Consider the following 72,089-nt stretch of genomic DNA (forward strand, 5'->3'; position numbering starts at 1 on the left):
AGCTACATTTGGAACAGTGGCCAGCAACCAGTCTTCAGCTTTTAATAATCTTCAGCCTTGGGCTTGGGGTTTTAATCTAGCTAAACCCTTGTTGTCTTGGGGGGGCCTGCCTGGTCAGTTTGCTGGAATGCCCTCGGCGCCTTGCAGGGACTGATTGCTCAAAAGTGTTTCCTCATCAGAAGACAAGGGCTGTGGTGCAGGGCACTTAGGCTGGAGTTTAGGCGCAGGGCTTTTGCCCTTTGATTTCCCTTGCCCCTTAGGCGTGGCTTAGCAATGTACAATTAAGCACTTTAAAATGGCCACCGGGGAGCGCTCCTAAAATGGCTGCTGATCTGCCCCGGCAACAGTGGGCAGGAAGCAACAATGTACAATTAAGAACTTTACAAATGGCACCTGGGAGCACTCCTAAAATGGCTGCCTCTGTGCCCCAGCAACAGCGGCAGAAAACGTGGGAGCACTCCTAAAATGGCTGCCTCTCTGCCCTAGCAACAGCGGGCAGAAAAGCAAAAGCCCCAACAAAATAAGATATGCAGCCCCCCCCCCCCAAACCTACAATAGGTTGGTAGCCAAGAGAAAAGGAAGGCTAAAAAATTTCCTCACTGCCAAGAAGCCTGAGGAGGGAAAAAAGGGGGGTTCACTGCGCAAGCAACAGAGCACGCCCCACAAACAAGCAGGGGAAGTGGGAAGGGAAAGGCACCAATGCCGACCGCGCTAGCAAGGTAGCCGGCTGCAAACCACCAGGCACTCAGCCGCTCCTCGCCACTCCCCCAACACTGCAGCCGCCATCAAAGTCCGCTGCCACCAGGAACCTCGTGAAGTTTCCACCAGCATTGGTGTTACCAGCCGCCACTGCAGCAGCCACACTCCCGAGGTGACGAAATTGCCACTCCTGGACACCACCAGCCAATCCGCGAGGCCTTGGATGCCGCCGAGCTGCACTGAAGGTGAGAAACCTCCGTAACCATAGCAATAAGTCCCACCGCCTTGACGAGCACCAAAGGCCCTGGCTGGGAGGAAGAGGCAGCGCTGGCTCCTCTCCACCAGAGCACAAGGCGACGACTGAAGGAGCAGAGCTAGCTGTTAGGGCATATAGCTCTGCCCCCGACTCCCATCATGCCCTGTCTGCTCTTCCTCCTCACAAGGAGGCAAAACGGCCCCCGTCAGCATGGTGTTCAGCCTGCCTCCAGTGGGAGCCACATTCTCATGATTCTATGTACCAGCTCACTGCCCATTTATATTAAGAATTGCTGCTTGCCATTCCCATTTTGTCTGATGAAGTCTGCTTAAGAGCATACGAAAGCTTACATTCTGAATAAAACTCAGTTGGTCTTAAAGGTGCTTTGTTCTATTGCTTCAGACCAACATGACTGCCTACTGGGATCTAACTACTGCTATAGTCAACTGTTGAGACAGGAAAAATGGCCTCAAGGTCATTTTTGTCTACTGACTGGCAGTGGCTCCACGGGTTTCAGGCAGACCTACTACACAATACTTCTGTTTGTTTAAGTGGAGATGCTGGGGATTGAAACTGTGGCCTTCTGAATGCTGAGCAGGTGCTCTGAGACATATCATAGTCCACTCACATAAGATGTAATATATCTTTGGGTGTGTGATTCTAGAACGGTTCAAAGAAGTGTGCTCCTATGCCTTTTTATCAACAGGGCTCCTATGCTTTTTATCAAAGAGTGAATAGGCTACAGATACTGCAATGGACAGACAACAGGGCAAGCAACCATGATCTCAAAATGCTCTATACACTTTATTCATACAATATTGAAGGGGTGGGTCTGCTGTTATGTAGCAAATGTAAGAAATACAACCCAGTTAATTTCTGAAAAGTATATGTACATAGTTAAAGTGCATCTAAGTGGAAGTATCATGCACAACTTTCAGCCCACAACAACTTTGATCAGTGATATATGTATTCTATACCTTTAAGAAAGAGATACTCAACACACAGCTGCATGGAGTTACCAATAATGTTTTTCTTTAAGTACAGTTAGCTTTCAAGATTTTGTAGAGAACATTTTGTCAGCAATATTCAGAAGGCTTTTGCATCTATTAAAAAAGAGTTTCAGGACTGGCTTGCTCCTAAGAGAGAGCATTTTGCCAGCAAAAGAGCATTTTGCCACCTAATGGTTAGGTTCAGGACTGGTTTACTCCATGTAAATTTAAATGCTTAAGTGGCACTGAGAAATAAATTCTTAATCAAATTTTAAAAATTATCCGGATGCTCGTTGGGATGGACATTTCTTTGTAATGTCGTAAGGTTGAATTCTTATAATGTGACAAAAGATTTGTAAGATCCTTGATAAAAGTATTCCTGATAAAAGTTATACTAACATATCACAGGCTCAGCAAAAGAACCTGAGGGAAGAGCCAAAAGCCCGCCTTAACTTAAACAACTAAAATGGCACTCAAGGCTTTTGAAGTTCAAAAATAACAAAATATTTTATACAACATAGAGGGGGGAGACATCAGGTGAAATCAGGGATAAAATTTTTGAGGTAACTCAAATAAATAATTCTGAGGTAAAATCAGTAGATGCACAGACTACAGTTCATGTTTCAGGCTAATGAGAGTTTCTTAAACTATTCACAGTGACTCAAAATCTTTATAAAGCAGAGTAAAGTAGCACCTTTAAGACCAACAAAGTTTTATTCAGAATGTAAGCTTTCGTGTAAGCACACTTCATCAGACAGTAGGATGGAATGGCAAGCAGTCCTAAATATAGAGAAAGCGGGCAGTGAATCAGCATGCAAAATCATGGAAATGTCCCTTAGCAGATTGAAAGAATCACAAGCCAGGGCCTGGCGACTGCCAGTCTGGGTTCACTGGGCGAAAAAATAAACACAGTAATAAATGCCAGAATAGCAGATTAACGTCCATTAAGTATCCTGCAATAAATGAGAGTCTGCTCTAGGTTAAAAGGAACTAGGTTAAAAGGACCTGGCAGTCGCTACGCCCTGGCTTGTGATTCTTTTAATCTGCTAAGGGACATTTCCATGATTTTGCATGCTGATTTACTGCCCACTTTCTCTATATTTAGGACTGCTTGCCATTCCTTACTATTGTCTGATGGAGTGTGCTTAGAGCACACGAAAGCTTACATTCTGAATAAAACTTTGTTGGTCTTAAAGGTGCTACTTGACTCTGCTTTGTTCTACTGCTTCAGACCAACATGGCTGCCCACCTGGATCTATCAAAATCTTTATGAGAGACTTTTGTTCCACTGTTTCCAAAACTCTCCAGTATGCTTCCTTTGAATACTCATAGACTCTTTTACTTTCAGAAGGCTGGGACCCTCTATCCGGTACTCAAACCCCTTCTCTAAACATATCAGTACTCTTCTTCAGTTTTAACTGACTCTTTAAGATTTCACAAGGCAGTCTCTAGCCACACCAGACCAGGACCTTTCCACTCTTCAGAGCTATTTCCCTGTTTTGACTGAGTAGGGAAATTCTTCTCTCACTAGAAAATCTATCCCCTTTCCTTGGCCCAAAGGGGAGTCTTTGACTAACTATCCACTTTTTCTTGCCAACAGTACCCCATCCGTGTTAAACTACTCTCATTCAGAGATGAATTCGAACTCTGTTAGTACTCAACTCTTCTCAGCTAGAACTGAAATTAGACCAAATTCTCCTCAGCGTCCAGTTCAGAAGTCTTTCTGTGATAAACTAATGCTAATCAATCAGATTTCCTGGAGCAGCCTGTCACTCAAGGCTTACTGGCTCTGTGAGGAATTAGCCTTTCAGAGCCCATTACCTGCTTAAAGAGGTAAAGGTAGTCCCCTGTGCAAGCACCAGTCGTTTTCAACTCTGTGGTGATGTTGCTTTCACAATGTTTTCATTTCAGACTTTTTATGGGGTGGTTTGCCATTGCCTTCTCCAGTCAACTACACTTTGCTTACACGGCACTTATAAGATTTTAAAGTGCAGTCCACCACAGGTATCCATTGTGGTGCTGAGCTGGTGATTTCCTTAGGGTCATTGGCTCTCATGAGGAATCACCCACACTTTGTGCTTTGTTTCCTTTCATTGCAAGGAAGTTTTGGCCTGCCAAGAAGAAAACAAAAACAGCTACACCAGGCTTTATGGGATGGGGGGGTGATGCAGCAGAAGGAACTTGCACAGACCCAAGATTTTGGTAAAAAAACATAGGAGTTTTTCCTGTCTCATTCCCAGCACTGCCCCCCCTCCTTCAATCTTTTCAGAAATACTGAGGTCTCAGAATTGGGAGGGCTGAGCGAGCTTGCTTGCTTCCGCTCCCCCCACCCTCTCTCCTTGATCCCTGCTTCTTGTCCCTTTTTATTCCCGTTCCCACCTGTTTGTGTCTTCTTCCTTCCTTCTGTTCCCCTGACTGAGTGGAAGATTCTCTTGTCTGTCTCCCTTTTCCAAACTTTTCATTGGTTTCTCTACTTTCCCTTTAAACCCTTTTTATTACTCCACCTCTAACTCCTCTTTTTTTGGCTCCTCAGACACACCTGACCGTACTCTGTGTTTTCCTGCATTTTCCTTAATGTTTCTGCTGTAGTCCAAGGTAAGTAATTGATTCTACCAACTTTTTCTTCTCCCCACTCCCTCCTCCCTCTTTCCCTCATCCTAGCCTGGCCTTATGAAGGTTCTTGCTTTGGGACCTTGGGAGTCCTGCCTGTAATTCTTTTAGTAACCAGGGCAGGCTCTGTGGGTCCCTGAAAGTCAGGGTGCCATTCTCTGGTAGCCTGCCTGCTTCCCCAGACTTTGGTCATGTGGCTGGATTTCCCCTTTGCAGGTGGAGGTGTTGTGGGTGGAGGAGTGTTGTCTTGGAAGGTCCCTTTCTTGTTGCCTCAGCTGACTTGCCACTGTTGGGGGCTGGCTTGCCACTGGCAGCTTTAGGGATTTTGCCTATTGCCTGGTTGCTTCAGGCAAGTCCATCATCAGTTAGTTTTTCATTGGCTGGGCTGGGGGGCTGGGCCCATTGCCAGATTGCTTCAGGCGAGTCCAGGGCTGGACAAAACATGGCCACAACTTTTTATTGGATTTAGTTGAAGAAGAATTTGTGCAGCATGGGGACAGATTCAGCATCTGACAACCTACCTGCCACCTGATAACCACACTCCACCAGCCCGCAGCAGCCAAATTGCTTGGTCTCAACTTTCATGCCAATAGCTCACAAAGTAGAATTTTTGCTCACAAGACTTCAAAGTTTAGAGGGAACATTGGTCATAGCACCAAAGCTGTGGAACTCTCTCTCTCCAGAGTTATTTGCCTATTCCCTTATGTTGCTGTCGTCCACCAGCAGAAGACTTTTTGTTTCTTTTGGCATTCTGTTAATAATCTGTTTGCTGACCAATGTTTTTGCTGGCTCTGTTTTGTATGTATTTTAATTGTTTTTTTTATTTTTTTCAAAATTTTATTGATAAAACAATAACATACATCCAAATATAAGGAACATAAGCTTCCAATACCATATGTAGTGTACATTTTCATAATGTTGTGTTTAAATCATTTAACTATATCATCATACAGCTTTACCATAAATGAACCTAAAATACTCTAGAGGAAGCCTAAATACTCTAGAGGAAAAAAATCATGCTGTACAGAGGATTAGTTTGTAAAATTTCCTGTTGAGTTAAATAACTTATGATAGGGAACCATTAGAACAAAGCAGGAGCCAAGTAGTACCTTTAAGACCAACAAACTTTTATTCAGAATATATGCTTTCGTGTGATGCACACTTCTTCAAAGGAAGACTGAGCTACATATGGCTGGTGGGGTTTAGAATGAGCCTGCCTTGGCGGGGAGGGCGGGGTATAAATAAAATTTTATTATTATTATTAAAGTGGTACAAAGTTAAAATCCAATAACAGATTAGTAAAATAGTAAAATGATCGGAAGCATTTATACTCCCATTAAAATAAACGGTTGTACCCTGCTGGAAAATTGCATATTATGGCAAATAATTAGAATGTTTCTTCAGCTCTGAAATTTCACAGCCTAATGTATTACTGTTAGAACTATGATTACTGCTTATAATGTGTGATGGTTTCTTCGTGCTAAACTGGAAATAAGGAAAAGGTCTTCTACTTTATGATGGAGGACCAGGTTTAGTGAACCAATTGTGGTTCAGGCTCCATTGCTGATTAGGGGGATCTTTGACCTATTGTTTAAGTACAGGAAACTGAATCCTGCCTTCTGCACCAAAACTGCAACAGCAGTAAACAATACTGTTTCAGACTTGGCCTCCCTAAGCTGCATGCATGTTCAGGTTGTGAAGCACTAGTCACCTCCATGTCTTGGTCTTTAGTGCCCAGAAGCCAACCTAGTAGGCAAGGCACTGACCTTGTAGCACAATGGGATCAATTGGACACTCTGTGAGACAGGAGGTGGGACTCAATGAGCCATTGGTCTGATCCAGCAAGGCTGTTCTTATGTTCTTGTGTTCTTAATGGTAACATGTGTGACTCCAGAGCCAAAGCTCCAGAGCTATGTGTTTGAATTACACCATGGTCAAAAATCTTAAGGTTCGTCCCCTCTCTTTCAAAAAATGCCTGCACTGCCTTGCTTCTCACAGGAGGAAGCACTCTTTGACTTCAAAATACAATGCTTAAGAACATAAGAACATAAGAGAAGCCATGTTGCATCAGGCCAATGGCCCATCCAGTCCAACACTCTGTGTCACACAGTGGCCAAAAAAATTATATACACACACACATAATGCTTCAAGTCTGGAAGAACTTAAGAAGAAGAAGATATTGGATTTGCATCCCACCCTTCACTCTGAATCTCAGAGTCTCATAGCGGTCACAATCTCCTTTACCTTCCTCCCCCACAACAAACACCTTGTGAGGTAGGTGGGGCTGAGAGAGCTCTCACAGAAGCCACCATTTCAAGGACAACTGCTGCGAGAGCTATGGCTGACCCAAGGCTATTCCAGCAGCTGCAAGTGGAGGAGTGGGGAATCAAACCCAGTTCTCCCAGATAAGAGTCCACGCACTTAACCACTAACTGGCTTAAACCTGAAGTCTTCTGATCCCAAAACACCTGTGGTATCCTTTCCATCAAAGACCCTAGAGCTGCTAAAGGGCACCCCTGGCTCTGTAAAAATGGGATTGGGATTTGTGTATGCAAAGAAAAAGGCCTGGGAGATTAACAGTGCAATTCTAAGGAGAGTTACTCTAAACCTGTACATTTCAATGGGCTTAGAACGGAGTAACTCTCCTTAGGATTGCACTGTAAGTTTAAGAATTCACACTCTAAGCAAGGTCCCCCTCCAGGGCTGACTCTTCAGTGTCCATTACATTCTATAGCTTGGTGACTTACAGTTTAAGCCTGGCTTGGGGCAAGAAAACTGTGGTGCAGAATATTTTCACTTTGCTTCTCACTGGCTGATTTCGCACTGACCTTTTACTGGCGCGACCACCCTCCTCACGCCGGCGGATCTGCAGGGATTTCGCACCAGAAGCGCCGGCGCAGCCAAAAGAGCCGGCAACTTCCGTCGTGAAACCAGCTCAAACGGAAACCGCCAAGAAGCAGGAAAACGTTTGAGCGGGTTTCGCGACGGAAGTAGCCGGCTCTTTTGGCTGCGCCGGCGCTTCTGGTGCGAAATCCCTGCAGATCCGCCGGCGTGAGGAGGGTGGTCGCGCCAGTAAAAGGTCAGTGCGAAAACGCCCACTGAGTTGTGATACAGGCCAGAACCTGCTTCAGTTTTGGACTAGAAAATGCAAAGCCAGTAGTAGCAGAAAGCCAGTAGCAGCAGCAGGTATAATCCTTTCAATGCTTGCAGCAGTTTCTGAATATCACTTCTCCCTTTGGCACAGGGGTTCTCCCTCTTGCACTTCTCTGTCTCCCACAGGGGTTCTTATGGGACCATGGCCTGGCATAGGATGGTGAAAGCAGGGATATCTCTGAAGATCTATGCTTTTATCCTCCTTGTGGCTGTAAGAGTGCTGTGGGAAGAGAGCCAGTGAGTCACAGTACTCTTCTGAAGCAAATGATGCAAAAATGACTCTGATGGGACTGAAGCCTTGCCTTGGTCACGTATAAGAGCCACAGCTGTTGAATCCTGCCATACTTTTCACTGTCACTCAACACAATTTCAGGGTTCCAGATAACTTCCTTCTAGTCTTGTTCCTAGAAGGCTTGCAGCTTCTCTGTTAGATCAGTTAGTGACCTTGTAGCACAACAGTAGTGCATCTGACTCCAGATCAGAAGGTTGTGTGTTCAAATCAAACCAGGGTCAAACATTCTGAGTGGGTTTGTTTTTAAGCAATGAATTGTACTGTCTTGCTTATCACAGCAGGCAGTGCTGCTTCAGCTCAGAGAAAAATGCAATGCCTCATGCCAGGCAGGACTGAAATCTGCAGTCTTCTTATCTGAAATCAGATATGATATCTTTTGGACTACTGGCTATGGAAGGTACCTGGGCTTGCCCCTAAATCTACAAAGAAAAGAGGTAGGATGCACACATGCATAGACAAAGGCCCGCAAGTGGGGACTGGGGCCAAGAATTAATGGTCCAACCAAAGTCCTATTCTTTCAGTGACTTTGTTTCTTGACAAGCTGTGGATCTCTGCTTTGTGTCTAACTTGGTGGTTGACCAGTTGCTTACACAAGCTACTAACATGTTTTAATTATATGTGTTGTGAGGGGTTTGATTTCCTTTCCACCTTTAGCAATCCTGGAAAGGTGCTCTTCTGGCTGCTTTCTGTACATTCTTTAGCCAATTTGCAAAATATCCACCAAATTCCACATACTGGGGACATCTTGAGTGCTCAAAGACTGAAGAAATGCAGACTCCTGATTTTTTTCCCTTTTTTTAAAAAAAACCTAGCTCAGCAAGAATTCTCTGTGTGTTGAGTATCTCTTTCTTAAAGGTATAGAATTCTCTTAGTGAGATTGGTGGTTTCACCTTTCCTCCGCTTCTATTTAAGACCTGGTCTACACATGTAACAGAATGATGTTTCAGAGCATCAAAGTGGAGGAATGTAATGTGCCATTTCAGGTTGCACCTAGTAGCTTATATTATTAATGTTCTGCAGTGTGAAAAACATCTACAGAGAGCAAAGTAGCTGTTCAAGGAACAGACTGGGCTAGACCTTCTTCCCTGATATACTGGTTTTCTTTCTCTTTTTTTTACCTGCAGTTTTTTTAAAGAAACGTGGGGGACCTTTGAGACTTGGCTGTGCTGTTTCACTAAAGTTGGAGTTCCCCCACACATCTTAACCATTAGGGATGCCATTTGCTTGACCCTAGCAGGTAAACTCTCACTCTCAGTTCCAGTCCCCAACCCTTGAGAAACTGAGGTGAAAAATGGCCTTCATAGAGACTCTAGGAATTTCCCCATGTCTCTATGATCTTTACCACAGAAATTAGGGAAAATTCTTAGAATATGACCCAGAACTGATGTAACATCTTCCCCAAATTCTGCCCAAACCAGGCACCATCCTCAAAATCTTCTGACATTTGCCGAGGCAGTGCCAGCAATCCTATTAACCAACTATGTTTGTTCCCAGACAGACTGATTTCTCTGTGGCAACATGGTTTGCTTCCTATCCTGAATTTTTAAAAAATTTGCAGTTAAAGAGCATGAGTTGTATCGACATGCAACCTGTTGCAACATGCTGTTAAAGGGACATGTTACATGTATAAGGTTAGCCGTGTTCAGTTTTAAAGCCATCATTTTATCTGTTGGGTATGTCTTCTCTCCAAACTATGTCCACTTTGAACTGTTGCATCTCCAGAATTCTCTAAATAACGTCTGTGTTGCAAAACACGCTTTCCCCAAACAATATGAAGCCTGCTACACCTGTGGCTGACCCCGTTTTTCCCCCTTAGGAAACATCCGGCATTCCTTGGGTGGGTGGATCCCTAGCCTCCCATCAGGGGACTATTGCATCACTGCCCCATAAGGAAACATACGGCATTCATTTTTGTGTGCACGGGCATGTTTGGGAGGGGCAGCTGTCACTTTGGAATGTGGCTTGATGATGATAGGGGCCCCCTATCTACTACTATCTGCTCCCCATTCTACTAGAATTTATCGAGAAATTTGGGGTTCTTTAAAAAGATGCACTTTCCCTTTAAAATACTAATAACATAGCAAGGAGCCCTGTTTTGATTACTGAAAACAATTGAATGTAGAAGAGTTAATTCTCCTGTCCCTTTTCCTGTATAGCCTAAGTGCAAACTGAGGTTGCATGAGCCTCCAATATGCATTTTATAGACACAGTCTGTGATCTTTATCTGTTTAATATCTGTTTAATAGAGTTACAGTTAGAGGAATTTGTACTTTTACAAGATTTGTTACATGGAAAAATCACTGTATATCATTAATATTGATTCTTTTCAAGCTAATTTTCTCTAGGCTGCTGAAAAAATGTGGGTTTTGCAATGTATGTCTTCTGCTTCACTAATGTGGATTTTGATTTACTAAGATATCATATTTGTATTTTATTATTAAGCTTTTCCTGAGGAAGAACATACACAACCTCAAATTGTGCACTAGTTGAATTCACACATACAGATGCATGCATACGTGTGTATAAAACTAACTTTGGTTTCTAAAGACTGAAACTAATATCCCCCCCCCCATTCCACTGTCCTCTTCATAAATCTGTGACTTCACATAAACATGACAGAATGTATTTTCTTCATAGTACCTTTGCTACAATTATAACCGTGATCAATAATCTAGGATTTATAATTTGGGCTGTATAAGCAGGAATCATTCAAGTTCTAGGTTTTATTTTTAATCAAATTTGTTGCCAAACAAAGCTTCTTTAGAGTTTATGTGTCCATCATGCTTTAAAGACATGCATTTCTTGGAAGATTAATCTTCTGTCATCGTTGATTGCTACATAACTTCCACATTTAGCAGCCCTTGCAAGTGGTCCACTCCTAATCTCAGAGGCCAGTTCCATGAACAGAGACTTCTTCTTTCAAGCACACCTAGATTAAGGAAGAAGCCACTGTGATCTTGCACATACATCCTCTTCATACATTTTACACTGCCCACATGTGAAGAATTGACAATGGCTAAAAGTGCCATTTTTAAACGTGTTTCTAATCCATAGACTACATTGGGTTTAGAATTCCGTAACTCTGTAATTGTCCAAGTTACGGGATGGTTCAAAATGTATGGGTTCCAATGAATCTTAAGTGAGTAACATACATGTATGTTCTGATGTGACTGTCACGAGCCCTGTTTACCAGTGTTTACCAGATGTAACATACATATTTACCTTGTATCCTGAGCATTTTCGAAGATTTTTTTTGGAGGGGGGGGGGCGTTTAGGTACATTTAAGGATAGGCACTTCTTCATTTGACATGTCATACCAATTTTAAAAGGGCATAAAGAATGTAAGGTTACCCCTTCCTCTGTAGTAAAAATATTTAAAATATTCTATTGAAAAAGATTTTTTCTTTGAAAAAGTGCTTTCCAACTAATCTCTGTGCATGAACATCTATTTTACTTTCTTTTTTTCAATTCACAAGAGCAAACAGACTCCATGCCATCATATTGTACCAAGTATTTTCTTCTCCTTCAAATTACTGAAATAGAACTGGTATTACCTAAAGGGTAAGTGAAAAATAGGTTTCATTGACCCACAGAAGCAGTTGTTTACTCAAGACTAGAAGTGTCCTTTCTTAATTTGCAGATCTTTCTTCCATTTTTATCCTTCCTACTAACTCTTTTGATAGACACAACTGTAGAATTCCAGTGAATACAAAGAAAACATCTTTCCACTCTCTTTAATTATTAGATTAAATGTAATACCATAGAGTTCGTAATTATCACTGACTGCGGGAAAAAAGATTTCCTCTTTGCATAAAAAAGAAGCAAAACAGAAAGAAACATTTATAAAGCCATCTTGCTTCACAGTATGAAGCTATTACATACAATATTACTATACATATGTACATTACAAGTATATTATATATAAATATAATATATGTAATCATGTAACCACAATAAATATTAGGAAGGGGGTTCTTGTTTTATTTTTATTTTTTAGGCACACAGCTTAGAAAAATGCAGAATCTGCACAATCTTTAAGAGTCTTGGATTGACTCACATAATTTTCACACTGAAAACCAAATATAGTATGTAAAATACAGCCACATCGTATACAGTTCCCCAGAGTCTGAGGAATTTTTGTGTTTCCAGTGTAATCATACTTGGTTTTCTAATACTATTGCTCTATACAGCTATTACATGTAAGAAAATAATCTGCAGAATTTTTGTTTTGTTTGTGTTTTACTCAGCTAGTAGCCTAAGAGACTATGAGTGCTTAAAAAAAGTACAGGGTATCTACAAAACGTATATACAAATAAGTGCAGTCAATACAGGCTTGGCAAACTCTTTGGAGTTAATTCATCCAATTTTTTTTTGAAGGGGGGGGAGTTGCAAGGGGAAAAAGAAAGAGCTTTCAGTTACAGCAGTAGAGAAATATGAATTCACTTAAAAAATTGCTACAAACTGAGGTAACACCTGTACTTTAAAGATAGAAAACTTTCAAATTAAATGCAAAAATAATTTTTTTAAAAATTGGCAATCGTGACAAAGCTAGGCCATCATTGATTGGTATTTATGTGCATTCCCTTCAGTACAAATGGAAACCAGACAATCAAGCCAAAGGGAATTTTCAAGCTATTTGTACCACATGTTATGATGTTTTGATGTACATAGGCATGAGGCACCTGAGATTGCGCTCTAGTAAGTGAAGCTGTCCACTTCTCTTCAGAGAACAAATGTTCAGTGGTTCAGAATGAGAGACATCAGCTTTGATCTGCAGCTACAAATCAGACTCTGGCATGTCTGACATGTTTGTCATTAGATAACCAATACCATAGCGACCATTAGGAGCAGTATCCACAGTTGGAGAACCGGTCTGCTTTCGGTATATGTTTTTACCAAAACTTGGAGATGGCACCTCACTTGGACTCTTGCCATGAATCAGACTAGTATCATCTCCCTCAAGATTCACAGGCTCCTTTATGATTCGCCCTCTTTTGTAGGAAACAGTTGCTAAGCTACCAGAGCTATCATCGATAAGGTTGAAGCGGCGAATCAAGAAGACAATTGGAACAGGGAGCATAGCAAAAATAATCAGGGATATACACACAATCAGCCCCCATTTTGGATAGTTCTGGAATTCCTCAGTAGCCTGTGTAGAGATATATCAGAATAAATATTACTAGGGGTTTTTTTTAAATCTAAGCCAATGTGAGATACAGCATTTCTTTACTACAAAAACAATTATGCAGTTACAATACTACAGAACAATGTTACATAAACATCTTAAAATATACTATAATACACCCCCCTAAAATCTGTTTACCTTTTAATTGGTGTAATAACGTATATCAGGGGTGGCCAACAGTAGCTCTCCAGATTTTTTTTTGCCTACAACTCTCATCAGCCCCAGCCATTGGCCATGCTGGCTGGGGCTGATGGGAGTTGTAGGCAAAAAACATCTGGAGAGCTACCGCTGGCCACCCCTAATGTATATAAACAATAATCCCGCCTTGGGCGTCTACTGCCAAGTTCTTTTATAAGGAGGTAGGAACAATGTTTCTCACAAGCAAACACACCATCAAGAGGACTGATATCTTAGTGGCAGAAAGGTACAATAGTATGAGCAGGATACAAGATCCACTGACCAAACATGTTTCAGAAGGCAGCAATGTTGGCCTGCAGTAGAGCTCTTATAAGAAGAAGATTATATTGGATTTATACCCTGCCCTTCACTCTGAATCTCTGACTCTCAGAGCAGCTTACAATCTCCTTTACCTTCCTCCCCCACAACAGACACCCGGTGGGGCTGGGAGAGCTCTCCCAGAAGTTGCCCTTTCAAGGGCAGCTCTGCAAGAGCTATGGCTGACCCCATCTAGCAGCTGCAAGTGGAGGAGTGGAGAATTAAGCCTGGTTCTCCCAGATAAGAGTCCATGCATTTAACCACTACATTAAACTGGCTCTAAACTTAGACTTGAGCCCAGTAGACATGAAACTTAGACTTGAGCCCAGTAGCACCTTAAAGACCAAGAAGAGTTTCAGGGCAGAAGTTTTCAAGAGTTAAAACTCCCTTCCTCAGATCTGAGTCTGACAGTGTAGTCATCATATCTGATGAAGGGAGTTTTGATAATTGAAAGCTTCTACCCTGAAACTCTTCTTGGTCTCTAAAGTGCTACTGGACTAAAATCTAACTCCTGATCAAACAGGACCACTAAATGAGCATGAAAAGGCTAAGCCAGGCTCCTAAGAATTTTACTCAGGTCTATTCAGTGGGACATACTCCGAGGCAAGCCTTCTCAGGGAACATTTACCTGAGCAGAGAATAAGCTCTTTCAGTGTGCATTGGCTATACTTTTTTTTCCTCAAAGAAAGATCTGATTCTCTGCTCAGGAAAATATGTTTCTCAGGCAAAAGTGTAATTTTGTGCAAAACTAAAACATGTAATTTTTATACATAATGTGCAAAACTAAAACATGTAATTTTTATACATAAATGAAAGCAGCAAATTAACTTCTTATTATCTATAGTTTTGATTATGATTAGTGCTGATGCAGGCTATCTTTTAATTAGTAACTCACCTTATGCTCAATCCATGCATTGTAACCAGGAGGGCTTAATAGCATTTGGACAATGCTAGCTACTAACAGAGATAGCAAGACAATAGGGGAAATGTATTTCCACATGTAATAATAGTATGGGTTTGGAGAAAAACCAAGCATATCTTTCAGGTCTTCCATAAACCTGGAGAAGAAAGAAAACTTGTTAGCTCAGACATTGTTGTATTAATGCATTTTTCATGATCTTAGACCTAGTGTGGCCTACAGGCTCCAGGGAAGGCTATGTTAGAATAGCAACCATGCCTACATTTCCCAGGATGCCTTCTGTCTCTCTGATTGGGTGGGAAGAAATTTTGGAGGGCAAACTTGTCAAGTGAAGAAAAGAGGGGTGGGACCTGGGAGGAAACAATAAAAGAATTAGCTAGAGAGGGAAGTGTGTTCTCTTTGGAAAGGCTGAGCTGGCAAGAGGCTGCGGAAAAAGGGTTCCCTCATCCAGATAGGGTTGCCAAGTCCAATTCAAGAAATATCTGGGGACTTTGGGGGTGGAGCCAGGAGCAAGGTTGTGACAAGCACAACTGAACTCCAAGAGAGTTCTGGCCATCACATTTCAAGGGACTGAACACCTTTTAAATAGGAAATAATGGAGGATAGGGGGACCTTCTTTGGGGGCTCATAGAATTGGACCCCCTGGTCCAATCGTTTTGAAACTTGGGAGGTATTTTGGGGAGAGGCACTAGATGCTATACTGAAAATTTACTGCATCTATCTCAAAAAACAGACCCCCAGAGCCCCCAATACCCACGGATCAATTCCCCATCATTCCCTATGGGAATCGTTCATGGAGGTGCGTGATGGCTCTGGGGGCGGGGCTTCCCCCACCGGCCAGCTGGCTGGGGGAGGGTGGAAGCCTGTAAAACCGGGGGATCCCCCTCTGGGACCTGGGGATTGGGAAGCCTACATCCAGATGAGGGATGAGTGAGTTGAAAGCAGAAGAAGGAAATGTGTAGCTAGTCATGTCAGGGCTTTTTTTTCTTTGCACCACCTTTATTGTTTTTCACTTTCACTGTTGCACTAATAATTAAAACCACTTGTTCTTGAGCACTTACAATAAAATTATTATTGTTATACTGCCTGGGCCCTCACATCTCTTTGGTCATAGAAAGAAGGTGTTTGTTAAGAAGGCAGATGGGTTGGATGGGTATTCTGGGCCCTCCCAGACTGACCTGTACCAGAGTGGTGGCAGCCAGCAGAGGCTCTTCCTGGTCCCCTGCTTGTAATAAAGAATGCTTAAAGTAGTTGTATAGGGTTTTCCTTTGTAAATGAATCTGTTGTGCCAATAGCACTATATTAAGAGTGACTGTCAACAGAGCTGAGTATTTTAATATCTCAGGATGTGTGCACACTTACTTGTCGATCCCATAAACATAAGACACAGCAATATTCTCCAAAATGACCACAATGAGCAGTGGCAATGTAGCTGAGTAGTCATCAAACATCGTTACAAAGTAGTTACCAGACCGCTGCACAAATATTAGGCCAATACAAAATGCTAGAAGACAACACACAACTGCAACAAAGCACAGAAATAAGTGGGGTATCAAACATTTGTCAATATTCTTTATGTACGTTATTTATTTTTTTATTAGTTGTGTCTACATTTTTTTCCTTGCAGGAAGATGCCTTTCACATATTATCAGTATGTTCCTGTGTACCAACTACAGTTTCAGGCTGCTGCCTTCTGACTGTTCTTAATTAGTATGGCCCACCTAGCATCAGTCAGAGCCCAGGTCTCTTCTATCATGGCCCCTCATTAGCTTGTAATGTTTTCATTATTTCTTGTAAGCTGGCTGGAGCTAGAAGGAAAGATTGCATATATTTATGAATGTTTATAAATTAAAGATGTCTTCCTGAAGAAGACTAGGGGACAGCTTGGATACAACTGCTCCTTCTTCCTCTCTGAGTGAAGTGAGATTGGGTATTAGGATTCCCAAGTCCCCACCAGTGACAGGGGATCCCCTGGCGTTGGCTCCTGTTACCCATCATCACTCCTGCAACTAGCAGGAGAAAAACAATGTAAAAAAACAACAGCTGTTGGCAATGCTGTTATGTCACTTTCATGGAAAATGTATCAGCTGCATCAGTCCACTCTAGGAATTGCTGGAAATTCTATGGTTTTATCATAAAGTTTCCAGTGAGTCCTAGAAAGCTGTGACTGTGTCCCCCATGTTCTCATCCCCTGGATTTCTGCTGGTTGTTAGGCCATCCCTGGCAGCCCCGGAACAGACCCTGAACAAACCACTGCCAGAAATATTAGTTGGAAATATATAGGTCACACTATATATATATTTTTATATATAGCCTGTTATATATATAGCCTAGATATATAGCCTGTTATATATATAGCCTAGGAAGCAAAATAATGGGTGAAGACACTTTAAATTTTAGAAAAGTAGGATGATTGGTGGATTGGCTATGATCATGCTTTTGCAAGTATATTTGGTTTTGTTGCTGAGGAAATTTTTGAAATTTTAAAATTTTACAAATGTTTCTCTGATTTTTTTCTATTATTGACTGCTTCCTCCTTTGTGCCTTTTGGAAACTGATATGTCTTAGTTTGACGTCATTCTTGTGAGTTTACAGGATGGCTCTTGGATGAAGCTTGTTTGCAAAACGTGGTATATCAAGTTGACAAACATGTAAAGGAAGGAACTTTGTACCTTTGGAGCCTTTATTTTGGGAGACTGGATCAACCACATCTTGTGAAATTGACTGTGATTGAATTCCAGGGGAAGCCTTTTGAATTCGTCCCAACCGCCTGCAGCCTCACTGTAAGGATGGAGGACACATTTGCCACCCTTGGGGGAAGAGAGGAAGATTGACAGCGCAATGGGCTTGTGCTTGGGGGCGGGGCTGGCTGCAGCAGCAGCTCACCTTCCCCGCTCGTGCCAGTCTCCATCTGGTGATTGGTCTAGGCAGGAGAGTTTTTAGCTTGCTCTTGCTTAGATCTTATCAGTTTCAGTTGTTTTTAAGGCGTTCCTTATGCAAAGATTAGGTGGCTGGGCAGGAGCATTTTTGTTTGCTGGCTCTGGTCTTGTCAGTTCCCCTTTTCTTCAGGCTTTCGGATGTTTTAAGAAAGATCGGGGGCTGATCGAGTTACTGATAAGGCAGGATTCCATTTCAGGGTCCCCAGGTTGCATTTCAGTCAGGGAACCTTAGTTCTGTTAAGGGTATGGAGCAAGTAGTTCGGGGTAAGATTGCCAAGGAGTTGGCTGAGGGCAGGATTTTGGGCCCGTTTTCTACCCCTCCAGTGCCTAACCTTTGGGTTTTCCTCTTGAGAGTGGTGCCAAAGAAGGCGGCTGGTGAATTTCGTTTGATTCATCATCTCTCTTATTCCAGGGGTGCAACAGTAAATGATGGCATTCCTGAACATTTATGCTCTGTTAGGTACACCAGCTTTGATCAGGCTGTTAGTGTTGTACGACACTGTAGTAAGGGGGCAGAGATGGCTAAATGCGATATTAACTCTGCCTTTCACCTTCTCCCTGTCCATCTGGCTGACTTTGAGCTTTTGGATTTTTCCTTTGAGGGGCAATTCTACATGGATAGAGCTTTGTCTATGGGTTGCTCTGTCTCATGTGTGGCTTTTGAGCGCTTCAGCACGTTCCTTGAATGGGCTGTTCATGAGAAAGTGGGTTTACAGGAAGTGGTTCATTATTTGGATGACTACTCTTTGTGGGTGCTGAAGGGACTTGGCATTGTGCAAAGTTAATGTCTGGCTTTCTTGAGGTGGCGGTGGAGCTGGGTATTCCACTGGCACAGGAAAAAACGGAGGATCCAGCCACAAGACTTACTTTTTTGGGGAGCTGGACACTCTGGCACAATTGTCCAGAATACCTGTTGAGAAAGTCGCAGATTTGAGGGAGAGGGTTGATTCTTTCCTTCTTAAGCGGAAGATTACTTTAGTTGAGCTTCAACTTTGCTTGCAAAGTTGTGGCTCCTGGACGCACCTTCTTGTGCAGGCTTAGCGATGCTATGGCTGGTCTACGACTTCCACAGCATAGAACGCGGGTTACAACCAGCATGAGGGCAGACTTATTGGTATGGCAGAAGTTTTTGGAGTCCTTCAATGGGATTTCATTTTGGAGGGAAGACATGAAGCTTGAAGCAGAGCTTCAGGTCATGTCTGACGCTGCCAGTTCCTTAGGTTTTGGGGTCTATTTCCACGGACATTGGTGTGGCCAGATTCATAGGGCCAGGTGGGATTGAACGGAGATCTTACGTTTCTTGAGTTCTTTACCATCCTGGTAGCTTTTGGCTATGGGGGAATTATATGGCCAATCACACTATTCATTTTTGGTGTGATAACATGGCTGTAGTACATGTCATTAATTCCCTAACATCCAAGTCACAAAGGGTTATGAAATTAGTGTGGGCCTTCACTCTGCATTGCCTGTGGCTTAACATACTATTTTTAGCCAAGCATGTTCCCAGGGTGAATAACGGGGCGGCTGATGCTCTCTCTCATAAACAGACGGAGAGATTTTGTCAAGCTGGCCCCAGAAGCCGATTGACAGCCAGCGCAAATGCCCCAGGAGCTATGGGTGATTGGAGAGCCGAGGTCTGCAGAGCGATAGGCCTAGCCATTGCGCCCAGCACCAGGAAGTCTTATGAATGTGCCGTGCGGCAGTTTGAGGACTTTAGGTCAGAAGTAGGGTATCGCATTGTTTGGCCCCTCCCGGTGGAACAGTTGCTCCACTACTGTGTTGCTTTAAAAGGTAAGGGATTGGCCATGCGATCCATTAGGGGACGCCTGTCTGCTCTGGCCTTTGTTAGTAAGGCTTTGGGGTATAAGGAGGAAAGATGCTGGAGGGCTGGGCTAGAGAGGCCGGGCCTAATCCTGACATTAGGAAGCCTATTTCCCCTTTGATTCTTAGGGGCTTGAAGGGGGTTTGGGGCACAGTGTGTGCATCCTATTTTGAGTCCATACTGTTTCATGCCGCTTCCTTGGTTGCCTTCTTTGGGGCCCTAAGAGCCAGTGAGCTAGTGGTATGCTCCAGAAATGATGTTTCTGGTAGTGCTTTGTTACTACAAGACCTGAGGTTAGTTGAGAGTAAGGCGGTCATCACCGTTCGACGCTCCAAGACTGACCAGCGTCACAAGGGAACTGTTTTGGAGCTGGGCACATGTTCTGAGCTGGAGTTGTGTCCAGTTTCTGCTCTGGCTGCCTATTTGGCAGTACGTGGTCCTAGGGAGGGATTTTTGTTTTGTCACGTCAATGGCAGTCCGTTGACAAAACATCAATTTTGGGCTGTGACTACTTGGGCTTTAGTTAAGCTCGGGTTGTCTGGGGTGCGGTTTGGTACCCACTCCTTTAGAATTGGGGTGGCCTCTACAGCTGCTGCCCTGGGTTATCCTTCCTTGGCCATTCAGCATCTGGGCCATTGGCACTCAGCAGTTTATAAAGCCTATGTTCGTCCCTTCTGCTCAGTCCCTAACTTCATGGGGGGGGTTAGCTTGGAGTTCGTGGTTATTGTTGCTAGTTTAACTGTTTTTCTTTTTAGATACTGTTGTTCCTGGCCAGAGGAGCCATGTTCTCATCTGTGGACACAGTTATGTGTTTAGGGCTACTTATCAGGCTCAGAGAACTTCAGTTGGCTCTCAGCTAGGACTCAGCCAGTGAGTTACTATTGAATGGCGGGGGTGCAGGGACCTTCACTAACCTGGCCTGTTGCCGTTGATATTTCAAGGGAATGCTTGCCCTCCTCCCCAGGTCTTAGTTATACACCTGGAATCTTGGGCTGATGAAGGGCACAGCTTTGGCCCTGCAGACAGAGGAGGATTTTAGGGCTATCAAGGAGAGATGACCTGGGACTGTTATAATTTGGTCGGCCATGATCCCCCGCACTTTTTGGTGGGTCCCAAACCAAAGCGTCCCAAACCAAAGGTTTCTGTGGTTTATTAGCCATCGACAGGGCCTGTCGCAAGGCTAATAAAATAATTCAGAGAACCTTCGAAGACGGTTTGGACTACTACTTGCCTCATCCGGACATTCATATTAGTTGTCCCCAACTCTATAGGGGTGATGGCATTCATCTTTTGGATGAGGGTAATGGTCTCTTCTTGGGAGACCTTCGAGAAGAGCTGCAGGTGGCCTTGGGCCTCCCAGTGGGTGCTAAGGCCTAAGCAGAGGCTTGGCCTTAGTGGTGGCAGGTTTCTGTGGTTAATGAGCTTATGCGGCTAGGGGAGGAACAGAAAGTATCCCTCTTTTGTGGGGTTAGGGGTCTGTCAGGATCAACCTTTGGGTTTGCTGGCCTGGGGTGGGAAAATGTACATCGTCCTTTGGGGCTTACCTGGAAGGTTCCTTTCATTGAGTTGCCCAGCTCATGGTTGGACCTTCCCGGTTTGTTGCCTATTTGCTGAACTGGCCTAGTGTGAGCTGTGGTATACAGCTCTAGCCAGGGACTGGGTTGCTCGCCCGTTAAATGGTAGGGGAGGTGTCTGTTGAGACCCCTGGCCCTGACCATGCCGCAGGTTCTGTTTAGCCCTTGCCGTTTATTAATAAATTAAATAAAGTGGCCCTTAGTTTTATCCAATTATTGCGTCTGACTCTTTATTTCAACCTGGGGGGGCAATTCGTCCCAACCGCCTGCAGCCTCGCTGTAAGGATAGAGGGACACATTTGCCACCCTTAGGGGAAGAGAGGAAGATTGATAGCCCAATAAGAACATAAGAGAAGCCATGTTGGATCAGGCCAATGGCCCATCCAGTCCAACACTCTGTGTCACACAGTGGCAAAAAAACCTATATATATACACACTGTGGCTAATAGCCACTGATGGACCTCTGATCCATATTTTTATCTAACCCCCTCTTGAAGCTAGCTATGCTTGTAGCCACCACCACCTCCTGTGGCAGTGAATTCCACATGTTAATCATCCATTGGGTGAAGAAGTACTTCCTTTTATCCATTTTAAGCCGACTGCTCAGCAAGTTCATCGAATGCCCATGAGTTCTTATATTGTGAGAAAGGGAGAAAGGTACTTCTTTCTCTACTTTGTCCATCCCATGCATAATCTTGTAAACCTCTATCATGTCACCGCGTAGTTGACATTTCTCCAAGGTAAAGAGCCCCAAGCGCTTTAACATTTCTTCATAGGGAAAGTGTTCCAACCCTTTAATCATTCTAGTTGCCCTTTTCTACACTTTTTCCAATGCTATAATATCCTTTTTGAGGTGCGGTGACCAGAACTCCAAATGAGACCGCACCATAGATTTATACAGGGGCATTATGATACTGGCTGATTTGTTTTCAGTTCCCTTCCTAATAATTCCTAGCATGGCATTGGCCTTTTTTATTGCAATTGCACACTGTCTTCACATTTTCAGTGAGTTACCTACAACGACCCCAAAATCTCTCTCTTGGTCAGTCTCTGCCAGTTCACACCCCATCAACTTGTATTTATAGTTAGGATTTTTGGCCCCAATGTGCATTACTTTGCACTTGGCCACATTGAACCTCATCTGCCACATTGACGCCTACTCTCTCAGCCTCAACAGATCCCTTTGGAGTGCCTCACAATCCTCTCTGGTTCTCACCACCCTGAACAATTTAGTGTCATCTGCAAACTTGCGCACTTCACTGCTCACTCCCAACTCCAAATCATTTTTGAACAAGTTAAAGAGCATGGGACCCAGTACTGAGCCCTGTGGCACCTCACTGCTTACCGTCCTCCACTGCGAAGACTGCCCATTTATACTCACTCTCTGCTTCCTATTAATTAGCCAGTTTTTGATCCACAAGAGGACCTGTCCTTTTACTCCATGACTCTCAAGCTTACTAAGGAGCCTTTGATTAGGAACTTTATCAAAAGCTTTCTGGAAATCAAGGTAAACAACATCTATTGGGTCCCCTTTTTCCACATGTTTGTTCACCCCCTCAAAGAAATGTAACAGGTTAGTGAGGCAAGATCTTCCCTTACAGAACCCATGCTGAGTCTTCCTCAATAACTCGTGCTCATCAATGTGCCTACTCATTCTGTCCTTGATAATGCTTTCTACCAACTTTCCCGGTATTGAAGTCAGACTGACTGGCCTGTAATTTCCCGGATCTTCTTTGGAACCCTTTTTAAAGATGGGGGTGACTTTTGCTACCTTCCAGTCCTCAGGAATGGAGGCAGATTTCAATAAAAGATTACATACTTTTGTCAGGAGATCCACAAGTTCAACTTTGAGTTCTTTCAGAACTCTTGGATGTATGCCATCCGGACCTGGTGACTTATTAGTTTTTAATTCGTCAATCAGTTGTAGGACCTCCTCTCTTATCACCTAAATCTGACTCAGGTGTTTCAACACCCCTTCCAAAATTAGTGGTTCTGGAGCAGGCAAACATTTCTCGTCTTCCACAGTGAAGATGGAGGCAAAAAATGCATTCAGCTTCTCAGCCATTTCCCTATCCTCCTTCAGTAATCCTTTTACCCCTTGGTCATCCAAGGGCCCCACTGCCTCCCTGGCTGGTTTCCTGCTTCTAATATATTTGAAGAAATTTTTATGCAATATGCTCCTCATAGTCCCTTTTTGCCTGCCTGATCACAGCCTTGCATTTGATTTGCCACAGCCTGTGTTCCCTTTTATTAATCTCACTCGGACTAGCTTTCCACTGCTTAAAGGAGTCCTTCTTACCTTTTACAGCTTCCATTACTTTGTTTGTTAACCATGCAGGCCTTTTCTTATACCTGTTTGTGCCTTTCCTAACTTGTGGTATATATTTTATCTGAGCTTCTAGGATTGTAGTTTTAAATAGCCTCCAAGCTTCCCCAAGGGTTTTGACTGTATTTACCTTTCCTTTTAGTTTCCTCTTCACATGCCTCCTCATTTCAGAGAATTTACCCCTTTTAAAGTTAAACATGGTTGTGCTGGTCTTTTGGGGCAACTCCCTATTTATACAAATGGTGAAATCAATAACGTTATGGTCACTGCTCCCAAGTGCTGCAATCACTTTTACATCTCTCACCAAGTCTTGGGCATTACTTAGGACCAAATCCAGGATCGCCCCACCCCTGGTAGGTTCTGTTACCATCTGCTCTACAGCACAGTCATTGAGAGTTTCTAGAAACTCAATTTTTTTCTCTCGACCTGAACACATATTGACCCAATCAATCTGTGGGTAGTTAAAATCACCTATTATGACACAGTTTTTACGTTTAGCCGCTATCTTTAATCCTTCCATCATATTATAATCATCCTCTATCTTTTGATTTGGTTGGCGATAACAAACTCCCATAGTTAAATTTCCTTTTGGGCCTTCTATTTCAACCCAAAGCATTTCTAGAAGGGAATCTAATTCTTTGACCTCAGTCTTACTGGATTGTATACCCTCTCTGACATACAGAGCCATCCCTCCTCCAACCCTTACCTCCCTATCCTTCCGATATAACTTATATCCAGGAATCACCATGTCCCACTGGTTCTCCTCATTCCACCATGTTTCTGAAATTCCCACAATGTCTATGTTTTCCCCCAACACTAAACATTCCAACTCACCAATTTTACTTCGAACACATCTAGCATTTGTATACAAACATCTATAATTTCCCAGGCAAGTTAGACCCGCAACCTTCCTCCTGCCTCTTCAAGACTTTGACAGACATTCCATACTGTTTGTCACCATCTCAGTGGACAACTCTGATCCATTACCCGGTAGAAAAGTAACAGCTAACCCTACATCTCTTTGAGATGAGTCCTCCCGAACCAGAGACATTTCATCTCCTGTCGGCTTTCCCCCAAGATTTAGTTTAAAAACTGCTCTGCCACCTTTTTGATTTTAAGCGCCAGCAGCCTGGTTCCATCTGGGGACAAGTGGAGACCATATCTTTTGTACAGCTCCCTCTTGTTCCAGAAAGCATCCCAGTGCCTAACAAACTTAAACCCTTCCTCCTTACACCATCGTCTCATCCACACATTGAGACTTCTAATTTGTGCCTATCTCTCCTGCCCTGCACGTGGAACAGGTAGCACTTCTGAGAAGGCTACCTTGGAGGTCCTGGCCTTAAGTCTCCCGTCTAGCAGCCTAAATTTTTCCTCCAGGACCTCGTAACTGAATTTCCCCACATCGTTGGTGCCAACATGCACCACAAGCACTGGCTCTTCCTCAGCACTATCAGCCTATTTACTACGCACGTAATGTCTGCTACCTTCGCAGGCAGGCAAGTCACCATACGGTCAGTATGCAGTTTTGCCACCCAGCTGTCTACTTGCCTAAGGATCGAATCACCAACTACCAAGACCCCCCCTCTCTCCTTGCCCAGAGATGGTTCCTTGGCGCGAAAGGATTCCTGCTCACCAGCTGAAGAAGCGGTCCCTTCTGAGGGCGCATTCCCCTTATCCTCAGCATGGTGCCATGTTCCCTCTTGACCCTCGCGCTCCCTGGCAGCAATGGGGCTGTCATGTTCAGAGTGGGGCTCATCTAATACGTCCCCGAGTGTCTTCACCAAGTGCCTAACTGACTGTCTCTGCTTCTCCAGGTCAATCACCTCGGCCTCAAGGGTATGAACTCATTCCCTGAGGACCAGGAGCTCCTTGCATCAAGAAGACACCCAAGACTTGTCCTGTGGGCAGATAGTCATACATGTGACACTCAGTGCAAAACACTGGAAAGACCCCACCCCACCACTGGCATTCTGCCTTCATGACAGCTTTTAAAAAAAAATATACTGTCCCCTTTAAATCCTGTTTGTTTATGTGGCTCCCCTTCTGGAGGGTCAACTTACCTTATTGGGAGCACAAGGAAATTAGGGATCTTCGTTCCTGGTCCTTACACAGCCCCCAGGCTAAGAGCCACAGGCCAAGAGCCCTTTAGCTCTTGCCCTTTGGCTCTTGCCAAAGGCTTGTGTCTCTGGCAAGGCACAGCTTAATAATGCAAAAAGAGTGGGGAACACAGCCACGCCTAATCAATCAGCAACAATCACCTTCAGTCACCTTCGCCTTCAGCCCACTCAAACCAAACAGACGGCAGTTTCCCAGCAACCACAAACTCAGAATTTTCAGTAGTCACACGAACTCAGAAATTCTCAGCAACTTCCCAAGCTGCTTAGCCAAACCTTATATCACTTATTCTCTGCTCTCTCTCAGAACTCTCTGAAATGGGCTTGTGCTTAGGGGGCGGGGCAGCAGTCCGCCTTCCCCATTCGTGCCAGTCTCCGTCTGGCGATCTGCCCTCCCTCCCACCCTGATTGGTATTTAGGCATTTGCTGGTTGCCTCTTATTAGGGGGGTGGGTAGGAATTTTTTGATCCCCAGCTGATGGGCGGAACTGCTGGGGTGTTTTTTTGCCTACCCTACATAGCATGTCAGTGGATTGGGAATTTGGCTGTAGGGAGGTGTTGTTAAATACGTTGGTCACTTTGGTTGTGGCAGGTTTCTGTGGTTAATGAGCTTATGTGGCTAGGGGAGGACCAGAAAGCATCCCTCTTTTGTGGGGTTAGGGGCCTGTCAGGATCCACCTTTGGGTTTGCTGGTCCAGGGTGGGAGAATGCAGACCGTCCTTTGGGGCTTACCTGGAAGGTTCCTTTCATTGAGCTGCCCGGCTCGTGGTTAGACCTTCCCGGTTTGTTGCCTATTTGCTGAGCTGTACTGGTGTGAGCTATGGTGTATAGCTCTAGCCAGGGACTGGGTTGCTCGCCCATTAAATGGCAGGGGAGGTGTCTGTTGAGACCCCTGGCCCCAACCATGCCGCAGGTTCTGTTTAGCCATTGCCGTTTATTAATATATTAAATAAAGTGGCCCTTAGTTTAATCCAATTATTGCGTCTGACTCTTTATTTCAACCTGGGGGGCAATGGACCTTTTGCATTCTCCATGGAATCTTTTTGAAAATTATTGTGGAATCTATCTCCTCATCCATTCCTGTGTATTTGGGGTATCTTTATAAATTATTTGGACACTTTATTCTATTATTGTTGATTCATTTTGTGTTTGCACAGTGGTTTTGCTTTGATCTATTTCAAGTCTAAGGCAAATCATTTTAGGATTGCAGGTTTCATCAGAAGACCTGTGAGTTAAAGTCCCAGCAGAAATTTCAGTTCTGCACTTCTGAACAAAAGTTATATCTTTTTGTTCCATTATCACACACACACTTTGCTGCCCTAATAATCTCAAAGAAGAGGAGTTGAATCCAAAGGTGGTGATCTGCCAGTATCATGGCACTTCACTAGCAGAACTGCATTTCTGTTAGCCAATCACACGCCCATTGAAGACTACCGCTTTATCCTCCCCACCATACTCTTTTGTCAGAGTCCGCTAATTCAGGAACAAAATTTTGATGAGGCTCAGAGGGCTGTAGCAAGACCAAGGAGAGAAGAAAGCCCATTAGTCTTAACTCCATTTTCAATAATTTAGATCCAAAGCAAAAGTTTCAGGCAGTTATGATTTATCAGGGGGGATGGCTGTAACAGGGGGGATGGTCCTTTGCATATTAGGCCACACACCCCTGATGTAACCGGTCCCCCTGGAGCTTTTTGTTCCATTAACACACACACACACTATTCTAAGAGCCCTGTAAGCTCTTGGAGGATTGGCTACATCAGGAGTGTGTGGCCTGACATGCAAAGAAGTTCCTGCTACAAAAAAAAGCCCTGATAGAACCTAAGACCTAGGAATACCAACTGTAGGAAAATAATTAGAAGAATACACTAGAGAAGAACAACCAAGCTATATTCAAGCTGTTTTCTAGTATTCAGTTTCAGCACAAAATGTATATTATTCAAAGGGTGCAATTGGATGGGGAGTTAGAAGCAGTGTTCTTTCAGCTTTCAAAAAGCCACTCCAGTTAGAGATGCACCACAGTGATCAAACGGCATCTGCCCAATGGCATAGTCATGGGGCTCACGTGTGCAGAGCGGAGTGATCACACCACTTATGTGTACATGGTGTGCCAGGAACATGCCATGGAAGCACTGCATCAACCTTGCCACTGGGAAGTTCCTGGTGTCTCTTTCATGTGTGTGGGAGGTGTCAGAACATGAGGTAATGGAGAGTGAGGCATGGGGACCAGATGTGCATGTGTGAGACAATTAAATTTAGATGTGGGGTGGCTACATTGGGCCAAAAAGCCTGTCTGATCATACCTTTTGTCAAACACTTCTCACTAAGAATAAAGAGAAGTAGTTACCTGTACCAACGTACCAGTCAAAATTTCTTTTCTTACTTTGAAGGTATCTACTATAGGTGTAGTGATCCCTTCAATGGTTCCAAACATGCTGCCAAGCCCCAAATTGACCAGCATGAGAAAGAACATCACTGACCAGAATGGAGAAGCAGGAAAGTGTGTCATAGCTTCTGTAAAGGCAATGAAAGCTAATCCAGTTCCTTGAATAGCCTGAGAAAGAGAAATACAAATAATCAAGTAGGGAATGAGGGGAAACAAAAACAACTAGTATAAACATTGTTTCTCATCAAAGAACCATAGGCTCAAACCTTTGCATTTGTCGCTGTAGAACAGGGATACTTATTTGGTGGCTTGAGGGACACATGTGGCTGTTTGACATGCCATATAGGGCTCTTCTTAGTTCAGTTCACTAGTCCCAGGAAAGTGGGCAAGGACCTTGTCCAGTGGGGCTTATGGCTGGCAAAAGGTTCCCACCTTGGAAATGCTGCTGCCAGAGGAACAGGTAAGCTGGAAGCCTCTGTGCAGGCCTCATGCCAGCGATGAAAGTAACTGTGGCTCTTTTGGTTGATAGTAATTGTTAATGTGGCTCTTGGTGAGCAGTTGAGTAGCAATGCCACAGAATATTTCTACTGATTTCTGTAAAGCTACTTCAGACTCATTCTGATTCATACATGTATATCTCAGATTAAGTAGCTTTTGTTTTCTGTAGTCAATACTTCAATCAATGTGCATCTCACCCTTATAGTAATTATAGATAGTTAGGTGCAAATAATGCAACATCAGAAACCACAGCTGAGGCTGCATTCTTATTGCATGCTTAATGGCACCACATATGTATGTGTCAATATGTGATTAAAATTAACACACTAAGAGAATAAAAAGAGTTTTAAGAGTGGCGAGTCTATGCAGGAATCCATCCATAGTGAGCTGAAGATTACATACATATCAAATAATTATTATTACATTAGAGAGTCATCAGATGCCTCCATATGCTGTAGAATTAGGTAAAGGCAAGTAGTGAAATCAAAATTTCCCCCCACAGCCATCTCCCTCAAGGGTAGCCACAGAACAGTGGAAACGCCACTAAGGTTGAGAAGAGAAAAAGAGCTTCAGGGGGAATCCACAGAGGTCACTAATGCCCAGCAAGCAGTACAGTTATACAACAGCTACTTCTTCACCCAAAGGGTGATTAACATGTGAAATTCACTGCCACAGGAGGTTGTCGCAGCTACAAGCATAGACAGCTTCAAGAGGGGAATGGATAAGCATATGGAGCAGAGGTCCATCAGTGGCTATTAGCCACAGCTTATTGTTGGAACTCTCTGTCTGGGGCAGTGATGCTCTATATTCTTGTGCTTGCGGGGGGACACAGTGGAAGGGCTTCTAGCCCCACTGGTGAACCTCTTGATGGCACTTGGTTTTTTTTGGGGGGGGGCACTGTGTGACATGGAGTGTTGGACTGGATGGGCCATTGGCCTGATCCAGCATGGCTTCTCTTGTGTTCTTAACAGGTGAAAGGTCCAGCTAGCCCAAGATCTGCATGCAGAGACAGTACACTTGATTAGAGGTAAGCTAATATCTGGCTTCTATGGTTGCAAAGGGGAAAGAACAGTTCTCTAACATCAGACAGGCAGTATTGAGCCCCTCATGCACTGGGAGTTAGCAGGGGTGGGGGGGAGGGTGCTGCCCTTTATGACAACTGTGGCATGTTGCGGTACACGTTAGGTTACCAATTTTAGTATATGTGGTTCAGAAGCACATTATATTTCCACATGAGTTAGAGGGATGGGGAAAAGACCAACCAAATGTACTCTTTCAACTCACAAAGAAAGAAAGGAAGATCAAGTGTTATGACTGAGAACGATGTGATTGCACCTGATAGTAAGTATTCTGTTCTTTTCCTGTCTCTCACCTCCTCTACAACTTCTGCCTCTCCTGAAACAGTGCTGAGACATAACCAGTGAACTTTGATGCACAACCTTATTGGAGTAACATGCCACTTGTCCACCCTATACCATAACCTCACAGCCCTCATCATCAGGATTCTAAGAGCAGAGATTGCATTAGGAATAATACCCAGGTAACTTGGAGCACTAGATGTTTGTGTTAGTATTCACACAGAAAAACCAACAACCTGGGATCACAGTTCATATAACAGTCAATGCAAACACAAACACTGTGATATATTGGTGCACAATGTTTAGTAAAACTTTTTAAAGAGTTAGTTATAATAATAAAAAAAATGGTGTTCCATTATATCCTCCAGGAAGTAATAAGTTCTGGTATGACTTTAAAATGTTTTAAATCATTTGTAGGGAATGGTGTTGCAGTAAATATGAGAAAGATAGTCCAGTTTATCTCTTAAAATTATCATGTCTAGAGCTCATTTAAGTAAGAACATAAGAGAAGCCATGTTGGATCAGGCCAATGGCCCATCCAGTCCAACACCCTGTGTCACACAGTGGCCAAATACACACACACACACTGTGGCAAACAGCCACTGATGGACTTCTGCTCCATATTTTTATCTAACCCCCTCTTGAAGCTGCCTATGCTTGTAGCCGCCACCATTGCCTGTGGCAGTGAATTCCATGTTAATCACCCTCTGGGTGAAGAAGTACTTCCTTTTATCCGTTTTAACCCGACTGCTCAGCAATTTCATCAAATGCCCACAAGTTCTTGTATTGTGAGAAAGGGAGAAAAGTTCTTTCTCTGCTTTCTCTATCCCATGCATAATCTTGTAAACCTCTATCATGTCACCCCACAGTTGATGTTTCTCCAAGCTAAAGAGCCCCAAGCGTTTTAACCCTTCTTCATAGGGAAAGTGTTCCAACCCTTTAATCATTCTAGTTGTCCTTTTCTGCACTTTTTCCAATGCTATAATATCCTTTTTGAGGTGCAGTGACCAGAATTGTACACAGTATTCCAAATGACACCACACCATCGATTTATACAGAGGCATTATGATACTGGCTGATTTGTTTTCAATTCCCTTCCTAATAATTGCCAGCATGGCGTTGGCCTTTTTTATTGCAATTGCACACTGTCTTGACATTTTCAGTGAGTTATCTACCACGACCCCAAGATCTCACTCTTGGTCAGTCTCTGCCAGTTCATACCCCATCAACTTGTATTTGTAGCTGGGATTTTTGGCTCCAATGTGCATTACTTTGCACTTGGCCACATAAAACCTCATCTGCCACGTTGACGCCCACTCACTCAGCCTCAACAGATCCCTTTGGAGTGCCTCACAATCCACTCTGGTTCTCACCACTCTGAACAATTTAGTGTAATCTGCAAACCTGGCCACTTCACTGCTTACTCCCAACTCCAAATCATTTATGAACAAGTTAAAGAGCATGGGACCCAGTACTGAGCCAGTTTTTGATCCACAAGAGAACCTGTCCTTTTACTCCATGACTCTCGAGCTTACTAAGGAGGCTTTGATGAGGAACTTTATCAAACGCTTTCTGGAAGTCAAGGTAAACAACATCTATTGGGTCCCCTTTTTCCACATGTTTGTTCACCCCCTCAAAGAAATGTAACAGGTTAGTGAGGCAAGATCTTCCCTTACAGAACCCATGCTGAGTCTTCCTCAATATCTTGTGTTCATCAATGTGCCTACTCATTCTGTCCTTGATAATAGTTTCTACCAAGAAGTATTACATGTGGTTTCAGCCCATAAGATCAGTGTTATATTGTGGTTTATACCTATAAGAAAGAAATATCCAACACAAAGGTGCATAGAGTTACCTACAGGGCTTTTTTTTTTTTTAGCAGGAATGCACAGGAACACAGTTCTCGCTGGCTTGGCATCAGGGGGTGTGGTCTCATATGCAAATGAGTTCCTGTTGGGCTTTTTCTATGAAAAAAGAGCCCTGGTTATCTAGAATAGTTTTCTTTAAGTAGAGTCAGTTTTCAAGTTTTTTGTAGAGAGCATTTGCCAGAGTAATTCAGAAGGCTTTCGCATCTGGTTAGAGAAGAGGTTCAAAACTGGCTTGTTCCTAAACTAAACACTTAAATGGCATTGAGAGCATTTTGCCATTAATCAGGAATGGCTTGCTCCTAATAAAAATAATGCAGAGAGCATTTAGCCAATAAAATCCAGAAGGTTTGTGCATCTGATAAGAGAAGAGATTTGAGACTGGCTTGCTCCTAAATTAATACATAAATTGAGAGCATTTTGCCATCAGAAGGAACAGCTTGCTCCTAATAAAAAAATTGTAGAGAGCATTTTGCCAGCAAAATCCAGTAAACTTTTGCTTCCAGTTAGAGAAGACGTTCAGGACTGGCTTCCCCTAATATAAATATAAACACTTAAGAACTACTGAGAGGTAAGTTCTTAATAACAAATAATATTTTTTTAAAAAACCATTCATTTAAAAATTTAAGAATTACCTGCTTCCATTCAACTTTGTGTTGTATTTTGTTGTAATTACCATGGTTTATTCCAGGATGAGAGATTTTAAAGAAAACAAAGACATTGCAGAAAGCATTAACACTCAATTGTAACAAGAGGCTGATAACCTTGAAGGAAATATGAATACCCCTAAAGAAGTTTATTGATGAAATGAGCCTATATCTCAGGGGTGGCCAACGGTAGCTCTCCAGATGTTTTTTGCCTACAACTCCCATCAGCCCCAGCAAGCATGGCCAATGGCTGGGGCTGATGGGAGTTGTAGGCAAAAAACATCTGGAGAGCTGCCGTTGGCCACCCCTGCTATATCTGAGTGCTCATTGGATGGACCTTCCTTGTAATATTGTAAAGCTCTACTTCTTTATAATGTGCACGATTTATATGACTCTTTAAAAAGTTTTACTGAACATTGTTAGCCAGTATATCACAGTGTTTGTTTTTTGCACTGTGTTAGTATTCACAGCTATTCTGGCTTGTTACTTGTTTCCTGTTTGTTAAGCTCATTTAATGCTATTTACCCATGTTTTCATTGGATGTGGAAACGGGTGTGCACATGGACTCTTGCAGGAGCACTGGTGAGGTCTGGGACTCCATTTTTGAACATTCTAGGTATGTGGTTGGGTGTTTGAGGGGGTAGAACAATTCTGCAGGACATATAAGTAAAAGAAGGGATATGGAGGGAAAAGTGACTGTGCCTAAACCAGGAACTGTTGAGGCTAGCCAGGTTTCAGTGATTACCTGCAGGCCCATTCCTTGTTTCATAAACTAGGCACAATTAAAACAAATATGGCTCCATATTGCCACTGAACTGTCATTTGTTTGTACTTCTTTCTTCAAAGGCTGAAGAAATTATTCTAACCTTGTCAAGCTCCTCTTCAATTAGGCAGGGTTTCAGACCAAGAGCAGAAAACTCGCCTTCTTTGACTTTCTTGATCATATCATAAGCCAAATTATAATCTTCTGCTGTGATGTTAACAAAACTAATATGAGGAGGTATCACAGCCCGGCTAACATTGCCTACCTCCAGAAGTCTGACAATCTTTTCAGAATTCCTGGAAAACAGAACAAAATACAGATACACACAATCAATCCCAAGGTCCACTGTGTATATTCCTAACATGAAACAGACTATAAAAATGGATAAAGAATTGAATATTCATACTGGATAATGCATTTCTCATTTATGATATTTGCTTTGAAGCCCAGAACAGCAAACACCACCAAAGTTGCCAGCACAGAAGTGAAAAAATTGATGAAGGACACCAGAACAGCATCGAAATGGCAGTTGTTGTCTCTCTTGTTATAACTTGAAAAGGCAATGACTCCACCAAATCCAAGCCCTAAGGCAAAGAACACCTGAGCAGCTGCTTCTCTCCAGACCTTGGGCTCCAGCATTATTTCAAGCTGTTTGAAATGAGACACAAGAGATTTCAGCTACAAAATGCAGCATTTTCTCCCATACAGAGAAGCAATAATAATTCAAAAAGATAACCCACATCATCCTCAATCCTAAACCCAAATGTCAAACTAGAATCCAGTCCAAAATTGAATATAACATATACACTACTGGATAATCTAGGAAGGATTAAAAAAAAGTCAGAATTATGGGTTCATCAAGATATAAGAAATCAATTATTTTTGCTCTTTCTCAAGAGTGACCAATATTTTCAATGTTTTTTGTCTGCATGACTTTCAAGAGCATGTGCGTTTATGAAGTGGCAGCAATTATTTGATAGACCAGCAGCTAATGCATGTGATTAAGCAGGATGCACAGGAATACCAAAAGCAAATGGTATACATTATACATCTGCAGAGCAATCGGAATCAAGTTTCACCCTTCTAAACAAACAGACTACAATGGATTTTGAACCATCTAACTCTGCTTGTACTGCACTTTTAATGAGAAACAGGAGAATCACTTCAAATTAGAATTGCAGTATAATTCCTTTGAGGGGAAAATGCTTTGTCATTTAGAACATTTCTTCCCCAAAACAGAAAAAACTGGTATAAAAATATTTGTTGTTTTTGTAATGCCACATTGTTCTTTTGATCTTTCTTTTCTTCTCTAATTGTGTATAGTCTCCATTAGAAGAAACTGAGACAACTCATTTTGATCAGGAAATGTGGAATTTTAGTGTATATTGATCCAACTGATAGAATTTTCAATATATTTTAGGTGTCAGTAGTACTTGAGGTCCCAAGTAGTACTTGAGAGCCAGTTTGGTGTAGTGGTTAAGTGCGTGGACTCTTATCTAGGAGAACTGGGTTTGATTCCCCACTCCTCCACTTGCAGCTGCTGGAATAGCCTTGGGTTAGCCATAGCTTTGGCAAAGGTTGTCCTTTGTCTCAGCCCCACCCACCTCACAGGGTGTCTGTTATGGGGGGAGAAGATATAGGAGATTGTAAGCCGCTCTGAGTCTCTGATTCACAGAGAAGAGTGGGGTATAAATTGCAATTCTTCTTCTTCTTCTGATCATTGTGTGATTTACATTATCACTTTTTCCCTCTTAAAGAAAAAAAATTGCTTTTACTATTCTCAATAGTCTCCTAGATATTTACAGAGCTAAAAATATTCTATATATACCTATAAAATATAAAATACAAATAAAAATATTCAGATGGAAATATAGAAACCTTGACCATGGTGCCCCAAATACAAATCCTCAGATATGCAGTCATAGCATTGTATTCTCACTAGGTGGCACTAACTGTACACCTCTTAATTCTTTCTGAACTTTTACAAGGTATTGGATCAAATGTACTTCTATATGCCCATTGCTTTGAAGCAATTTTTCATGTCCAAATAAAGTTCTCCCACATTCGCTGGTCCTAACCACATGTCAGTAATTACCACTAATTTCAGTTTAACCTATTTATCTGTGTGTCCTCTGTATCAAGCCTCAAATCCCATTTATAAAAATGCAATTCTTTCATACTTGGTAATACTGAAATACATTGGCTGTTTCTCTTTAAATACACATGGGATCATCTGTAAACTAAAATCACTAGACAGGTGACAGGTGATCACAGACAATGTAGCACTCTTTGTATACAGCTGTATACATTTGCTACAATATATGAACTTCACCTCTAAAATACTTTGGTCCACGGTCTAGTCATGCTCATGCAAGTCTCACTGATTACAACAGGAGAGAGTTGAACAAGGCTATCACTGTTCCCACCCCTTCATTCTATCAACTGGATTATTTTAGATTAGTACAGGGGTGTCAAATATGTGGCCTGTGGGCCAGATCCAGCCTGCCCAGGACTCAAACCACTCCCTGAGCAACTTCCTTCTCCTGCTTCCTTTTCCAGGGCTGCTGCTACTGCAGCCACATGGTAGCTTGCTTTCCCCCCAGCTCCCTAGTGACTCTTTGCTTCCTGTTTTCTGCCTATTACCTCCCTTCTCCCTTCCTCCCTCTTACTCTCTCACACACAAAAACACACAGAGAGCTCCATGGCTGCTTCCTGCTCCATATGGGAGAGAGACAAAGACATGCCTTATATATGAAATCTCTAGAACTCAAAACTAAATGACACACAGAAGTTAAAATATAAGGCTTCTTTGCATTGAGATAACTTGAAGAGAAGTGAAATTACCAATTGTTCTCTAATGGTCAATCAGGAATAGATCTCAAAGTATTGTTAGTACCTCTGGGATTATGAAATAAATGCATGACGTGGCATGGGAAACAGATTTGTGGAGTTATGGCTGGTGAATTTATGCCAAAAGATACAACAGTGGAACCATTTTACCCAAGGGATTTTGATATCAGCTGTTTTCCAATGCACTGCTCTTCGTCAGCATGGGTACACAAAGGTGTTAAAGTTGCCCAAGAATAGAGAATTTTGTAACTATTCTGAAAGATGCCTATGATTTCCCACATACCAAGCAATTAGGATTAACTCAGTCCAATTCAGCTGCTGTGTTTGACTTCCCGTGTGACTTTTCCTAAATCTCTTAATCATCTGCCTAGCTTAGCTTTTCATCATTAAAAATGAGTAATATTTTCATTCTTCTACTACATACTTGGCTTCAGGGAAGGGAGTGTCTTTTAATAAGGATTTATAACTATCTTGTACATGTGATCTTGAGTGAGGACTGGTGATTTATCCACAGTTAAAATTAGGACATAGTAGCTAAAGACAGCCCACTGGAAGATGCAAGCAGCTTTGCTAATAGTCCAGTACAGGGTCAGATTTCATTACTTTCTACCAATATCTTCCCATCTCTTTCTCATGGACTTTTATTCTTCCCAATGTGTTTGCACAAACTCATTTTCCCTATTATAGAAGGATGACATTATATATGCATGCATGTTTGTGTATGTGTGCATGGGTGGAACTGTTTGCATATCTTGTGGTTGCATATGTGTTTGCATATCAGTTGCATATCTTGAACAGTTGAATGAAAGTGACTTAAAAGTAAAAATATCTAGAAGGCATAGAGTATAGGAGAATGATAGACACTTGACCTACAGACAGACAGATAAATATAATCAAAATCAACATGAAATAATCCTTTGATGTAGAACCACATTTTTAAAAATGGCATACCATGACATCCTTGTCCAAGTGCCTTTCAAAAGGTCTACTGATGTAGCTAGCATCATGAGGGGAGGACCTTAGCGGGTGACCAAACTGAAAAAAATGAAAGTAGTAGCCAGGGCAGCATGAGGCTGCTTGGGAAAGTGAAACTGCTTTAGTTATGGGATTGCTGTCGAGAAAGGGAAGAAGCAGTGGAAAGGAATACTGGAAGACAGCAGAGTATTGAGAAACTTTGTTTCATGTTGTTTTGACTTGGATTGCCAGCCCCCAGGAGGGAGTGGGAGATCCCTTGATTTCATGGGCTCCTGCCCACTGGTGGCTCCAACAGCCATGACCCAGCACAACTTCCTGAACATGATGATGTTATGCAGAAGTGATGTCATCATGCCGGGGACATCATGTGGTGACACCCAAAATACTAGTGTGTCACCATGTGACATCCTAGGCATGATGACATTGCTTCCGTGAGAGATCATTATGGCAGGGACATCATGTTTGGTGATGTTTCCCCCCTCCCCCCACTCCTGGAAAGCTCCTTTCCACCCATGCCAGCAAGAGCCTAGGACCTGACAGCCCTATGTTTGACTAATCATGAAACATTTGTTTTGTGGCTGCATTATTTGTCACTTTTGCTATGTACCATCTAAGAAACATAATCAGCTCTACCACAGGAAGAAGTATCACTTAACATAAATTATTTTATTTGGCATATGCAGCTGTCTATGGAAACTTTTTCAGGAGCATTTAATGCAAATCAAGTATCCTATAGTAAACTATTCTATTGCCCTTATGGTGATCTTGGCTGAAGAGTATTATATATGTACATTAATTGATGAAGCATGGATGCAGGTTCCTTCATACATGCACATCACACATAGGAGCTGCTCCCTCTTGCTGAGATCCCATGTCAGTGGGCAGTACCCATTGAATGGGAAAGACCCTGGACCCTGTGGGAGAAGGCGTTATCATAACACTATAAATAGGATGAAACTTTATTTGAGCTGAAACACATTTTCACAGCAGGTACACTTTAAGTCATAAAGTAACTTCAACTAATTAAATATAATATGGTTCAGAAGTGATACCAGAAATCATTCAACATAAAACGCTGTCTAATACAGGCAAAAAATCATTGGAGGAAACCAAGTACATACCTTGGGAGTAAACATGTGGCGAATGCCATCCAGTGAACCATTTAAGAGCAGCCCTCTGATTAGAAAGCATATAAGTACCACATAAGGGAAAAGGGAACTAAAATACATGATCTGAAAAACATGAAAGCAATGTTACTTCGTTTTTTATCATCTGATAGTTTGTATCTCATGCTTATAAAACCCAGATACCAAATCAACAAATTGTGCCATCTTAAATAATGACAGCTACAGAATCATGATCTGTGGATTCATCATATATATAATGAGAATTTGTTTTAATCGTCTAGCAAATTCTTTAAGAACATTTTCTGTAACTAGGAGGTTCTATTGCTGGCCAAGAAAACAAGTTTCTGTGTCCTAGTGCATTAAGGGAACTGCAGAACAAAACATGGTTTGCAAGTTAAGGAGTTAGAAATATTCCAGAAGAGTAAACAAAGCAAGTTTAGGAAAGATCAGGAAAAAAGCTGGAGAAACTCTAGGAGGTGCACAAAATACAACACAATGCTGTTGGGGGGAAAGGGAAAAAAACCCTACATGCAGCATCTGGCACAGAGTATTTGTCTCACCAATAAATGTGTTAGTCCTTAAGATGGTATAATGAGACATCTGTTACTTTGAAATGGGCGTATAGTCTGTAGGAAATGTTGGTGTTTTACTGTGATTTGTAGCAATGGATGAAGAAATGTAACTAGAGCTAATTAAAGGAAGGGAGAGAAAGAATATATTGCTCTAGAGAAGAAAGCAGAACAGAACATATTCCCAAGAATAGTTCACTAGAATCTCTGTATCTAAGTACTGAATCAGTCCTTCAGACCTTGGCTATATTTTAATTAGTTCTAGCTTTATTCAGTCATTTCCAAGATGAAAATAGATGTAAGAAATTGCACAACCTAAACACCTGGGAAGATGAAAGATACAAACAAGTTTGTTTGAAGCCACCAATTGTTAGAAAGCCACGGAGAGTTAATCACATTCAAGTCCCACTGAAACGATTATTGCAAAAGAGAAGCAACTAGTGCATTGCACTTAGCTGGAGAAGGATGTGAAGAAAAAATCCCCTCCTTTGTTTATCATAGGTTTTATTTGACCACATACCAGTATGACTCAATCTCCTTGCCCCAAAGGCAGGAGGTCATGGTAGAAGATCTCATGTGAGTACTTAAATTCAGTGCATAGTTCTGAGAATACATCATCACCACTTGATTGACAAGTCAGGACCATTTACAAAAGAACAAGAAACGTATACAGCATATATTTCCTCTGCAATCTTCTAGTTTGTAACCTGGGACATGTTACAAGTTACTACAATGGTCAATCAAATACAACTTGTGCATGTCTCTTAAAGAATTCTCTTTTCCAATTTCAGTGCAAACCAAAACCTAAGGCATAAGGTTGCCAATCCCCAATTGGTGGCAGGGGATTCCCTGGTTTGGAGCACCCCCCCCCCCAGCTTTAGGGTTATCTGAAAGTGTGGGGGGTGTTGTTGAATGTCTACTGGGCATTCCATTATACCCTATGGAGACTGTTCCCCATAGGGCATAATGGAGAATTGATCTGGGGCTCTGTTGTTGAATGTCTACTGGGCATTCCATTATACCCTATGGAGACTGTTCCCCATAGGGCATAATGGAGAATTGATCTGGGGCTCTGGGGGACCTGTTTTTTGAGGTAGAGGCATATTATCTGGTGCCTCTCCTCAGAAATGCCCCCAAGTTTCAAAAAGATTGGATTGAGAGGTCCATTTCTATAAGCCACAAAAGAAGGTGCCCCCATCCTGCATTATTTACAATGAAGGGACGGCATTTAAAAGGAGCATGGTCCCTTTAAATGTGATGGCCAGAACTCCCTTTGGAGTTCAATCTTGCTTGTCACATCCTTGCTCCTGATTTCACCCCAAAGTCCCCAGATACTTCCTGAGTCAGACCTGGCAACCCAACATGCTCTATGTGAATTACCAACTGGGAAGTGAGTCAAAGAAAGGTGGAAGTTAAGAGAACTGGAAGCTCAACTGGAATTCTGTTTCTGTTATTTACTAGGAAATGTGCATTTGGATACTAATCAAAACTCAAAACTGAAAAAAATATTAAACATTTATAATATTTAGAAACACTTGAAACTGTTAATTTGTCTAACATGCCTTGCACTGTTTAGAGTTCGCAGAGGTCATAACAAAGACAAGAGATACAGTAACAACCAAGGATATTTTTCAATCTGCTGTGTGTTTTTTTTTTAATTTATTTAGATTTTCCTATAGAACAGGCTCAGGGCAGGTTACATATAAAAACAATCAACAGTAAAAAAACAATTTAAAATATATAAAATCTAAAATTACAGAGTAACAATAGGTACTAAAATGGCAAATTCTGCCTCACATACATACCCTATTGTCCAGGTTCAGCAGGTTTTATAGCACTGGGATAGAATGAAGGGGAGAGGCCAGTAACAAGTGATGTCCACTACCTCAGCTGAAAGCCTGGCGAAAGAGCTTTGTTTTACAGGCCCTGCGGAATTGAAGCACATCCTGCAGGGCCCGGATCTCCAGGGGGAGCTCATTCCACCAGGCAGGGGCCAGGGCTGAAAAGGCCCTGGCCCTTGTTGAGACCAGATGGATGTCTCTGGGGCTGCGTATCACCAGAAGTTGTTGGGCTGCTGATCGTAAAAACCAACGGGACTCATACAGGGAGAGGCGGTCCCATAGGTATGCTGGCCCCTGGCCATGTAAGGCTTTAAACTTAAGTACCAACACCTTGAACCGAATCTGATACTCAATGAGTAGCCAGTGCAGTTCACACAGTACAGGATGGGTCCATGCTCTTATAGGCAACAATGTCAGCATCTGTGCAGCAGCACTCTGCACCAGCTGGTGCTTCCAGAGAGCAGCCCTACATAGAGAGAGTTACAATAATCTAGCCTGGAAGTGACCATTGCATGGGTCACTGTGGCCAGGTTGTGGGGGGTGAGATATGGGACCAACTGTCTGACCTGCCTCAGGTGGGAAAAGGCCGATCTGGCAGTGATGGTAACCTGAGCTTCCATAGTCAGAGGCATCCAGGAATACCCCCAAGCTCTTCATCCTTGATGTGGGCTTCAATGGAGCCCCATCAAAGGATGGGAGCCTGATCTCTGATCCCAGCCCCCTGTAACCTAGGCACAAGACCTATCCCTGTGTCAGCGAGACGGTGAGCCAACACTTCTTGGTCAATTGTATTGAACGCTGGTGACAGATCAAGAAGGATCAGCAGCGCCAAACCGCCTTGATCCAGGTACCTCCGGACATCATCTACCAAGGTGACCAACACCGTCTCCATCCCATGGGCAGGACGGAAGCCAAACTGGAAGGAATCCAGGACAACAGTATCCTCCAAGAAAGCCTGAAGCTGCATTGCCACTGCGCTCACCACTGCCTTGCCCAGGAATGGAAAGTTTGAGACTGGGCGGCAGTTTGCTAGGACTGTAGGGTCCAAAGATGGTTTCTTCAGGAGAGGATGGACTACTGCCTCCTTCAAGGTCCCCAGGAATGCCACTGTTGAGAGGATCAAGTTGATGATCTCCCTCAGGGAAGTTCATATGCCATCACCACAGGCTTTAATCAGCCATGATGGACAAGGATCAAGGGGGCACATGGTGGGTTTCACAGCAGCCAGGGTTTTATCAACTTCATCCTGGGAGAGCAGGCTGAAAAGGTCCAAAACTGGGCCTGAAGATGGACAAGGGGCTTTCAGTTCCATTGTGTCAATTGTGACTGAAAGGTCGCAGCGGAGCAACAAGACTTTATCTGCAAAATAATCCACGAAAGCCATGCAGCCTATATCCAATTCCCTAACATTTGGCATGCCCTGAGGCAAAGGTGTTAAGGACAAAATTAATCAAAATAATTGAGCTGGGTGTGATTTTGCAGAAGCAATGGAGAAAGCATAGAACCCCTTCTTTGCTGCCTTTGTCGCCATCTCATAGGTCTTCATAAATGACCTATAAGATGTTTTTGTAGCTTCATCTTGGGCCTTCTGCCACACTCTCTCTAGTCGTCTCAGCTCCCATTTCAACTGCCTCAGCTCCGAGGAATATCAAGGAGTCAAGCTGATACAGGGCTGGAGAGCATGCTGGGGAGTGACCACATTGATGGCTTCAGAAAGAGTTATGCCTGTCTTCCACCAGCTCACCAATAGGTCGCCAGGGGAAATTGGATCCCGCAGAGCCTCCTGGAAACTATTTGGGTCCATTTGACTCCATGGGTGAGCATAAATCAGTTTACACCTAAACAGGAAGGATTAGGCATGCATAACTGGGCCTTCAGGACAAAGTGGTCTAACCATGGCACCACATCCATGGTAATACATTATTACACTGATGTATTACATTGTTATATAGATTTTGCCATAGAACATGGCTGTGTTGAGAGGCATTTTTTTCCTAAGTGTTTATGCTAATCACATCCAGGATCAATGACCTAGGGAGGGTTTTGAGTCTATTATAAACAGTATTTCCTACTTGCTATTCTGTTCTCTGTTGCTGCACCTTGCCATGCACAGGAGCAAACATTTTCTTTGCACACCCTTGAAGGGGGGAAACCTTTTAAAATTCATTTTGACTAACTGAATTAAACAAATGGCCAAGCTATATATAACAAGGGGATCCTCATGTATTTATACATGAATCCAGATATTTGCATTAAATGGAGGTGACTATTATTTTAAAGCAAAAGCTGAATGCACAACTGAGGGAAGAAAAATTCTCTCTGCTCCAGTGCCTCATCTCAGTGCATTTCATTTTTTTCCCTCATATTCCTCTTGACATTGGAGTTGGATTGGGAGAAGTGGGGTCAGAAATTACCACACAGCCCCATTTGCAGCACTGCACCAGGGGAAGTGAAAGAGAAACAGATTGCAGCAAAGTTAGAACAGGAAAATAAGGTTTAACTTTCCTTATTCACATATGTCTGAAAGCAGATGCCCACCAATCAAATATGAATGGGCAGGTTCATCTATAAACAGTCCCGGCGCTGGGAGTTCTGCTACCCTAGGCAGAGCCCCACCCCCGACTTCCAGTGGGAGGGAGAGGCATGGCAGTAGGCTGCTCTGAGCTTGGGTCCCAGTGTGCCCACTGCCACACTGTCCTTCGACCTCACTCAGGCTTTCTGGGACCTGGGAAGCCTAGGCGAGGTCAGGGTAACTGTGGGCACACTCAGAGCCAGGCTCCAAGAGCACTCACTGCCATGCCTCCCTCCAACTTCACCCAGGCTTCCCGAGTCTCAGGAAGCCTGGGTGAGGTCGGCACAGCAAAGAATGTGCTCAGAGCTGACCTCTGAGCATGCTTGCTGCCACACCTCCCCCCAACCTTACCCAGGCTTCCTGAGTCTCGGGAAGCCTGGGCGAGGTCAGGGTGGCAGTGGGCATACTCAGAGCCTAGCTCTGAGTGTGCTCGCTCCCACACCTCCCCCAACCTCCCCCAGACTTCCAAGGCTGGGCTCACCCAAACTTCCGAGACTGGGTTCCAGTGTGCTCCATGATTGGGTGCTCTACTGACCCTGCTCAGCCTTCCCACAGCCTGGGAAGACTGGGTAGGGTCAGGGGCAGCCACTTTACGTTCCCTGGGTCTGACCCAGGAAATGCAAAACCGGCCAGGCAGGGCACCGAGGATCACACTGCGCAGACACCACCCGCTTTTGAATTCCCGGATCTGTGTTACAGACTTGGGGAATGCAAAATGAGCCGTGCAGCACCTGCAAAGTGTCGTGAGGAGTGTACTGTGCAGGCATCCCCGCTTTCATGTTCCTCAGGTCTGTAAAAGACCTGGGGAATGCAAAACCTGTCAAGCAGCATCTGCACTCCATGAAGCCTGCTTTCCATTGGAGAAGGTAGACTCCAAGAAATACACGTACTGTGTGTGGAGAAAGGGGGTGCCTGGTGGTGCCCTAGGCAGCTGCCTACTTGGCTTACTACCACACTCTGGCCATGTAAATATCATGTTCATGTATCAATGTCTTGGCAGGTAGGTTAAGTGGCAGCTTCACAAACTAAGCCCACCCTCACCCAATTCCAGCAGGCCTGGAGCAGAGATAACATCATGTTCCCGCTAAATACAATTCCCAGTGGTCCTGCAATTATTTGCCTGCTATTTGTGCCTACTATCAAACTTCTTGTATTGCTGAACACTTCTTCATGCTCATTTGGCAAACGAGAATTTTAATAATCTGTAAAATAAGTACTTTTTATTTGTTGGAGAGAATCTCTTAAATAAGGTACATCATCCCTCACAATGACATCTCTAACATAAGAATATGAGAACTTAAGAACAGCCATGCTTGATCAGACCAGTGGTCAATTTGGTCCAGTATCCTGAGTCACACAGCCACCATCCGGCCAATAACAAGATACAGTTAATCAGCCATTAGCTCATACATATGTTTGTGGCATTTCTTTTCATATTGATTTCCTTGTGCTGTATCCTGTTCTAAGCCCCTGTTATCTTTGCAAATTCCTTTTGTTGCTTCTGTCTTCAGGTTTTGCCATGTCACCTGCTCTATCATTTGTACATTACAGAACTCCATTACTCACTTCTTTGTGCAGCTTGCCTGCTTATTCTACTCTGATCCCTTTTTATGTGTATCTTCTCACCTGCCTAACCCCCTCATGGATTACCAACGTGGAATGTGGATTCCTCTTTTCTGTTGGGGTTTTCTGTGGTATACTGAACACCCATCTTTGACACTTGGCCAGAATATTTTATTGTTTTGTGGGTCTGATTCAGAAAGGGGGGGAGTATTTGCAGAGAGCATCCGGCAATTCCATCCTTCTGTTCTTTTTTTAATTACATGCATGTATAAGCATTACACTGAAAATGAGGTATAATTATCAGCAGAATCTACAGCAAATGAAAACAAAAGAAAGGGTTCTCATAACCACAGCACTCCCTCACTCTTTTTATCCAAGGACAACTTCTGGATTTAATAGACTACAATTTTAATGCTTTTGTACCAACATTTCCCCACTTGGGATTACAAAAAAGCCCAGTGAGTCATAGCTTTCAGCCTGTCCGTACAAACTTAATGAGAAGCTATATAAAGGGGTGTGGTGAGTAAGAATTCAGATGGCAAATGTGAAGAAGGCCAGTTTGGTGTAGTGGTTAAGTGTGTGGACTCTTATCTGGGAGAATCGGGTTTGATTCCTCACTCCTCCACTTGCACCTGCTGGCATGGCCTTGGGTCAGCCATAGCTCTGGCAGAGATTGTCCTTGAAAGGGCAGCTGCTGTGAGAGCCCTCTCCAGCCCCACCCACCTCACAGGGTGTCTGTTGTGGGGGAGGAAGGTAAAGGAGATTGTGAGCCGCTCTGAGACTCTTTGGTGTGGAGGGTGGGATATAAATCCAATATCTTCTTCTTCTTCCTACACAGACTCACCTTGCCTGAAGACTGGATTCCTTTGATCATTGCTAGGCACACTATCACCCAAGCAGCCAATAAGCAGATAGTCATTTTCCAGTTCAGACCTCCACTCTCTGAGATAGAGTTAGAAATATTGAGTGCTTCTCGGTACCAGTAATAGGTGGTAGCTGAGCTTTTTTCGCACTCCGGCTCCACAACTGACAAAATAGAAAATAAACCCAGAATTGGTTACTTCTAAATAGAAAGCAACACATATTATCCAAAGTATTTAGAGAAAATTCAAAATAGTTCCTATAGAACATGGTACACATATTTACAAAATGAACATACTGACATTACCAATAACTCAAGAAACTAAGGAACCTTTTATTTTATTAAAATGGCACAGCACCGTAACAGCAAATGATTGGATATTGTTAGGGATGTTCACTCAGTATACACCAAGCCGAATAAATACCCACAAAATATTGTTTGTTTATTTATTATTTTCTACTTATAGCCCACCCCACCCCAAATGGGCTTTGAGTGGGTAACAACAATCAATCAATACAGAGTTAAAATTAGATTCATATAGTAAAACAATACAACATTCTAAAAACAAACTCTAGTTCTGCAGATGGTGGTATCAATTGCCTCTACTCCTTCCATACATACCCTGGTATAAAATAGATGACTCAACAGAATTATTTCATCAGGGCCCCTTACTGAATTTTTGATTCAGCTACTTGAAATAGCCACACCTGAATAAATGACAGTATTATTTAAACTTTAAATGTCTTTTGGGTTCACTTGCTGAGTCATGCCTCCATTGCAGCAGGACTCAACATGTGACTTGAAGGCATTTAAACTTCAAATGCCTTCTGAACTTGCTGAGTCATGTCACAGTGAAGGCATGACTCAGCAAGTGAACCCAAAAGACATTTAAAGTTTAAATGTTTCTGAACTCACCAAGTCATGCCACAGCAATGGGACAACTAGGTGAGTGAAATTTTCCATTATCTCATAAGGGGAGGGTCCCATAGGGTATAATGGAACTGAATAAATTTTGGTTTCTTGCATATACACCCCAAAACCAGTATAATATACAGGTATTCAGGAATTTTAGGGAATACCAATATTTTTTGGTTCCAATGAGTGTGAGGACATTTCTGCATTTTCATTTTCCTCACTTGTAAATTCTTGGTGTTTAACAATTTATTTACAATATTTAATTGTCTCTTTTCTATACTAACCCATATGATATTTCAACCCCCCTCCCTCCAATATTTGACTTCCCCGAAGTTATAAATTTAAATTCAATTATAAAGGTACCGCTAACCAATCAAAGTTCAATACTTTTCTTTTCTCATTGATACTAAAAAAATTGTCCAATGTCTTTTTACATTCCACTCTTTCTCCATATATTCTTTAAATTTCTTCCACTCCTTTTTGAATATATCTAAATCATAGTCTCTTAAAGTTTTAGTTTAGTTTTAGTTAATTTGTCCATCTCACTCCACGATAAAACTTTCACAATCCAATCCCATTTCTCTGGTATTTTTCCCTGTTTCCACAGCTGCGCATACAATGTCCTAGCAGCTGAGAGCAAGTACCAAATTAAAGTCCTCACTTGTAAATTCTTGTTTCTTCTGGATTTTTTTTTCTGTTACACATGTGTTTCACACCCTCTAGTGGTTGATTCAATATCAGACAGGTTTATATCCAGTCCATCTCTCTGCAGATTTAAACTGCAGGTTTTTATGCTGGACATAAACCTGTGTGATATTGAACTGCCCACTAAGGGAGAAAACAAATGAAGAACATGGAGGAGGAAACCCTGAAGAAAAAGAAACTTACAAGCAAGGAAAATGAGCATGTGGAAGAGCCCTGAGCCTTGCTTTTAATTCTCACTGCACTGAATTTATCGGTTTCATTAATTTGAATTGTAGAGCTGGTGAATGACTGATCTATTATAAGCAATATGTATCTACCATAACATAAAGCCTGACCACGATGCATGTTTATCTGGAAGCAGATCCCACTGCATTGTGTGAACTTTATTCCAAGATAATTCTGAAGGTTAAAGACTACAGTTGGGCACTATAAGATTATGCCCTGCTGAGATTTCTGTATATTGGTTTCTGAAAAGCCAAGGTGGGGGGAGCAGTGATGAAGCTGGAGACTAAAAAAGGCATTGAAAGAGTCCTATCCCCCTTCCCTGCCATATTTCCTGACTTAAAAGAACACATGGGCAACAATCCTGGAGACAACCATTGGAAATTCACCATTTGGCCCAGCAGCCACTATGCAACTGAACCCCAGCTTTGCCCCATCCACAGCACAACTGGCCCCAGCCTGGCCCCACCCTGTCCCAGTGGTACACACCATGCCATTGGGCCTGGGAAGGCCATGGCAGCTGCCACCTTGTGACTGAGCCAAGATGGGCCCAGTCCTGATAGCAGCCAATATGCAATTGGGCCTAGCCCATCAATGCCACCATTGTGCAACACAGCCAAACTTTTCCCAGGGAAATATTGCTGGAGGAGAGAAGGATGGAAAGCTGAAGAAAGGCAAGCAGATAAAGATAGGTTAGGAGGTGAGAAGAAGAGAAGGAAACAGACAAAAGGGAGTGAGGTTATGAAATTGCCAGGGAAGGGAAAGAGGAAATACAGGGGGGAAATTAGATGTCCCTTTAAGTCCTTGCAGATTCCCTACTTGTAGTGATATAACATCATCATATATCTAGACAAGTGTGCCCTCATCTGTGGATACTTATATTTGTAGATCAGGGCCTTTTGTTGTGATGCACTTTTCCCTTTGTATACCTGCAGGGAAAATGGCTAGAAACGTGCATTTTAAAAATAAAATATGAAATCAGAGCATGGCAAAAAAATTATTAGAGTGTTATAATTTTATGACAGACATTGGGTGTTATGACAAGGAAAATGGCTTCAAAAATGTACATGTTCCTTCACATGTCCACCACATATGGAAGAAAGAACCTTCATGTTTTTTACATTTCCAACATCTATCCGACATTTTCTTACTTATCTTAGCCAATTTTTTCGGAGTCATATACCACCTATACATCATTTTAAAACAGTTCTCCTTAATGCTTTGACAAGTTGATATCTTCATTGAGTTCTTCCAGAGGTGCTCCCATGTTTCCATTTGTATTTCTCTATTCACATTAATTGCCCATTTGACCATTTGAGACTTTACTACTTCTTCTTCTGTAGACCATTTCAATAATAACTTATATACTTTTGATATCAATTTTTCATTGTCACCTAACAGGACTCTTTCCAGTTCTGTTTGTTCTCGTCTAATCCCCTCTGATTTTATGTCATTTTCCATCAAACTTTTAATTTGTTGCATTTGAAACCAATCATAATTGTTATTTAGCTCTTCTGAGGTTTTTAATTCAATTTTGTCTCCTTGAATCTTAAGCAGTTGGTTATATGACATTTCTCTTTTTTCTTCAGAATCAGCTGTTATTTTTATTACTTCTGCTGGCACTATCCATAATGGTTTTCTCTCGTCCCCGTATTTCTTGTATTTTATCCAAGTATTTAGTAATGTATTTCTGACATAGTGGTGAGAGAAAAAACCATCCATTTTATTCTTCCCATAGTACATGTATGCATGCCAGCCGAATCTATTTCCGTGAGCTTCTAACCACAAAGGTTTTTTATCTAACAGCATTATCCAATCTTTTATCCATGTCAAACAAACTGCATCGTGGTATAGTCTTAGATCGGGAAGTTGAAAACCTCCTCTCTCTTTGGCATCCGTTAAGATCTTCATCTTTATCCTTGGTTTCTTTCCGGCCCAAATGAAATCAGAGATTTTCCTTTGCCATTTGTTGAATTGTTTTGCTTCTTTTACAATCGGGATGGTTTGAAACAAATACATTATCCTTGGCAAAATATTCATTTTGATTGCAGCTATCCTGCCCAGTAAGGACAAGTTGAGTTTATTCCATTTCATCAAATCTTTGTCCATCTTACACCACAGTTTTTCATAATTGTTTTTGTATAAATCAATGTTCTTCATTGTTATCTCTATTCCAAGGTACCTAACTTTGGTTGTGACTTCACAACCTGTCACCTTTTGTAGTTCGTTTGTTTTATTTGGTTGCATGTTTTTACAGAGGAATTTCGATTTCTCCTTATTTATGTATAATCCTGCTAGTTCTCCGTATTCTTTTATCTTAGCTAACAGCAGTGGTGACACTTGAACCGGATTCTCCATTATGAACACTATATCATCTGCAAAAGCTTTATATTTATAAGAGAATCTTCTAATTTTTAGACCTTCTATTTTTTCATCTTTTTGAATTTGTTGTAACAAAATTTCAAGAGTCATTATAAACAACAATGGTGATAGCGGGCATCCTTGCCTTGTTCCTTTACTCACTTTCAATTCTTTGGTAAGGTCTGCATTTATACACAATTTTGCATGCTGATCTGTATATATTGCTCTTCTGGAAGATGATACAACAAGAAATCACCAAAATTTTGGGCTATGATTTTAAGAAAATTGCAGAGACGTTTTTACTTGGATTACAATTAGAAAAATACCCAAAAGAAGACAGGACTTTAATTTGGTACCTGTTATCAGCTGCTAGGACTTTGTACGCGCAGCTTTGGAAGCAAGAAAAAATACCAGAGAAATGGGAATGGACCATGAAAGTTTTATCGTGGTGTGAAATGGACAAATTAACCAGAACACTAAGAGACTATGATTTAGAGATATTCAAAAGGGAGTGGAGAAAATTTAAAGGATATATGGAGAAAACTTGGAAAGTAAAGAAATATTGGACATTCTTTTAGTTGTAAGAATATATATACGGAACTTTGAGCAATCAGAAGTGCCTTTAGTATGGATTTGAACTTATAACCTCGGGGAAGTCAACATTGGAGGGAGGGGGGATGGAAATGTCATATGGGTTAATGTGAAAAAAAAAGAAAAAATTAAGAAATAGATAAGCTTTGTAACCATATGCTACCAATAAATTGTTTAAAACTAAAAATGTACATGTTCCTATCCATGTGGCATGCAAACATACTTTAATTGTATTATTTCCAGAAAGACTATATCAAACCAGGTTCATGAAAGTTCAGAGCAAAGCAGGGGAAACCCCAGACAATGGATGGTAAGGGGGTGGCATTGTGGGTTTGCTCAAAAGAACTCCACTCCTAAGTGGATGCCTACCTGGAGCAAACCTCCAGTCTGAAGCAACCTTTCTTTCCCAAGCATTTAATATGCTGTCAAACTATGCAAGTGATGAGCAAGAAATCTGATATAATACAGAAGCTAAAAGTATAGAAATGTTTTAATGAAGTGAATTAGAGACATAATCCTCAATCCTGTTGTGGCTGAAAATTCTCATTCAGTATGGTATCAACAGAAATATGATAGAGTAAATGTTATGAAGACTGCAGGGAAAGGATATGAATATTTCAGTACACAGGAGCTTTGTCACGGATTTCAAAAGATGGTAGAGTATAGCAATAATTTAAAATCTTATTCCTATATATTTGATATAAAGGTTCTTTATATAAAGAACAATAATCATATGAGTGTATTTGGATAATCTGAGTAAAAAGGTAGTCCCCTGTGCAAGCACCAATCATTTCTGATTCTGGAGTGACATTGCATCACGATGTTTTCATGGCAGACTTTTTTACGGGGTGGTTTGCCATTGCCTTCCCCAGTCATCTACACTTTACCCCCAGCAAGTTGGGTACTCATAATCTGAGTACTGAGAAGCAATCACCTCAAATGGAGAATCTGTGCAACACTGCACTGTTAGCCATATATTTGCTTCAGGCAAAGGAAAAATATTATTAGAAATGCAATTAAGATTTGTTTCTCGTATTATTTAGAGATCAAGGCTTGTGGTGACCATGAGTTAATTAATGCCCAGAGATAGATTGCATGTAATTGCATTTCATGGTATGCCAAATTAGGATTGTTTCACAATGGCAGTGAATGATTGCCTAATTCTTGTTAATTTATGAAGCAAACATAATATAATCTTATTATTCACAGGTATTGCACTGCTCCTCTTGGGGGTTTTTATTGCTTAACACGTTCAGAAAAACTGAATGAGTGTAATGAGGGAAATGTTAATGGGAAATTAAATGTTGATACTATTTACAGACAACTATGTTGACAAAGCAACAGGAACTAATTGGAGGATAACAGAAAGAAAGATTCCATTACTTGGTCCTTACTATTTCAGGCAAAACAACACAGTGCTATTACAACGCTAAATATATGTAGAATGTAACTCTTAATTTTGCCGTAGGGAATAGTTTAAACCCAAATTATTCAATTACCCTGTTCCCACTTTTGAGAGTTTGGGGGTTATGAACGCTTTTATCTCAGTTTTGAGAGCCCTTGCTATGGTCCTGCATGGTCTCTAATGGACTTAGAAGGCCGTACCTTTGCTTAGGTTGCACTGCTCGTCACAAGCATCTTCAAGAGTAATCCTAGGTAGGTCTACTCATTAATGAGTCACATCTTATTCCTTGTCAAGTAAAGTAAATCCTTTTTTCTCTGTTGCTATTATTTGAAAAACATACCCAATGGTACATGAAGTCAAGGAGAAAGTGATTGCATAGGGAAGCATCTCTCTCTCTCTCTCTCAGCGTTTAAAACAAACCAAAACTGAAAAAGCAGAAATGGTGTAAATTTCCCTCCCTAATTTTTTCCCACCGTTAGATGAAGGTTTTACATTGGGCATTATTAATAACAATATTATTCTAAAAGTAGTATTTTGGAGAGGAATAAACAAAAACATGTTTTAACAATACCTGTGGGATAATTAAAACAACAACTACCCAAATCTTAACCAAAATCCTAGGAACCAACCAGAAACTGAACTGAATGGTTTTGGATTAATATATAATTAATAATTAATAATAAAGACTTACAAGGATGAGAAGAATTTTTCACCAAAGGACACTGGTCCCAAGGTAACGGGTGCTGAAAGGACTGAGAAAAGTAAAATAAACTCCAACCAATGATGACATTGTAGTAAAGAGCCACAAAATAGCACACCTATGGAAAATGCAAAATATTTTTAAAACAGCATTATTTTTAGTAATAGAAATTCAAAATAACTTGTAAAACAGTCAGTGAAAACCCTACACATAGAAGCAGCAGGAAATATTAGCTTAGACTAGAGCATATTGGCTATTTGAGTACCAGAGTGTCACAAACTCATGTTTTTATGTCATTAGTGCAATTATCCAGCTTTAGGAAAACAAAAGACTTACTCAATGAATAACATGGCAGGAGAAGTTACTCAATGAATAACATGGCAAGAGAAGCGAGAAGACTTACTCAATGAATAACATGGCAGGAGAAAAGATGGGACCAATAAGCTATAACATCTGCATACTTTGTATATGGATCTTCAGTGAATACTTTGTTATTATTTAATGTTATGTACAGAAGAGTTTACTGGGTTTGCCTCACTTCTTGACAATAGAGGGGACTTTAGCTGCCATGGCATATCATGTTTTAAATCCATATGATAGCCACATAATCTGGCAATACAACTAACAAGAATAGGAAATACTTGCTTTTGCTTTATTTCTCTCTTTTTCCATTGGACCCTCATGCTGTTTTTGAGTTTTATTTGCTAGTGTTTTAATCTCTAGTCAAAACAAATGGAAAGTGTGTGTAATATTCAAGTAAACTATTTCATATTTTATATTAGTTCCAGGATGCTAGAGTCTGGTGGAGTGGCAGTCTAGGTTTTACTCTTGTCTGGAGATAAGCAGGCTAGAAGAACTGCTATGAAGGACTGTGGTAGGCCTTGTATTTCTTCATTTATCCTGAATAAAGTTACTATATATTTTCTGAAGTGCATCTTCCTGGATGATTGCAGCATCTTACTGTGTTAATTCGTTTCACTGTCACCTTAGTATTTGGACATATGTTTTTCCTTGGTATTAGACAATAAATTTTCAATACTCTGCAAAACACAAAAATTAACTAGTAGCAATTTGAAAAGCAAACTGTAGGTTCCTATAATGTTTTAAGGTAATGTGTCATTACTTACTACACAGCTTGCAAATCCAATTCCACCAAGTTTGGGGCTGATATAATTCCATACTCCAATGCTTCCACGGCGGATTCTCTGGCCTACTGAAAGTTCCAGGAAAAAGAGTGGTATCCCTATAACCAGCAGCAAAATTAAATATGGCACAAGATAGGCACCTGTTGAGACAAGATATTGAGTAACCATTAAGATGCATAACATGCAAAGCTTAATCTGCAGATTTGCTTGCTAGGCTTGTCAGTCAACCACTGTAGCTGAAATCCCACTCTACAGAAATTAGTGTGTGCATGCAGCAAACTTTTTTAAATTGCAAGGCATGAAGATCTGGAATCACTTTGAGATCCTCAGCATAGTTTAGCAACAGGATGGGGAGAAAATCATAGGAAGGTGGAAAGCACACATTAAACAACAGAGAAAATAATAACAGAGTGAAGTGTACCTGATCCTTGAAAATAGCTTTCAAAAATACAAGCTAAGTAGTGTAGTCCCTCTTGTGCTCTTCAGATAGTAGAGAGCAAATTTTGGGATTAGGAGCATTTTGCAAGTGGCAAAAGGACTATCTGGCACACCAGGAATAAGGGGTTTCTGCCCAAAAGAAAAAACAGACACCCCCCCCCCCCGGCAATTGGCATGGGAATATGGGGGTAGGGTTGCCAGATCCAGGTTGAAAAGCTTGGAAATTTGGGGATGGAGCTGTCAACAACAGGACCTCAGTGGTGTACAATGCCATTGATTCCACCCTCCAAAGCATCCATTTTCTCCAGAAAAACTGATCTCTGTAGTCTGGAGATGAGCTGTAATTTTAGGGGATCCCCAGTTCCCATAGGGAGGCTGGCATCCCCATGCAGAACTAGAAAATGCCATGTGAACCAATAGTGAAATTTTGAACTACTTTGGGCTTTGTATTGGGAGAAATACAAAGAAAGCACCTTTAAGACCAACAAAGACCTTTTTCCACTGACTGAATACTTTCAATATGAAGAGGCAATTCTACCTCTTCCAGTTTTAATCGTCACTTTTCTAATTCAAAGCAACCAAACTTAAAATTTATTTCTACGTAACCACAAACTCACACTATGAAGCAGGGGTGTCAAACATGTGGCCGGGGGCCGAATCAGGCCCCCAGAGGGCTCCTATCAGGCCCCCAAGTAACTGGTTGTCATCTCCTTCCTTTTCCCTCTCTCTTGCTTCCTTCTACACAACAGCTTGGTTTACAAGGCTTACTCAACCGCACAGGAGCTACAGAGCAAAACCTCAGTTTTCTCTATTGGCTGAGACTCCTCCCCCTCCTGGTCCCCTGGGAAGGAAGGGAAAGAGGTAGAGTTTCCTTTGCCCAGTTCCCTGGATCCCATGGGAGAAATACAAAGAAAGCACCTTTAAGACCAACAAGTGCTAATGTTTTAAGCATGTTTTTTTTAGTCATGTTTGTCTGTGTCCTTTAAAGTTTATATCTCTGCTACCTAATCTTAAATAGGTACACACATGGCCCGCCTGACATGGCCTGGCCCAAGCCCCAGCCCAACAAGGTCTCATTTAGGTCAGATCCGGCCCTCTTAACAAATGAGTTCGACACCCCAGCTGTAAAGTACATGTTCTTGACTCAAATCTGACCACAGAATGCCTAATGGTGCTATGTTTTGTGTGTGTTCAGGAACTTCATAGTAACTAATGAGTTATTGAAGTCAATGGACTTGAAATCATCCACCCTCATTGCATTTAAATACCAATCCTCTTCTAGCATTTACATTGCTGTTCATTTTTATACTAAAACTAGTTGTTTATCACTGACCAGGTAACCTAAAAAATACCAAGCACAGATGATACCACAGTATTTTTACTATCCCGAGACTCCATATATTTCATGATATGATGAAAATGCTGCCCTACTTTATAGGGCTATTTTAACAATTGATGTGATGATGCAAGGGAACTAGTTTGAACTTTACCTCCAACCATCCAATAAATCCTTATGTGAATATTATGTTTTATTATTAAATTTGAAAATTTTAAACAAAAGATAAATTTTTGTTAATGTAACACTGTGTATTACATTCCTCTTGTTGCTGTCAGGAAAGAACTCCAGACTGACATTTCAGTCTTCCGTTTGGAAAATATTACAGTTTGCTAGAGACAAACTGAGGCCTTTAATGTCATTAGCAGTGCAATCCTAAATAGAGTTACATCCTTCTAAGCCAATTAATTTCAGTGAACTTTGAAAGGTATAACACACTGCTTAGAACTGTAGACCTAAGCAAGTAGATGCAATTTGTTGTGCTACTCCCATATCTGCAAATGTGCAAAAATCAGCAGACAAGTGGAGCCAAACTCAAGAGAAGTTGTTCCTTTTTCTCCTTCTATAAAATGGGATGGTATAGACATTAGAAGGTATATACAGATAAGCAGTGATTATATCTGAACATTTTTTGCTATCAAATCACATAGGATTTTCAAGGCAAGAGATGTTCAGAGATGGTCTGCTATTGTCTGGCTCTGTGTCATGACCCTGGTATTCCTTGGTAGTCTGTCATCCCAATACTAACTAGGCCTGACCCTGTTCATCTTCCAAGATCTGGTAAGATTGTGCTAGCCTGAGCTATCCAAGTAGGGTTCAGCTCAACATTCAGTACTTTCTTTTAGTATATCTTGAAAGCATTGCTTATAACATGTAGATATTTTTTTTTTACAAATTTATGTTGCATGCAAAGTAAGATGATATGTAAATATCCTCATCTGCTAAAATGGCAAGAAGATCCTGTAATTAAGAGAAATACAATAAATGCAAAAAGCATCAGGAAGCAACTGAAGACCTGTTTTGTAGCTACCAGGAAAATAATTGTAACTAAGCTGAACTACTAGCAGATGTTTATATTTAATTTCTATTGACAAATAAAATTCTAATTACAAAGGCTTTTAGAAATGCCCTTTGTCAAAAGAAAGTTGAACAATAAAAATCCTAAAGTAACATTTCTGTAAATTCTCCAAATTGATTTGAGAATGTAGGAAATTCCAAGCACTGAATCCTAGAGATTCTTCTCCATCTTTGTTTTACATGGATATATAGTTCAGAAGTCCTTACTGCTGACCTGTATGAGGACACCATGATGCCTGTCATGTTTTTCCTGACACATTCTTGTAAAAAAATCCAAAGGGTCTTAAATGGAAGAGGAAATAAATAGAGAACTTTAGCTTCAGCTTCCCTAGGTAGCTGATTACCAAGCAAAAGTGTCAGACTGATTCCAGTAGACTGCAGACATATCACAGAAGTGCATCCTTGACTTGGTCATAGACCAGGGATCCCTCAACATGGCATCCATGAGTACCATGATGCCCACTGATGAAGGTGCTATTGGACTCTTTACTATTTTGCAGCAGCAGAATAACACTGCTAACTCCTCTGGATCTATGATGCCCACTAACACCTTTCCTGGAGTCCACCAAGCATTTATACAAAGTGGGTAGGGGCAAATTGGCCCAGTGGGATTTGATTGGTCATTAGAGCTGACTCACTGTGTAGATTTTTTAAAAAATAGTGCATGTCAGCAGCAGTGTTCCCTCTAAGCTGAGTTAGCATTAGCTTGCTCACAGATTTTTAGCCTCTAGCTCACACATTTTTGTCTTAGCTCAGGAAGGATGACTCCAGAGCACAATTAATTATGCAGTAGCTCACAACTTTAATGCCAGTAGCTCACAACTTTAATATCAGTAGCTCACAAAGTAGAATTTTTGCTCACAAGACTCTGCAGCTTAGAGGGAACATTGGTCAGCAGCTGCCACCACAATACAGGAGCTTCAGTTTAAAACAATATGTTCATTTTAAAAAGCATCCTGTCAAACAGAGCTTGTGTCTGAAATGTTGAAGTGTTACTATTAGAGTTATGCATGACCTTAATCCATCACATTTTGTGTTTCGCTCCACTTTGTTTTAGGAGAGCAATGTGTGAAGAGAAATGCAATTTGTGTGAAATACAGACAGATCTATGGGGTCTAGAGAAAAAAAACTTGGGATAAGTGAGAGGTGATATAAAGGACCAGAGGGGAATCACTTTCACTGAAACAAATATGCTTAAGGCCTAAGAGACACCACTGAAGACCCACAAGGGGGAACCAATCAGGAACCAATAGAGGTGACCTTAAGCTAGTATTTAACTACTAAATATAGACTCTCACCTCCACCATTTTTTTGGCACAGATATGGAAATCGCCACACATTCCCCAACCCTACAGAAAATCCAACTTGTGCCAGAATATACTGAAGTTTGCTGTTCCAAGCTGGTCTCTCATCTTCTACATCAGATCCCTCTTCTACATCTACATCTTTATCCTCCTGATCATCAACGGACAGCTCACTCTTCTTGAAAGCGTCTTCAACAGAGTCTTCATTGGATAGGAGATCTTTAACTGACTCGATGACATCATCATCTATTTCTCTTTTTACGACCTTGCTGTTCTTAGGCATTTGCAGTAAAGGAAAGGGAATACCAGGTTATGTTCACTTCAAGTGAACGACTCAGTCTCTGTCAGTATCTTGCTATTGCAAGATCAAAAGTATTTGAAATTGGATTGAATCACTTGACTGAAGAGAATGTCATTTGTGAAGAGCAATCGAGAGAATGGAGATGCTTGCTGTAACATAAAATACCTGTAAAAAATAGTAGTTGACATAAAATTCAGAAGGTTACTTCAGTGGTAATGTATAGTTTATCTATTCCGTTCTTTAACATAAAAAAATCATAGCTTTTCATTTCAATGCCTTTCTTTACATGAATGAACATTAAAAGGTCCATTGCTAATCTTCTATATTCGCCTGCTGTTTAGCTATATTACTCCATATAAACATTTCAGAGGTTAAACATTTGCTTAAATTTAAAAAATGCTGAGAAAGTTGACATGCAGATGCCTAGCTTTATGATGTAATACAGCTGGTTCCTGATACATCCAAGAAAACTGTTGATTTTCTGAACTAATACTAAATTGAATTGCCATCAAACCTTAACGAAATATCTTTACACAGTTGAGAGTGGTATCATGTTCATATGTGCCTTCAAGCATCTGGCCTGGTACTTGTACCTTTTGTGAAGGTACAGTTGTAATTATTTATACAATCTAGCCAAGCATTATTACTAAAGATCACATTTTTATCCCACTTTTCCATACACTAAGGGCAGCATACATGGGGTTATCCATTATCACTGCTCTATAGAGCACAATACTTCTAAAGAGTATGATTGATCTAAGGTTAGCCAGTGAGCTTCATAGTGAAGGTTTATATTCATAATGCAAAATGGGAAAGGTATAAAGTGCTTTATAGCAATCTGTAAAACTACCCCACATCTTTCAGAATGAAGACATAGCAATCTTTAATGAAAGGTGTTATGTGCAATATATGTGACATGGTCAACCTATTTGTATTTGTTACCTATATTGTACAAGGAATTACTATGATAAATATACTCATGGAATCATAGAAACATGTACAAGCTAAAGTAGTATTCCTTGGGGATAGCTTTATGGGTTTTTTGAGCAGAAATAAAATGCTAAATAATATATTTCTCTGTTAAAAAACAAAAAATCAGAAAAATCAAATGGCAATGAAGGCAGATGGATTGAATGGTCCCAGGAAGTTCAGAGTAGTGGAATGCTCCTACAGTTGCTTTGCTGTGTACCTAGACAGCAATCCAGTTCAAGTCTCATGTCATATTTTTACCAGAGTTGGATAGTTAATATAGGTTGACTTGGAAGGTGGGTAGAATCCATGTGGTTTAATCCACACAATTCAGATGGTGATCAGATTACTTAGTCTAGAGATTAGTCGAATCTGGATAATGCAGTTGAATTTCAAACTTTAATGCAAGTGTTTGGGTGAGAGCAGGCACTAACCTAGCCCTCAGCATGCTGGGGAGCAGCTTGTGCCAGTGGGTACCTCCATATTGCCACATTATCCAATTTGGCATGTGTAAACCCTGAAATTACAGCTGAAATACCATATGTAAACTACATACAGGGCCATGGTATCTTTCAAACTGACTTATCCTGTTTTATAGACATTTTTAAACAAGATGCATATGACAGCCAAATTTCCCACAGAAGGTTAACTTTGCCATTGTACTGACCAGGGGTGGGGGGTGTCTGTGTGTTATATCAGCAGTGACAGTACTGTTGACTTTGTAGAAATCACCCTTGCATCGTACAAACATTTTGTTTGACCAAATTCAGGGCTGAGGTACACAAATGTTTAAAAAGCTAGGGTTTTGTTTTTTAAAAAAGAAATTAATTTTCACATTTCTACTTCAGCCCTGCCATGAAAAGATGAGAATAAATTGAGTTGCCTATTTCATTTGCCATCTGGCTTCCGGACCATTAAAATTCCAGACCATTTTTGAAAATTCAGACACAGGGTAAGAAACATGGTTTTACTAGTACTGTACCCTGTAAAATGAAACTCCACATTTCGTCATTTGACAACTTCAGATAATGAAATTCAATATTACAAAAGGAGTTTTTCCTGAATTATATCAGCTGAAGAGATGCTTAGAAAACCTGACATGTTAATGTAAGAGGAAATTACAAAAGTGACAGCTACCAAAACTATTAGGTTTCTTAATACAGGAGATGATAAAGAAAATAATACTATAAAAATAAGACCTCATTTCAGAGGCATTACTAAGTTCAAATCCCCAGTACATTTAAACAATGTGCATTCTAGTCTAAATACTTTGAATGAACTGACTACAAATGGGCAATAAAGCCCCACTAGGGAAAAAGGAAAAGCAGATGGCAGGACAAGTTATTTGTGAGCTATTTTTGTTGCCAAAACCATATGTGCATGATTTTAAAAGATATGGATCTGTAATTCTTATTTATGCTGTGATTATTTTAACTGTTTAGAGAACCGTATTAAACAGGACTTCTCAGAAGTATGTCCCTTGCTACTGTCTGGAGCTTACTTGCAGGAAAGTGTCTTTAGGACTGCAACATTAGTCTATCGTACTGATTTGTTTTTACATTTTTAAATAGGTATTAGCTGCGCTGAGGTGGAATGTAGACTGAAATATATAAGAATAATACAAAGATGATAATGCTTGTATATGGTAAAAGGAAATGCTATTGTGACTTAATAGAAAATAAAAATATAAGCTTTTTAATTTTTGTGCATCTCATATAAACAACAGGATGCCATTTAATTCAAGCTTCAAAGGGAGGAAACTGTCGCTCAAGGTAGGAACTGCAACTCAGTGGCTCATTTGTTTGGCGTGTAGAAAGTCCCAGGATCAATCTCTGACATTTCCATTTGTAAGCATGGGGTAGGGTTGCCAAGTCCAATTTCGGAAATATCTGGGGACTTTGGGGGTGGAGCCAGGAGACACTGGGGTGGAGCTAGGGGAAGGGGGGGCGGGACGGCTGCCGCTGCCACCTGTTCTCCGCTCACCGTAGCTGCTCCTCCGAGATGGGCTCAGGCTGAGCCCATCTCGGAGGAGCAGCTAAAATGAAGCCGAGAAGAGGCGGCCCTGCTCTTCCGGCAGTTTCTGCAGGAAACACCGCTGGGCAACTGGGCCTCCGAGGAGGGTGTGGGGCCGCAGAAGCCGCCCGCCCCGTCTCAGGGAAGCCGCGAAGGCAGCAGAGAAGGGAGGGTGGCAAGGACAACCCACCGGGCCTCGGCAGCTCCATCCCCCCGGCCTCCCTCCCTCCTGTGCCAGGGCAGGGCAGGGCGCTTACTCACCTGGGGTTGCTGGGACTTGGGGGGGGGGCGGCGGCTGTGCTGCTGGAGGCAGCTGACCACGCGGTCGGTGTAAAGGACGGGCTTGAGGGTGTGCGAGCACTACGGGTGCAACGAGCGGGGTGTGGAGACCTTCTGCTACGGCTGGCCGCAGCGCCCGTGCACCCTCAAGCCCATCCTTTACACCGACCGCGTGGTCAGCCGCCTCCAGCAGCACAGCAGCCGATGAGGAGCACATGGAGCTCGAGCGCAGGCGGCCCCCTCAACCCCCGCTGGTGATGCTGTTCACCCCCAGCATCCTCCCCGGCAGCCCCCGACGCCGCCAGCAGCAGCAGGAGGATGCCGCTTCTCCCCCCGCTTCCGTTTTTTGGGGGAGCGGGGGAAGAGGCTCGGAAACCTGGGGTCCCCCGCTAGAGCAGGGGGGTTGGGACCCCTAGCATGGGGTGATGAGACTCTGGAGAGCTGTTGCCAATTTGAATGGACAATATTGACCTAGATGATCCAATGGTTGGAGTCAGTATAGTTTTGTTTCATGTGTTTTACAAGATTTTACAGGAGTCAAAAATGTTGCCCATGAAGAAAGCAGCAGGCATCTTAATTCTAATTGTCTATAGTATGAACATGGTTCAATTATCCCATCATGTCAAAACAATGGAAATATCAAGATCAGAACAGTCATTGTCCTTAGTTAAATTAGCCCATATTTTTTTCAGAGGAAAAAGGATGCAAACAAAGCACTAGCTCAGTGGCAAGCATATATCCCCTGGAGCCCCACATGATGGGGATTCAACACAAGCAAGAAACAAGTGAGAAAATAAATACATAACATGTACTATAAGTAACTACTATTTTAAAATAAGTTTATTGGTAACAATCTGGATGACAACCAATCTGCTATTAGGGATGTGATAATTTGGAGCCTTTGGTATATTGTTCAAGATTATAAATATTTTTAAGTCTACCGATCTCCTGATAACTCAGGATCAAAGGCAGCTATCAACAATAACTATGCAACATGTTTAAACAGTATACAATATAAATACACTAAAACCAATACACTTTTAAAACAATAAATATACAATACATAAAAACACATTAAAATAATCAACATAATATTCTGATATAATACCATAGAAAGAGAAACAGTAAAAATCTTGTGCAAACCTTCCTGATCACCAAACTATTGTTTGCTCTTGATGTCAAAAATGATACCCAGATAAGAGTGTAAGGCAGGTTTCTCTCAACACTTTGTCAAAATGTAACACTGTCTTGTAAAAGATGCTGGAAATTATTTACGTATCAGATAAAATAAAATGGGTGCAATCCTGAAAATTAAGAGGAGCCAAACATCCTTTTACAACCCCAATGGTTCCAGCCAATGAAGATCAAGCCTGCTTGCAACTGTGTATACCAATATCTGTTTCCATTTCTGATATTTCAGTGAAACTGTAAGACAGCCTTATGTAGCTCTTTTACCTTCAAGAGAATGAACTGCGCTAACAATATTGGCCATAATCCAGTACATATTTAAAAGCTCTTCTGCACACTAACTCCGTCTGGGCCTTTATTGTGATCAATTTATTCTGTTTTTCAGTCTTCTCAGGTTGCTCTATACCATGTTAAACCTTTCCAGAAAGCATTCCCTAATCCTATTCAATCCTTTCATAAAGCAATTCATAGCCTCTACTCAACAGGAATCCTGAAAAGAAAGTAGCATAATTCCAAACTGCCTGGGATTTCCTATATCGTTAATTAAGCAGATTTCATAGAAACTTTTCAAGTGACTTTCATATATAAGCAGACAAATGCTATGCCAGGTAGTTATATACCAGGGTTAATGTCACTACAACATAATTATAATCCTATAGAAGCTCAGCAGCAGAGTTAACAGTAGCATAGGTGCAAAAAGAAAAGCTAATGTATCATTACTAACATATACATATTCAATGTTACTGGCAACTCCACTGCTATTCACCACTGACCATGCCCCTACATTAGCCAGGCAAGAACAGCATCAATCAGTGCATGGTGTCAGCCAAGCAAATTCATGATGTCACCTAATGCAATGTAAACACACATATCTTCCCAGTACAAAGTGTCTGCTGTCACAGGTCCATATATATAGTGTGAGGACTAATCTTCTGTATAGTATAATGACTTATTTCATATGTATAGTATGATCATTTGTTTCATCTGAAGATTAGTCCTTATACTATACATATAGACCTGTGACATGTTCATGCTGCAATGGCAGTTTGCTAGGAGTATTATCTAAAGAGACTGGATTGTTTTGGATATTGGTTGAGAAACTGATGTATACTATTGGAAACTTTTGTTCTAATTGTTAGATTGTGTTTATTGGTATATAAATACATTTTCCTATAAGTTTTGATATTTACATTTATCATTTTCATGGTGAGGAGTGGTGGTTGTTAGATTTCCCAAACTAGAGCTGGCAACTCTGGGAATGGTAGCCCCAAGCCATATAGGCTGTATAGGAGGCTTGCCCAAATAACAATTTGGAGGCTTTCCAGACGGGTATATGAAAAAAGAATTCTCATATATTTATCTTGCTGTCCGGGAGGTGGGGGGCAGCATTCTCCAAAAGACAGTCTCCATATAGGATTCAGCATCAGTGTCTAATCCCATGCCCAGAATTCACTATTCATAAAAGAAAAAAAAAACCTATATCATAATGGGCTTGCAAGTGGAGGCCCCAGACCCTCAAGCCTCAGTAAAATGTCCTCATCCCCCCCCCCATACACACATACATACATACATGGCTGCATGGACAAGGAAGAACAAGACTACAACAAGGCCACTGAACACAACAGGTGCATGTATGGCCTGCAGAAGGAGCTGCAGTTGCGGAGCTGTGGAGCTGCTGTTCATGGAAATGCACAAGCATGGCCTACAAGCTGTGGATTTAATCCTTGACAGGTGCCCAGGGAAAATGTATACATATGTATACTGATCACCTACTAGGATATTATGGAGCAGTGTTTCCCATTTGCAGGGTCGTGATCCGGTACAGGGCCACAGAAGCCTCACTACCGGGTCACAAGAAAAGCCAAAGCTAGCCCCGCCCCCAGCAAAGCTAGCCCCACCCATCTCTGTGTTGTGCAGAGAGGAGCTGGGCTGCCTCTCCTTCCTTCTCCCCCACTCCTGGTGTTTGAGAGAAAAGCTGGCATCCACTGGCGCTTTAGACCCATGAAGTGTTCTTCAAGATTTCCCCAGGAGGCCTGGGCGGCAAAGAAGGGTGTGTGTGTGTTTTTCAACTGGGAGGGGCAGGGAGTGGGCATTCCAGTAGCTGGTTTTTGTTTTGTTTTTTTTACCAAATGACACCTGGGCAGAATTGTTGCTGGCTGGGGTCATCTGATGGTGAGGAAGGCTTTTTTTTTTTCCTTTGCCCCCCCTTCTTTCTTTCTTTCCCTGCAAGTGATGCTCTGTCTGTATTCTCGGTGCTGAGAGGGGGGAAGCAACAGTTGGAGGGCTTCTAGTGCCCTGGCCCCACTGGTGGACATTCTGGTGCTTTTGGGGCATTGTATGAGGGAATTTTGGACTGGATAGTCCACTGGCCTGATCCAGCATGGCTCCTCTTATGTTTATGTTCTTTCTTTCCATGTCTTTCTTTCTTTCCATGTCTTTCTTTCTTTCTTTCTTTCTTTCTTTCTTTCTTTCTTTCTTTCTTTCTTTCTTTCTTTCTTTCTTTCTTTCTTTCTTTCTTCCTTCCCTTCCTTCCTCCCTTCCCTTCCTTCCTTCCTTCCTTCCTTTCTTCCTTCCCTCCCTCCCTCCCTCCCTCCCTTCCTTCCTTCCCTTCCCTTCCCTTCCCTTCCCTTCCCTTCCCTCCCTCCCTTCCATTTTTGCTGTATGAAACTTTTCTGTTCATCATACTGTTGTTTCCGACATAGGAGCTCTGCCAATGAAAAGTTGGAACCTCCAGTTGTGGCCAGGTGGCCTTCAATGAGATTTCTGTGTGAGTGAGTGAGAGTAAGAGGTGTGGGGCAGAAAGAGATTATTGGAGATTACTGCGGTATATCTCAACAGCACTGGAAGAGATGGTACTATGAACTTGGCACCATTTTATTGGTCCTGCTTTTGACAGCTGTCTGACACCAAAATTAAACTCCTCCTGTAGATATTAAAAAGAATGAAAGTAGTTCACTGGCTAAGTATCTGCACAACAGGTTGCTTTTAAAGGCATGGGAAACACTGCCAGTAAAAAGCTGCAAGCCCCTCATAAATATCCTTTTTGGGATATCTGCAGAAAAGCTTGTATGAACTTCATATAACTTGAAATTAATTCATTAATTGCAGTACAATTCTCTGCTACCTTTCACAGCAATTTCCCAGTGTTTCAACCAAAGAAAAGTATGAAAAATAGCTGTTGAAAGATTTTCCTTAAACAAAGCAAGCTTGATTGTAGCTTGAGGCAGGGTTCCAGTAGTAGCAGTTTATGTGTCAGCATATTTTGAAGTAGAGCAACTGCCAGGACCCAGTGTGGGTGGTACAGTGCTGGCAACAGCACTCCCAACTGCATACACTGGCCAGTGCTGTTGAGGAAGGGATGTGTAGGTGATGCAAGCAATTGATCATGGGCACTAGGAGTGCTTGCAAGCTGAAGAAAAATACACAAACAGATAGGTGCATGCAGGTGTGGGGGTGAAAAGAGAGGACCGCCCACTTTCCACCCCCATTTTGGCTCAGCATGAGTTTCAGAGAGATTTTTCTGAAAATGAATTTACTTCTGAAGAAGAGGCAGGTTTGCCCTGGAAGTGACATCACAGGAAAAGGTGGAGTTTTGTTCAGTGTGCCCCGGAAGTGACATAACTTGGTCCTTGACACCACAGAAAATGACATAATTTGTCTCCTAGCTCCACCCCCAAATTTTAGTGGGCCACGAAGGAGAAGTGTAAAAATAACCAGGCCACGGGAAAGAAAAGTTTGGGAAACCCTGTTATAGAGCAGTGGTAAGAATGAATGGAATACAGACTAATGACTTCATTCAAATTACTGTCTGACCAGCTCATCCAACTCTACTCCATTTCTTTTTTTTTTTTATCTGCTGGTTGTTGTCCCATAACATCTTGTTACCCTCTCACTCTCCACTTCACATGGCTCAACTTTGTGGTCACCATAAAAGAACAGTGAAAAGCTGGAACTCCTTCCCCCCACTTGTGCTCTAGTGCCAATGCCATGGGCAGGATACAACCCTTCAGCCCTTTTGGAAAGTGATGGTGAAGAACCCACTGTCCTCCCCACCCTTCACTGTATGTGTGTCCTGTCCTAGACAGCTGAGGTGAATGATGAGCGGAAGGGAAGCAGGTGTTTCCTGTCTACTAAACACCACAAGAACAGAGTCATAGCAAAAAACAGAAGCAGCTTTTATTTAAACACATCACTTGTGGAGTGAGGTCCAACAGAAGATTGGGATTGTCAACCTTGTTGTTCCTCCAGAGTACCCATGCCTGAGAAAGTTGTGTGCCAGACCAGGGGGGAGGGGAAATATACCAGCACTTGGAAGGGCCTTATGAAACAAAAAAGTGACAACCCCACAGAGAAACTTATCCTAATTATCACCACTCACTCCTATAGGCCTGGCTTGTGATGCATGAAATGGCAGGTAGTGGAGAACATCCTAGACTCAGCTGAATGGCAACCTGAGGAGAAGCAAGAGAAATGTGGGTAATGATGAAGACTGGGTAGGGGCTGCAATGGGAAGTTTTTGTGATTGAGTTCTCATTGAGTTATTCAGCAAACAAGGGTTCTAGTAGGTATTCTTCCATTTCACATGCTCCCCACTTTCCCACTGGTAGCCCCCAGTGCCTATGATGGGAAGTCTACCTGTTTGGGAAAATATACAGAAGATACTCATCTGTCCAGTGTAGAATCCAGTGGGATTCTGTTTGTTCTGTTTGCTCTAGAGGCCTGGCATTTATCTTGAAAGAAGAAATGGGCAATGAATTGTTGACAAGCAGTGAATTTAATGTGACTTCATCATAGGACCTAATGTACATGTGAAGATTAATGATCATCAGGGACTTCTTTCTTTAAAAAAAACAGATACCCCACATTCTCCATGTGAGAGACACTGCTACAACTTTTCCATAAACTGTTAGTCTAGTACATTGTTTCTGGTATGAGGGTGGAAGAAAAGGAGGTTCAACAGTCCTGCCTTGAGGCGTGGACTTTCTTTCCTGGTGAAAGTTGAAGTAAAGCTGAAGTTCTGGCATGTGTTTATGTCTAAAATCTAGAGGCAAGCCTGTTATAGAGATTTTGAGATGCCAGGCTTTATTAATTCTCAGTTTTTGTCCTTCTTTGCTGCTCTTTATTTATTCAGTCTTTTTGCTGACATTCCTATCACCAAGTTATCACTAGTTTTCCCACAGTTATCCAGATTTGGGGGAAACGTGATAAGGACTTATGCCACATATCTATGAGCTTTGTCTTTGGTCTGTGGATCTAACATGCTCCTCATTATGTGGTGTGTTTGGTTGAAAGGGTAATAAAAATGCTCTTCCCTGTTGTGATCATTGGGACAGAGAAAGACAGGAGATTGGTACAGTCATCTGCAGTATTCCACCTATTTTGTAGGGGTAATGATACACAATCATCCAGGCAGGACTGACTCATGAACAAGCACAGAATTCTGATTAATGCCCACTCTTCCTCCACTGCATCCTAAAGTCCACCCAATTTTCTCCTTTGTGACAGCTGAGTGCTGCTGTAATAGCATGTGCCCCTTACCACTGTAATAGTGTTACTAAACAAGCATATTTTTCCCTTCAGCAACATTGCACTTTGCCAGTGAAAGTGGAATTTAGCATTAACTGTATCCTGCTCAGTATAGGGGTCAAAGGATTACTTAGGGGTCAAAGGATTACTGAAGGAAGATAGGGAAATGGCTGAGAAGCTAAATGAATTTTTTGCCTCCGTCTTCACTGTGGAAGATGAGAAGTGTTTGCCTGCTCCGGAACCACTTCTATTGAAAGGGGTGTTGAAAGACCTGAGCCAGATTGAGGTGACAAGAGAGGAGGTCCTACAACTGATGGTCGAATTAAAAACTAATAAGTCACTAGGTCCAGATGGCATACATCCAAGAGTTCTGAAAGAACACAAAGTTGAACGTGGATCTTCTGACAAAAATATGTAATCTTTCATTGACATCTGCCTCCGTTCCTGAGGACTGGAAGATAGCAAATGTCACCCCCATCTTTAAAAAGGGTTCCAGAGGAGATCCGGGTAACTACAGGCCAGTCAGTCTGACTTCAATACCGGGAAAGTTGGTAGAAACCATTATCAAGGAGAGAATGAGTAGGGACATTGATGAACACGAGTTATTGAGAAAGACTCAGCATGGGTTTTGTAACGGAAGATCTTGCCTCACTAACCTGTTACATTTCTTTGAGGGGGTGAACAAACATGTGGACAAAGGAGACCCGATAGATATTGTTTACCTTGACTTCCAGAAAGCTTTTGATAAAGTTCCTCATCAAAGGCTCCTTAGTAAGCTCGAGAGTCATGGAGTAAAAGGATAGGTCCTCTTGTGGATCAAAAACTGGCTAATTAATAGGAAGCAGAGAGTGAGTATAAATGCGCAGTCTTCGCAGTGGAGGACGGTAAGCAGTGGGGTGCCGCAGGGCTCAGTACTGGGTCCCATGCTCTTTAACTTGTTCATAAATGATTTGGAGTTGAGAGTAAGCAATGAAGTGGCCAAGTTTGCGGATGACACTAAATTGTTCAGGGTGGTAAGAACCAGAGAGGATTGTGAGGAACTCCAAAGGGATCTGTTGAGGCTGGGTGAGTGGGCGTCAACATGGCAGATGAGGTTCAATGTGGCCAAGTGCAAAGTAATGCACATTGGGGCCAAGAATCCCAGCTGCAAATACAAGTTGTTGGGGTGTGAACTGGCAGAGACTGACCAAGAGAGAGATCTTGGGGTCGTGGTAGATAACTCACTGAAAATGTCAACAGTGTGCGATTGCAATAAAAAAGGCCAACGCCATGCTGGGAATTATTAGGAAGGGAATTGAAAACAAATCAGCCAGTATCATAATGCCCCTGTATAAATCGATGGTGCGGTCTCATTTGGAATACTGTGTGCAATTCTGGTCACCGCACCTCAAAAAGGATATAGCACTGAAAAAAGTGCAAAAAAGGGCAACTAGAATGATTACAGGCTTGGAACACTTTCCCTATGAAGAAAGGTTAAAACGCTTGGGGCTCTTTAGCTTGGAGAAATGTCAACTGCGGGGTGACATGATAGAGGTTTACAAGATTATGCATGGGATGGAGAAGGTATTTTTTTTTTCCTTATATATTCATCATTTATTGAAATTAGTATATGTAACAGATCCATAGTAATAATAAATATTTAACAATTAAACAAACAAAAAATTACGTAGTTCACAATTATCCACTCATCCAGCACCCTGTGACCCGTCACCCTTGTTGCCCATACTTATCTATCTCTGCCTATTGTATGCCTAATACTTGATATAGCTCTCTGGACCACCTTGGCCCCCACAGCCTAGAGGGAACTATGTTCAAATTCACATCCCGGACCCTGTAAATTATTGACAGCCGCCAAAAACGGTGCCCAAATGTCCTCGAATTGTTGTTGTTGCATCATTCGTCGGTAGACCAGCCTTTCATCCACCGCCAATCGCAGCATGTCCTCCAGCCATTGCGCTACGGTTCCTGAAAATTCCGTTCTCCACATCTGCATGATTATCCTCTTTGCCGTCATCAGTGCCCGAAATCCCCAATATCGCTGTGGGCGAGACAACACCCATGCTGACGGGAAGTAGTTTAAAAGAACTTGCATGGCTGTGAATCTGTGCTGACCTCCCAATACGCGGTTTATCCACCTGAGTATATCGCCCCAGAAATCAAGCAGCACCGGGCATGACCAAATCATGTGGCTTAGCCCCGCTTCACCTCCCTGGCATCGCCAACATGCTGGTGAAGTCAAGAGGTTAAATTTGTGTAGTCGAACAGGTGTCCAGTAAATACGGAAATGAATTTTTTGCTGAATTAATATCAAGCGTTGATCTTTAGAAACTTTTCGGATCGCCCTGTTGATTGTGAACCATTGGAATGGTAGAATACTAAGGTTCAGTTCATCTGCCCATTTTACCCGTAATTCTTCAATTAACTGTTGTTGTTGCGTCCCATATCGAAAGTACGTGTACAGGGCTTGCACTGGATTATCTTGCTGCCATGTCCGCCTTAATACAGCTAAAAGGGATGGTGGATCAGGGGCAGCCAAGGCATCCGGACCCAGCAGCTGCGTCAGCGCCATCTTTATTTGGTAATAATGTAGCCATTGGTTAGATTCAAGATTATACTTGTCTTGAAGCTCCTTAAATGTCCAGAATTCTTCTCTGTTTGGGTCTCGTAGATGATCAAGAGTTGTTATCCCTTTTTCAATCCAACCCTTCCAAACCACTTGGCACCCTCCGATCCTCAATTCTGGGTTTCCCCAAAGAGTCATTGATCCATGTAAGAAGGCGTTAAAGCCTTGCTTGGACCCTATTAGCTGCCATAATCGCCTGGTGGCCTGAATTGCTGGAAGCAATACTTCCCCTTGGTAGTGCTTCGAACCCAAAACCTCTAGCGTAGAAAGAGGGGCCACTGTTGAAGCCTCGAGGGCCACCCAGTCTGGAGATTCCTTCCCTACATCTTGCCTCCACTTACTAACACTTGCCAACATATAGGCCCTATGGTATACACTTAAGTCTGGCATACCAAAGCCACCTTGATCAATTGGGAGCTGGAGCCTAGCCAAGGAAAGTCGTGGCCTTTTCCCTTCCCACAAGAAGTTTGTTATTAGAGTATTGACTCTTTTAAACCACTTCTGCGGAATATACTGATGGAGACCTCGGAGAACATAAAAGAAGCGGGGGAATGTAACCATCTTAAGGGCATTCACTTTACCCCACAATGACAATGGGATGGGTTTCCATCGGGTGAAGTCAGCTTGTGTTTTCTCCAGGAGCTTTCTAAAATTCATCCCCACTAAGTTTTGACTTCGATTGGGAATTTGTATTCCTAAGTATTGAATCGAGTCCTCCTGAAGTCTAAACCGCCTTCCAACTGCCTCAGGAATCTTCTTACCGCCCACTTGGAGTACCTCAGTTTTCCCCCAATTCACTTTGTAGCCTGCAAGTTGGCCGAATTCTTCAGTAAGCTTAATAATTGCTGGAAAAGAGGACTCTGGCTCAGTCACCATCAAAAGGGCATCGTCTGCATATAACAGAATTTTAAATTCGCTGAGACCGTGCTTCATACCATATATGTTCGTCCTTTGGCGCACCGCCTGGGCGAGAGGCTCAATGCAGATGTTGAACAGGAGTGGGGAAAGCGGACACCCCTGTCTTGTGCCGCATGCCAGATCGACTACTCCAGACTGCTCTCCATTGACTCTAATTCTCGAGGTCGCATTCTGATATATCAACTGGGTCCACCGAAGGAATTCTTCCGGAAAGCCCAGGTATGTCATCGTCTTCCTCAGGAACCCTCTGTCCACACGATCAAATGCCTTCTCAGCATCAATAGAGATTAGAAACGCAGATTCCGGCTTCTCATTATAAGTGGCTATTAAGTCAGTAATTAACCGAACATTATCAGCTCCCGAGCGACCTCTGATAAAGCCTGCTTGAGCTCTGTTCACCACTGAAGCTATTACTGATTGAAGGCGTTGTGCTAATATAGCCGTCAGTATCTTGTTGTCAACATTTAACAAGGATATTGGGCGATAGCTTGAACAGAGATATGCGGGCTTCCCTGGTTTAAGAATCAGTGTAATCCAAGCCGCATTAAATTCTTTTGAAGGCATACCTTTGTCAAGAATTGCTTGATATGTCTTCAGCAACTTAGGAGCTAAGATATCCCTGAATCGGAAATACCAGACCGGAGAGTACCCATCTGGCCCCGGGGCTGAACCATGTCGAAGTGATTCTAATGCAGCCGTTACCTCATCCAATCTTAGGGGAGCTGAGAGGATCCTTTGAGCCTCTTCCGACAGTTGTGGTAAGTCAAGTTGACGTATAAAGGCGTCCTGTTTGTCATCTACCTCTTTAACATGACCCTTGTACAGCTC

The 72,089-nt window shown here is 42.1% G+C and overlaps 1 protein-coding gene and 1 long non-coding RNA gene across 2 annotated transcripts; one reads left to right on the top strand and one right to left on the bottom strand.

The window, feature by feature from the left end:
- The first annotated feature begins 4,238 nt into the window (after positions 1-4,238).
- On the top strand, positions 4,239-58,068 carry LOC132576205 (uncharacterized). Its single transcript, XR_009555745.1, has 2 exons — positions 4,239-4,539; positions 57,461-58,068. It is a non-coding gene; the product is annotated as an uncharacterized LOC132576205 (long non-coding RNA).
- Positions 11,718-57,727, bottom strand: SLC6A15 (solute carrier family 6 member 15). Its single transcript, XM_060245146.1, has 11 exons — positions 57,439-57,727; positions 53,272-53,429; positions 52,136-52,262; positions 45,228-45,409; positions 37,833-37,943; positions 33,293-33,534; positions 32,990-33,182; positions 27,731-27,923; positions 15,961-16,120; positions 14,575-14,737; positions 11,718-13,148 (listed from the first exon to the last, which is right to left on the bottom strand). Exons 1-11 carry the CDS (start codon positions 57,725-57,727, stop codon positions 12,777-12,779), a joined length of 2,190 nt encoding a protein of 729 aa, XP_060101129.1. The 3' UTR covers positions 11,718-12,776.
- Positions 58,069-72,089: the final 14,021 nt, after the last annotated feature.

The sequence above is a fragment of the Heteronotia binoei genome, chromosome 8 (assembly GCF_032191835.1).
Source record: "Heteronotia binoei isolate CCM8104 ecotype False Entrance Well chromosome 8, APGP_CSIRO_Hbin_v1, whole genome shotgun sequence".
Taxonomy (NCBI): domain Eukaryota; kingdom Metazoa; phylum Chordata; class Lepidosauria; order Squamata; family Gekkonidae; genus Heteronotia; species Heteronotia binoei.

Bases quoted from the DNA above. Each gene is read 5' to 3' on its own strand.
- SLC6A15 (XM_060245146.1), bottom strand. From the start codon at position 57,727: ATGCCTAAGAACAGCAAGGTCGTAAAAAGAGAAATAGATGATGATGTC. The intron at 53,430-57,438 runs GTGAGAGTCTAT...TTGTCTCAACAG, and splicing joins GTGCCAAAAAAATGGTGGAG to GTGCCTATCTTGTGCCATAT. The intron at 37,944-45,227 runs GTGAGTCTGTGT...CATGTTTTTCAG, and splicing joins GAATCCAGTCTTCAGGCAAG to ATCATGTATTTTAGTTCCCT.